The sequence below is a fragment of the Haliotis asinina genome, chromosome 12 (genome assembly GCF_037392515.1).
Source record: "Haliotis asinina isolate JCU_RB_2024 chromosome 12, JCU_Hal_asi_v2, whole genome shotgun sequence".
NCBI classification, from domain to species: domain Eukaryota; kingdom Metazoa; phylum Mollusca; class Gastropoda; order Lepetellida; family Haliotidae; genus Haliotis; species Haliotis asinina.
This window is the reverse complement of record NC_090291.1, coordinates 56,820,297-56,892,385: the sequence shown is the minus strand read 5'-3', so window position 1 is coordinate 56,892,385 and position 72,089 is coordinate 56,820,297. Positions and strand designations below refer to the sequence as shown.

At 39.4% G+C, this 72,089-nt stretch overlaps 1 protein-coding gene across 1 annotated transcript; it reads left to right on the top strand.

Moving 5' to 3' along the window:
• Positions 1–16,787: 16,787 nt before the first annotated feature.
• On the top strand, positions 16,788–51,420 carry LOC137258409 (sodium- and chloride-dependent glycine transporter 1-like). The gene is made up of 13 exons (XM_067796082.1): positions 16,788–17,193; positions 37,248–37,379; positions 37,828–38,125; positions 39,517–39,649; positions 39,813–39,947; positions 41,803–41,906; positions 42,027–42,151; positions 46,003–46,115; positions 46,840–46,971; positions 47,614–47,713; positions 47,954–48,054; positions 48,991–49,158; positions 50,060–51,420. Exons 1-13 carry the CDS (start codon positions 16,974–16,976, stop codon positions 50,204–50,206), a joined length of 1,908 nt encoding a protein of 635 aa, XP_067652183.1. The 5' UTR covers positions 16,788–16,973; the 3' UTR covers positions 50,207–51,420.
• The last annotated feature ends 20,669 nt before the right edge of the window (positions 51,421–72,089 follow it).

Below are 72,089 nucleotides of genomic sequence, written 5' to 3'. Positions count from 1 at the left end.
GAGGGAAATACAGGGTTTTATCAGTCCCGAGTAAGGTTGTATTCACCGAATATTGGCTTATCCCTCCAGTGGTTCTTGTATTGTGTCTTAAATACTTTGGAATGTCTGTTATTCTTATCATGAAATCCACCCTCTATATCGAGATATAAGACACCCTTAACTCGATGACTGGAATCCTGTTACGGGACTTTATTCATAAATAAGAAGCTCATGTTATTAACGCTTCATTGCATACTTATGTTTTAATTTTCCAGGGAGGAATATTCTATTTTCAACTTGCTGACTGGTACATAGCTGCTTTATGTGCAATTTTGTTTGGAATTTTGGAGTGCATAATTTTCAGCTGGATTTACGGTAGGTGTTAGCATGCACAGTAGCCTTCAGAAAGTGATTACACGTGACACATAACTTAACTGGTTTACTCTTCTTGTGCAGATTCTAGTGTTTTTTAAACTCTACCTTGACCAGACCCACGCTACAAGAACTAACATCTGTACGTTCTTGAGAAAGTATGATTCCAAACCTATACAGTTATATTATGTTCATTCATTTAAACAAACATTCACATCCTTAAAACCACTGAAAAAAGTACATACCATTTATGCACAGAAAATCTAGTTACATATAGAGACATAATGCCTTGGTCAGGTTCCAGGAGATTCAGTAATGACGTGCGGCTGATGCTGGGGAGAGGAACCCCTGTGTTCTTCTCCATCATGTTGGCCTACGTTACACCTTGCCTCCTTACCGTGAGTTAAACAACCAATGCATGTATTCTTACTGTGAGTTAAACAACCAATGCATGTATTCTTACTGTGAGTTAAACAACCCATGCATGTATTCTTACCGTGAGTTAAACAACCAATGCATGTATTCTTACTTTAAATGTTTCCAATTCCTTCTGCCTCTGACTAGTGATACGTATATTGTTTATACGTCAATAATTCCGACCGTTCTCATCTGATCCTCATAACATTGCAGATCGCCTTGTTTCTGGTTCTGTGGAGGTTCCAACCTCCGACCTATGGTGACTATCAGTACCCCTGGGTGTGTCAGGTAGAAGGCTGGATCTTAGCTTCCATGTCTGTCATCCCTGTACCTGTCATGGCGGCTGTCACCTTGTTCAAGGCTAAAGGATCGTTCATGGATGTAAATGACATTACCAGTGCCTGGCACATGCCATGGATGCAGCCCACCTTTTGTAAACAGTAACACAATAATGACATGTAGTCAACACTTATGAAGCTGTTGTTTAAGTAACTAGATCCTTCTTTACTTTTGTGGTCTCAACACAATTATCATAAGCAGTCAGATACCTTGATTACATGACGCGTTATGGTAATGATGTTTTCTTTGACCAGAATATCTCGGGTCATGCGTGTCATTATATTATACATTGTAGAGACTGAAGGTGAGCTGTCGGCCCGCAGATTCATGGGGCCCGCCCGTGCTTGAGGCAACACTGGTACGTGGACAGGGAACGACCTGGCACCAGAGATGACGGCTCTTGTCTGACTTCCTGCTAGCTTCAGACAGGCTGTGCTGCGAAAACAATGAGCACAAACACCCTAAACTTGTTAAATGTGTGTTGTAACTATTTTTTCAGAGCACAAAGTCGGACTTCCTATTTAACGCGATTGTCATAGCAACACCATGTACATTGTACGCAAATGTATGATTAAAATACGCCAATAACAAGTTGTAACCTCTATAACATAGAAGCTGATTACTGAGAAGGCGGTGTCCTTGTTCCGGAATGAATATTGAAGAGTAGAACATTTTGACTTTGTCATTTAGGCACAGGATCTACCATAGCCTGTCGAGCGCAGTGTACTTGAATTCATTTCTACTCCACAGAATCAGGATCATACGGGACAGAACGCGGTTTTAAGTCTTAGAGTGTACCACATGTAACTAGTATCCTCTAACACGGTCACGGTTGTTTCAGCGAGGAGACCCTGAGTGCCATCGCTATACAATCGTGCTAAGTTAACCCCCTGGATGCCGAGGTTTTTTTCAGGCGCACATTTTCGTAAAGTTTGAAAAGTGAACGTTGTGCGAGATTTGCGCTCGCGTGGTACTGGATCTACGTACAGCTATAAAATTGCACAGAAATTTAGAATATTTAATTTCCTATCCGTTGGTATAAATATAATTGCGGTTACCTCAGGGGTTTGAGAAATAGACACCGCTAAAAGTTGTCCAAAACTTTTGTGTCCGTTAAAAAACAGTAAATGTCTCTGTTTTTTATCGTGCACCAATAAAAGCACTCTGCTACGATTTGTTTAATTTGGCATCTTTACGGAAAGTGTGAGCGAAGAAAATACAGCTTGATATCTGAACGACATAAGTGTATATGAAATGGACGTATGTGCTAATGCATAACGTCATACTCACAAAATCAAAAATGACCCGCAATAAATGTCAAAAATCGATTTTCTACTATGACGTCAAACGTCGACAGAGAGGTCATGCACGTGTAAAGATAAGGGGGCATAACTCCGCTATGGTTTACATTAGGTCAATGTAACTCCGATCACATGGAGAGAATTTGCTGTGGATATGGACAGTATATTTTCGTGATGTTTTGTTCACAGTGAACCAAACTATTCCAATACAAATTTCCCCAATGTGAGAGGATACCTTTTGGTAGTTTCACAATTTGTAAGAAAAGATGCAAGTGTACTACATCAAAAATCAGGTAATAGCGATTTGGATGTCCCTATCCGATACATATTTTAGTTCTTAGATTCCCATATTCTCCTGTTTGTGTAGATGTATTTTTATTAACATATATGTCCCTGTGACATCGGGGAGGGAGGGGGGGGGGAGGTGGAGGGTCAAAAATAGCATATTAATGATCACTGATATCAAGTTTTCATGTAACCAGGAATGATAATTCTGAAACGTCACCGATGTACCTAGAATCGTTTGGGATGTTTTCGAAAATTCACTTACACGAACGCCGAAGTGCGTTTTCCGCCATATTGGATAGTGTTTACAAAATCACGTTGCGAGAAGGCCGGTATTGCGAAGCCTATTACATCATGTATACTTCATAGTTAGCTGCGACAAATGCATCATGGAATTCCCCATATATCTTAGAATCAAATTACAAATGGTCTTTGTCACCAATACCAACTGTCTAGACAAAGCGAAACGAAATATATTTTGTATGAAAACGAACGCTGTGCTCGAAAGACAGCGCTTTAAATGTTAAAAAAGAAAAATTCCAATTTTACACTGCGTAGCATTTTCGGAAATTTCCCAACATCCAGCCCTCTAATCATTGTTTACAATCGCTCAATACGCTTAGTATATTCAGGGGAAGAGTATCGTGGCAAAACATAGCAAATTGAAAATAGATACAATGAAAGCATTTGGTAATTCATAACAAACTGTCAAACTTTTTGTGCAGCGTGACGCCATGACTTACGCAAAATCACGCAGAACGACAACGGTACTTATCGGCATTTCTGGCTTCTTCCGGCATTTACAATGTAAACGATAGGAACATATCACAATACACAGATAGTCAGAATAATTCTGATTACTTACATCTCACATTTATATACAAAAGATCCCTGAATCAAGCAAAACGTCCTCGCAAAATCCTGTGTACCCTTCTCAGCGAAGCCGCCATTTTGAAAGAAATCGGTCATCGGTAGTGATGTCATACGTCAACATTGTTGCACATATTAGGCAATTTCTTTGAGGTGAAGGTCGGTTGAACAAGAGTAAACACAATGGCCATACCATTCTGATTGCACTTTTAGTATTGTGATGTATATTTTGCGCATCGTTCAGATATTTTTTCATGAAACTGATTTCAGTGTCTACATATATCCATGTTCAACACCATATCATGTGTGGATATAAGGTATCAGTTTTTATTCTTTGAAAGCTTTTGATTGTTTGAATAATATTTACATGGGAAATTGACTCAGTAAGTGTATTATACCACATTTTAAGCCTCTACACAAGTGTTAGAAGGTCACACGTAGCCATTACTGCAACATGTGCTTTAGTTCACGTGATGTGCAATATTCAAAACGTTGGGACAAATATTGCAGTTACATATGAACAGGTTAATAAACAGCGATTTAATTCCAACTTATAAGTAAAACGGATAATATTAATGAAAATGATTTGTACATTTTATGAAATGTAGGGGCACACATACTACTATTTAAAGGAATTGTCTTGTTCATTGTATTGGTTTGTGTCGTTTTTATAGACAAAACTATTATGAATATTAATTGACCAGGTGCGACTTTGTCAAAACGTTTCATGATTCATTATCATTGTTTTTCGATAAAAAAGTCAATTCAAATTCGATTAAAATATATCTGATGGCAGAATGTCTAACTCAAACAATATTTATACGGAAATTGTTAAAAATATATACATCAGGTCAAGTCTTAATTTGGACAAGCATTACGTCCATTTTCTAATATTTCTTTACTGAAAAAGCGATCTCTTTGTACCTTTCATTGCATACTTATGAAGGGAATTGATTTCATAATCATGAGAAGAAAAGTCTTTTTCGTAAATGAATACTCAATGAATATTCAGGTGTTGTGAAATTTTCATTTAAGCTAAATTGATGCTAGGCAGGTGCGCGTGTTGCTCACAATAAGATATGTAGTAAAGCCGTGTAATTGTTGATATATTCAGGACACTCTCTCAGTGATAAAACCATTCATTTTATATTTTGGCTAAAAAGTGTTGAATTCTGACACAGAAGCCGATATCTTTTACACATTGAGTGGAAATTAGGTTAGATATATACTAATCAGCAACCAGAGTAGTCTCTTTTTTTTTCTTTTTAGTTATTTCATTACGTTTGAAAATGTGGCTGTTACTCCGTTAATAATGATGGAAAATTAATAAAAATACTTCTACACAAACAGGAGAATATGGGAATCTAAGAACTAAAATATGTATCGGATAGGGACATCCAAATCGCTATTACCTGATTTTTGATGTAGTACACTTGCATCTTTTCTTACAAATTGTGAAACTACCAAAAGGTATCCTCTCACATTGGGGAAATTTGTATTGGAATAGTTTGGTTCACTGTGAACAAAACATCACGAAAATATACTGTCCATATCCACAGCAAATTCTCTCCATGTGATCGGAGTTACATTGACCTAATGTAAACCATAGCGGAGTTATGCCCCCTTATCTTTACACGTGCATGACCTCTCTGTCGACGTTTGACGTCATAGTAGAAAATCGATTTTTGACATTTATTGCGGGTCATTTTTGATTTTGTGAGTATGACGTTATGCATTAGCACATACGTCCATTTCATATACACTTATGTCGTTCAGATATCAAGCTGTATTTTCTTCGCTCACACTTTCCGTAAAGATGCCAAATTAAACAAATCGTAGCAGAGTGCTTTTATTGGTGCACGATAAAAAACAGAGACATTTACTGTTTTTTAACGGACACAAAAGTTTTGGACAACTTTTAGCGGTGTCTATTTCTCAAACCCCTGAGGTAACCGCAATTATATTTATACCAACGGATAGGAAATTAAATATTCTACATTTCTGTGCAATTTTATAGCCGTACGCAGATCCAGTACCACGCGAGCGCAAATCTCGCACAACGTTCACTTTTCAAACTTTATGAAAATGTGCGCCTGAAAAAAAACTCGGCATCCAGGGGGTTAAACAACCCAGGTAACAAAAATGCTTTTTGAAGACGTCACAACGTTACGTTTACGTTCCCAGAACGTCAGCATATAACGTCCCTTGTGTGGAGTCGAAATCACGTCCTCAGAACGTTCATCCGACCAAAAAATAACGTCCTCGTGACGTCATAAACATAACGTTGTCACAACGTTATATATGGTGTTTTTCGTATATATGTACGCACAACGTACGGTAGTCTGAGGATAAATATTTGTATTAGGTTTCTGGTTGTTGTCACCTTGACCGTAGCAATATCCAGGGCTAAAAGTCATACTTTCCGTTGTTTTTGTTAGATTTAAAAAATACGAGTGCTGAAAAAAGGTAAGGTGTGGTTTGGATTTTTCGAAACTGTCTACTTTGAGCCCTGATAACATAACAAAGATGCTTCTATTGTTTAAACTGAACCATTTATTCAACTTGGACAAGTATAATACATTGCTTAGAAACGTTATATTCTAGATTTGGACTTCCCCATCTTCCCCAGCGGCAACTTGCATCTAAAAAAAGAATATTTTATCTTTAAGATCTAATATTATTCAAAAGCACAATATTAGAACATGCTGTTACATTTTTAACACCCTGGATGCCGATTTTTTTTTGCGGTTTGTCTTCATGTTTTTTTCAGAAGCACACTTTTTGGAAGGTTTGAAAAGTGACGTTTGTGCGAGAATTGCGCTCGAGTGGTCCTGGGACTGCGAACGACTATATAACTACACAGAAAATGTACAAATCATTTCCATTAATATCATCAGTTTTACTTATAAGTTTGAATTAAATCGCTGTTTATTAACCTGTTCATATGAAACTGCAATATTTGTCCCAGCATATTGAATATTGTACATCACAGAAACAAAAGCACATGTTGCAGTAATGGCTACGTGTGACCTTCTAACAGTTGTGTAGAGGCCTAAACTGTGGTATAGTACACTTACTGGGTCAATTTTCCGTGAAAATTTTCAAACAAAAGCTTTCAAAGAACGAAAACGCATACCCTATATCCACATATGGCATGATGTTGAACAAGGATACATGTAGATACTGAAATTAGTTTCATGAAAAAATATCTGAACGATACGCAAAATATAAATACTGAAAGTGCAATCGTAATGATATGGCCAATGTGTTTACTCTTATTCAACCGATCTTCACCTCAAAGAAATTGCGATGTTGACGATGTTGACGTGTGACATAACTACCGATGACCGATTTCTTTCAAAATGTCTGACACGGGTACACAGGATTTTGCGAGGACTCTTCCCTTGATTCTGGGATCTTTTGTACATAAATGTGAGATGTAAGTAATCAGAATATTCTGACTATCTGTGTATTGTTATCTGTTTTCATCGTTTACATTATAAAGGACGGAAGAAGCCAGATGCCGATAATTACCGTCGTCGTTCTGCGTGAGTTTGTGTCAGTCATGGCGTCACGTTGCACTGACAGGACAGTTTTTTTATGAATTATCAATTGATTGCATCGTGTTTATTTTTAATTTGCTTTTTCCTGCAACGACACTCTTCCCCTGAATATTTACCGCGTATTGAGTCATTGTGAGCAATGATTAGACGGCTAGATGTCTGAAAAAAGCTACGTAGTGTAAAATCGGAATTTTTCTTTGTTTTCATTTCGAGCACAGCGTTCGGTTTCATGTCCAATATCTTTCGTTTCGTTTATCCAGACCCTTGGTATTGGGGACAAAGCCCATTTGTAATTTGATTCTAAGATAAATGAGGAAATCAATGATGCATTTGTCGCAGCTGACAATGAAATATACGTGATGTAATACTAATAGGCGTCTCAATACCGGCCTTCGGGAAACCTGATTTGGTAAACACTATCCAATATGGCGGAAAGCGTATTTTGGCTTTCGTGTTACCGATTCTGGTTACATGAAAACTTGATATTATTGATATGTTATTTTTGAAATTCAATACTCCCAGTAATTATCCGATTTTCACATTTCAAAACATACAGCAAATAACGCTGTGAATCGCGAAAGGCGACATTTACGATGAAGCCAGTTTTGAGGGGTTATTTTAAGTACTTCAGCTTTGCCTGAGACAATAGTGCATGGTATCAAGAAACAGGAAATTTCCCACAGAATTCACAAATGTGAGGTATATTTGTGTGCGTGATGTATTTAGAATTTTATTGGACTTCTAAGTGAAGATTGAAAAGGCATGACGTGTCCAGAGGGTGGCATCCAGGTAGTTAATGCTATAATGGATGTGCACCCTATATACATGTTTTTCTTGTTTTGATATAACAGTGTTCACGATGGTGTTTCAAAGTAACAGGACATTGGGTCCTGTAAGTTTCAGATGTCTGTCTGATCCACTGAAAATTCACAGGATCCACAGAATAGAGTTAAACAAACATTTCAGATATAACATTTCTTATAACTGGCATTGAAATTATTAACTTTATATGATAACAAATACAGATTTATAAACAGCAAACAGGTGTCACATGCCGCAAATACACACATTACGCAAAGACTTTGTGAAATATTCAGTCAGACACTGGGGCTGACGGGTTGGTGATTTGTATCTGACCACTGGCGAATGTGCCAGATTTGTCAGAGGGTAAGACGCTTTTCGTGAACAGTGTTATAATAGTGTGAGCAGTGAAATGTCTTTACTGTGGCTTGATAGATACATTATTTCCGTAATACATATCGATATTTCAGTGTTAGTGGTAATATATTCATCTATCAACTTTCACCATGTCATAACCATACAGTAATAGTGAGTGAGTGAGTTAAAATTTAACGTCACATCGGCAATATTGCAGCCATAGCGTGACGACCATACAGTAGTAAATGTTCGGACAACCATGGCTAGAGTAGCGCGTAAGAGAAGGTACTGCATTCAGTATGAGAATAATTATGTAAATAGTATTCAAACAAACAGAAACACTCAAAGAATAAAAATCGCGTACCCTGAATCCACGTACGATATGGTTTGTAAACAGTACTCAGTATCCAAAATGGCGGAAATTTTAAACGCACTTAGTGTTAGCATGTATGTTCGAAAACATGTTTCGTACAGCCCTCAAGGCCTAAAATTCCAGTACTTTTCAAGAACCCCTTTGAAGTTTTCAAGTACATAAACGATGAGAAATAAAGGGAATCTTATCAATCTGCTTTTATTAATTAGAATGAATACTTACAGTATAAAGTTTTTCTTTATTTCTTCAATTTCATTAAGAGTGTGTTTTCTTTTGCTTTGTTCCTCTTTTTTTCTTGTCCTGTCTTTGTTTCTCCAAATGTTGCTCACATCTGTCTTGAGAACTTTGCAGATAGAAGAAGCTCTTGTGTTAGCTGTACTTTCAGTACACCCCAACCTTCTGTACATGATCACATATAAGTTTATGTGCCTTGACTGTGCTTTCCTTTATGTTTTCTACTTCTATCTGCTTGTTCACACTGAACCCTCTCTCCACAGATCCTTGAACATGGCTCAAAATCAACACCATCTTCACAAGATCACACAGTTTCTCACACTGCTCCTCCTGACCAATGAGTGTAAAGAAAACATCATCAAGAGAATCTCTCTTCTTGTCTTTTTGAGACCTTTTTCACTTCCAAATGTAGGAATACAATCAAGGGAACATACTGCTCAAGTAATAACATCACTGTAACTCTCATCCAACTTTTTGGAATTGTCATTGTCATTACGTTCTTGAACTTTACGTCTTCTTTGTTTTCCCTGGAGATAAGCAGGAAAGATGCCGAACAAGTGAGTATGTTACTGTGCATTTGAATAGTAAATTCTTCAGAAGATGAACACGAAAGTTCTTGCATTGCATTCTAAAATCCAAAACCTGTCTCTCACTTGACGTCTTGCCACTATAGGGTGACTTTTCCTTCAATCCTTTTGAGTTGAGAATCCAACGTCAACTTTACTGTATGCAACATGCAACTCTTTGTCACTAATGTCCAACTAAACAAATTTCTCATCATCAAGTTGTTCCATCTTCTCTCCTTTAACAAATCTTCTCATGAGTGATTTGATTAAGGTGACAAGGTCTTCAATGAAGAAACAAATCATGGGCTTGTTTGTGTAATAGAGAGAGAGAAAGTCCTGAAGTTGCAAGGCAATGGCCTTGAAAAAGTGTTGCTTTGCAAGAAATGATGAGTCCTTGATAGCCTCAGATATCACACTATATGTCCTGCAGCTTGGTTTGCTACTCGGTGCTGGTTTGTAACCTGAGATTTGTTTACTTCCGGGCATATGTCCTGAATTCGTCCAAAAATGGACGGTAAAACTATTAAAAGCTTTAAATGGAAATAAAATCTGCAGGTACGTGATACGCAAGGTACTTTAAAGAGGTCAACGGAGCATGAATTGTGCAGTTTTTTCAACGACCAAAGCTACAGAAGCGTCTGTCAGACGGAAAACGAGCCGAGGCGAGTCGGGCCGCCATTTTTAGTGTCACACCTTTCTATATCTTGTATATTTAGGTCATACTTCCAAATATGTACCAGTGTCGAACGCCTATACTAGTCCCAGATATTTTTCTTTCGTTATTTTGATGTTTCGCCCCTTTTCATATGAGCCTTTAGTCCGCTTTCACCCATTGTTGAAATGTCAATGACATGATCACAAATCGTACAAAGTGCTTTTCGCTTGTCACCTTTAAAAGCCCTCAGCCACTTTTGATACGATGGAGTTTTCTCCCAATTACTGTTAAACAGACAATGACCTCGTTTACCGCTCAGGATTTCAAGTTTACAGCCTGTTTCAATTAGTTACTGGTAACCCGTTCTTGACTTCGGTAAACTTTCCAGTCGGCCATTTAATTTGCTTACCGATTCACAACACGTGATAATGCACTCGAAAGGAATCGTATCTGTTCGTGAAGTTCCAAGTGCTTACCAATTCCGAATGATGAACGTCGATCGGGTGCGAATGCACATTGTCTGAATATTTCGATATGTCACTTCCGGTTTTACGGTCATCACGAAATATGCTCAATTTCTAAGGCAGACTTAGGTTTTTATTATTCAAGTACATACCAAAATTCAGTACTTTTCAAGTACCAACCAAAAATTCAAGTACTTTTCCAGGCCCATGCGAACCCTGGAAAACATCCCAGCCAATTCTAGGTTCATCAGCAAAGTTTCAGAATTATCATTGGTGATTTCATGAAAAACCGATGCTATTTAGAAATTAATAATTAGTAATTATCCGATTTTTACAGTTCAAAACATATATCAAATAACGCTGTGAATTTCGGATTTGTCTAAAAAATACGTATAAGTTACTAATCTAAACAAAATAATACACAAAATACTCACTGTTGTGGCGATGAGCCCCTTTTAAAAGCGAGGAACAGACACAGAACCCTGTCGGACTGGCAGCCGCACGAGGACTGTGATGTCAGCGAGCGGGAAAGTACTCGCACAGGCAATGACGTCACATGAAGAAGTCATGTGCAATGTACCTCAGTTTGGAACTTGTGGGTTAAAAGACTGAAGGAAACATGTTTCATAACTTGACGGAAACGAGTGAAGTCAAGAGCACAAAAATAAGTGTATAACATAATAATAAATTGTATGAAACAAAAATAAGGTAAATATTATGAATAATCTTCATTATATACTGGCGAGATAGATCTAAATGGTAATTTTAAAAAAAATATACATGACATGTTTCGACCCTGTTAGAAATGATATTCCATCAAGCTCCGGGATGAGGAGAATAAACTGTAACGATTTTCCAACGGGTCAGTGCTATCCAAACGTTATACGAACGTTGCACTTGGTCTGAAATACACGTTGTTAGGACGTCCTGGTTACGTAAAGTGTAACGTTGTGACAACATTCTCATAACCTTCAAACGTTAAGTTATATATATTATTTTTCAGTTGAACGCATTTAACAAGGCAAACAGAACACATTTATTCAAAAGTTGTTCTAGATTCAATATCGTCTTGATAACCAATTAGATGGTCAACTGCAAATACAAACATCTTCTAATATGTCAAGTAAACAAAATATATAAAACGAACATCCTCACAACGTTATGAGAACGTTACACCAAAGTATGAAAAGTACGTTGCAAGGACGTCACTGTAACGTAATGTGTAACGTTGTGGTAAGGTTGTGATATGACGGTATGCTAGGACGTTCTAATAACGTCCTAGTTACGTCATTTCCTGACGTAACCAAACCCCGACGTAAACATACATTCAATATGTTGGGGCTAAACTGAAGCTGATGGAGATGATGAAAACTACAAATATGAATATTATGATGTTATGCTGAATCTATGTACAAGAAAATAGCAAGAATTGTGAAGTTGAGTTAAGAAACTGAGTAATGTAATTAGGTCATCTAGGTGCTTTGATCATGTCTTGGTAACCTTCAGGTTTGTTGATCGGACCAGTTTGGTGGCACAAATAATATAGGCTTTTACTTAAAACCCCTGATTATTTTTACCCCGGATAACCCAAGGTGTCTGTTAGGCGCTAGCTAGGAGGTTATAGTCACATGACCGGATGAACAGAGGCAGGTTCAAACAAACTTACTTGCCTAAGGTGAAACAACATGTATCTCATGTGTTTCGTTGTGGGGCATGACGAAAGTCCTAGAAACTTTCAAGGGTCAGTCTGTCAAACTCTGTTTTACCTGCATATAGATCCCTGAAATTAGATATTTTGCTTAATTCCCTTTAATGCCGCCTACGCGTAACCTTCTTCTATAACTAACTACAACTAAAAGCCATCCTGAGTGTTACACTGTGGGACGGGGTGAACTGTTCACGAAACAAGTGGTGATTTTTCTCGGAACAAGTACTGCTGTATACCAAAGCAAACGAAACAAGAGCTCACCTATCTTAGGCTGTCTCCTACTCAGACAATGATACACCCATTCTCTTTACACCCCCTAAAGGCCCTAACCCACAAGTGACGAGCACCCCCAACCTTCCAAGTGGGCTTTGCCAAGAGCCGTGGCAGAACGGCGAGATATGTGGCAAACACCACAGCCATAGTCGCGGACTCGCACGTTTCAGTAAAGAACTGTAAGACAATGCATTTGTTATCACCTTCATCCTAATCGTAAACTAATATGTATTCGCCTACGTAACACTATGTTTTTGATAGCACCCACTACAATTACCAACTACAACTACAATTAATACAAGGCTTCAGGTTGACGCTTCTGCTCTCACTCATTCTCATCACTGCGAGTTGTCAATTGTCATCTGGACTATGTTTGTAAATTGAATTTGTTTATTTTATATCCACCTTATAAGTGTGGTAAATTTTGCAACTTGTTAGTGTTTATGTATTTGTCATTTTTATATTTCATGTTTATCTGTGAGTTCAAATTAGAAGTCACATGTTCAATGTTCTGGCCATATCGTGATGGCCGGAGTTATAGTTATTAAAAGTGAATTATGAACAACTAGATTATTACCTAATTTGCACACTTTTGGATGATATTGTCTTTGCCACGGATAAAGGTATATTTTTCATATTAGCCTCTTGTAATGTAATCAGAGGCTGTTTTTTTAAACAAAATATCGCCCTAGGGCGATATTATTTCAAGTACTCGGAGTGCGTTAGGAGAGGTCAAACCCGCATACGTGCATATATCGTTGTCCAGATACATAAAAAGACACAGGTTTTCAATACTGGTGATACGAGACTAAACCAAATATCCTAATGAATGAGCTACATCCACATGCGCCCATTTAACAAAATTCAAGAATGTGTTATTTGATACAAATCATTGATTTACACGTTTTAATGTTGCCATCTTAAACAATTTACCTTGAACACTCCTGTGACCAGTCCGGTCCATGATCAGTTGTTCTGGAACTCCTCTTTCGTAGAGTTTTGTTGCAGTGGTCAACCTCAAAGAATGATTGGTCTTGTGCCCCGAAATCCCCACTTTCTTGCAATAGATCTGGAATAACTTTTAGTAACGTGTTGTGGCCGATCGCCTGGTGACTAAACCAGCTTTACCTGTAGGGCGCTGCAAAGGAGTGAGATAGAATGCGTAGTCACGGTCTGTGTCGGGGGACAAGGCCATTGGTAGAGGTATACGTGACATCGATCTTTGCCAGCTGTGTCAACGTTAACATGGTGATCAACTATTTTGGGGGTTATTTTACAGTGTTTCAAACCACCCTGAGAGGTCTTAGATATATATTCTTTATATCTGATAAAGACGGATCGACTTGTAGGCTGCACTAGAGTGTCTGAGACATCGTATGTTCCGGTGTTCGGCGCCACTTCTGTGAGCGAAATATGCAGATACAGCAAAGTGTCCACAAGAACACTAGGGTTAAAGTCTCCCAGAGGCTTGCATTTCCACAACATCTCCTCTTCATCGTTTGTTGTTGGCTCTGCCTGGCACTTAGAATGGCCGATGCCAAGATTTGATAAACGTTTAAGCTCACTATCAAACACTTGACGAAATTGGCGCTTTATAGAAAATCAGCACTTCGTTTAGTCGTCAAGCGGATATGAGACTGAATCCCCATTACAACTGAAGGAGGATAAAAGTCCCCGTTAGTTTTCATGACTTCAATTATGAACCTGCTCAGACAGAAGAAGAGTGAGTGAGTTTAGTTTGACACCGCACTCAGCAATAAGGTGGCGGTCTGTAAATAATCGAGTCTGGACCAGACACTCCAGTGATCAACAGCAACAACATCGATTTGCGCAAATGGGAACTGATGACATGCGTCAACCAAGTCAGCGAGCCTGACCAGCCGATCCCGGTCAGGAGGACAGCTGTACGTGCTCCATTACCTCCACTGTCTTGATTCAGCGCTGTGTGTTCTTTGGAATGGCATCTGGGACTTCGACCATAGTTTTACACCATGCCTACCGCCGCTGGCGATTGTTGGGAAAATAACAAAAAAAAACCAAAAAACCCCATAACAATACAAAATAAAAAAATTGAAAGTCTGATAAGTTTAAAATGTAAAATTGAAAGTTGGGGTCTTTACGTATTGTCTCGGGAGGACCAAAATTTCACAATACTTTAACTCACTTTGAGGATGCAGCCACTTACAATTGCAGTTGCTAATTTATGCTACCATTTTTGAAATGTCATGTATTTATTAACAACATATGTTATGCAAACTGTATGTAACAATTATATTTCCTTTAAACATCAATTATTAAATGACAATAAACACTATAAAAAGATCCGTAATTGTTGTGGCTTTAGTTAGAGCAAGGAAGACATCCGCAGTACATCATGATGAGCGTCTCATGCCTTGTCAAGATCCTGTAATGCCAGGATCCAAAGGTTTTCTAAGACTAGGAGGTCTTCAGATGCCCAAGAGGTTGGATTGGCTTTTCAGAAACCAAACCTAGTTTTGTTTCTGTAAAAAATGCCAGATAATGGACGGTTAATGATTGACTGTGAACGAAGTGAAAAAGGACAGTTAGCAGAGGGATCAGCATCTCAGTTATAAACAAAGGGAACCCAGAAAATCGCTGCTCAGTTCCTCTAGGCTTGGGATCCATCTTCCCTAACATCTCCCCCTATGTGTTTGTGACTTAGTACCGGCATCCACGAAATCGAAATTTGTATTCAATCTTACCTCCGAGATGGTCAGAACCTATTTTCAGATCATTGGCACCATCTTTCCACCGACTAACCCATCGCCAACACAGTCAGTAGAGGGATCTCTCAGGGGTTTTGGCACCAATTTCCACCCAGACAGGATGTGCAGCAGGCTCCACCTAGATGTTGCTAGACACCCGGTGAAAGCTCTGAAAAAAGCTGACAAACCCTGAAATGGATCATCGTTTGATTTATTAAGAGCATTTCAGGTGTTTTGCGATCCTCCAAGTTAATACCCTTAAGACCCAATCTTCCATCAGTGTTGGAATGTCGCCATTACATCACCCAAAAGGGGGAGTTCCATCGGACCAACTGGACCGACACTGCGTCTGCTGTCCTCACCAAATGTGATCGCAGTTAGAGAAAATGGCGTTGACTTTGCAGCAGGGAATTGGGAACGGCAGGGAAGTTTTGGAAGAGAAATCTTGAGGTTTCTAACAATAGTAGACTTTACCACTCATCTGTAACCATGAGTTAAGGGACCCTCTCGTGTTGTCCGTTTTTTTACCTATTTTGGGTGGGGAGGTCACTTGTTAGGTCTCTCGCTCTCTCTTTCCCCTCTTTCTCTCTCTCGGTATGCATGGACCAAGCGAGGTAATTATCTTGTCAGGGCGGCAGTGACACTGGCCACACGTTTTGTAAATATGTATTTCTATGGTAAGGAAGGGAAGGATTGGAATGTTGGATACTTTCACCACTGTCCGGCTGGTAATCGAACCCAGGTCGTCAGCGTGACGAGCGTTGGCTTTTACCATTAGACTACATTACAGCATGATAGAAAAAAGATGTTTCCTTCACTAATGGCGCTAGAGGGTTCTCGGACATGCTTTCGAGCTCTTGGTCTGTAATACTGAAAATCTGATTCACTTACTTGGAGACAATTACTAGAGGTTTATACATGACGTTTCTCTGCGGTGAGGGAATTTTGAATAAATTAAAAACTGCTTTCTCCCTTGTGGTATACACTAACCAAGAGAGGTAATTATCTTGGGTGTGAAAGGTATAAATAAGGACTGCAGTAGTCGTCGCGAGGGCGTCCTTCAGAAATACCTAACAAACCAGGTACTAGCAGTTCGTCACTAACACTTGTCGGGATGACAGTGACAATGGCCACACCTTTTGTGATTATGTATTTCTGTGATATAAATTTAGAACAGAAGGATTAAATGCTGGATCCATTGAGCAGTTTCATCACTATCAGGCTGGTTTTATATTTGTGTGAGTTGGCTGACGAACAGTTGTAACACTTGTAATGCCATTGCTTATGACTACAACCAGTGCTGAATGTAAGGTTGAAGAACCTTCAACACGTTTGTGTAAAATGTTCTAAAACATATTCCATTATAGATTGGCTTTTAAGATAAATTACGAGTCACATAAATCTATATTCCAACATGGAGCAGGCTGGCGAGTCAGTATATCACGGTTAATATTTAATGTGTACATTAACATAATAGCCTTGCATCATATGTTCACAGATTTTTAGTCGATGTATATTCCGTTGTGGAGAGGACCTGTTGTATGTAGATATACCTAGATATATGTATGCAGTAGTGTATGGTGAATGTTTGAATCTGGTCCAGACGACAGTATTTGCGGGTAATCATTGTTTAGCATTTACTACAGCTGCGTTGCCTTGATTGCCAAGATAACAGTTACTGTCACCGGCGATGGCTACAGAGAACCAGCAGATGACCGGCGATATCAGTCTGGACTTTGTGGGCGACAGTCTAGATGGACGCACAGCAGTGGATGGAACTCGAGATGACCCTAAATCTGTCAGAGGGCAGTGGGCAAGCCGCCTGGACTATATTATGTCCATGATAGGCTACTGTGTTGGGTTTGGGAATTTGTGGAGATTTCCATACATCTGCAACAGGAACGGTGGAGGTAAGTACTTCTTTATTTTGTTCAGTCAGACATGAAATCTTGTAGAAGGTATCATATCTCACCTTCAAGTCAAATTTATCAACAGTGGAAACCTCCTGCTTTTATTTCAAAATGTGAACAACAGGAAATTGTTGTAATTCATTTGTAATATCTGTTTGTTATTACATAATGCCATTTGGGATCACACTTTCTCAACAAATTCTAGAATCTAATCTGTACTTTCTCAGACATAGGGCTCATAATGATGAAAGCGAATCCAGTGGATTATGTTTAGCTAAGTGTCGTGTAGGACAATAATGGGCCAATGCAAAAATCTTAATAGATAAAAACTCGGACCTGGTACAAAACGTGTTGTGTGGTATTTGTTGTTGAATGGATTAATAAAACATGCACTGTATATGCATATGATCCTCGAATCTGTATGTAGTGTCCAAAACTGGTCAGCCATCCGCACTGAGAAAATAGACGAAGTTATGTCATAGAAGGAAACACTTCCTGTCGCCCTTGAGTCACACCTGTATGGTATGGAACACTCACAAGAACAAGCAGCCAGAGTTACAATAAAACAGATGTTCAAATATGCAGTAACCGATATGTGTCGAAAAAAAAGCCTCGAAAAGCACTATGAAGAGTTAAAGTCAGGAGTTAATCAGGAACTGACAGTTCTGATAGTTGTAGCAGGGAGTGGAGCCATCCCACAGATGGCATCCGTACATTGTCAATGTAGCAGGGAGTGGAGCCATCCCACAGATGGCATCCGTACATTGTCAATGTAGCAGGGAGTGGAGCCATCCCACAGATGGCATCCGTACATTGTCAATGTAGCAAGGCGTGGAGCCATCCCACAGATGGCATCCGTACATTGTCAATGTAGCAAGGCGTGGAGCCATCCCACAGATGGCATCCGTACATTGTCAATGTAGCAAGGAGTGGAGCCATCCCACAGATGGCATCCGTACATTGTCAATGTAGCAAGGAGTGGAGCCATCCCACAGATGGCATCCGTACATTGTCAATGTAGCAAGGCGTGGAGCCATCCCACAGATGGCATCCGTACATTGTCAATGTAGCAAGGAGTGGAGCCATCCCACAGATGGCATCCGTACATTGTCAATGTAGCAAGGAGTGGAGCCATCCCACAGATGGCATCCGTACATTGTCAATGTAGCAAGGCGTGGAGCCATCCCACAGATGGCATCCGTACATTGTCAATGTAGCAAGGCGTGGAGCCATCCCACAGATGGCATCCGTACATTGTCAATGTAGCAGGGAGTGGAGTAATTGCACAGACGGCATCCGTATCCTCGCAGTTAACCTTATCGTTCATGCTGACTTGAAGGTCCACGGAATAAATTGATAGTCCAGCACTAAACAGGTAATGGACAATGCGGTTACTGGCACTGACAGATAGTGTTGTCACTTGCACGCCAGCATGGAATATATTATTAAAAAAACCCTGATTTTTATGTGTTAATTACCACTACCACCTTTCCATCACAAGGATAAATATTTCAATGTCAAAACTGCTGAGGTTCTTTTTACCACTGTTAGTTCTCAATTAATTATTCTTTTTTTTTAAAAAAGAAATTGATTTCATGGATGAATTTTTATTAATATGTTTTGTAGATAGATGTAGTTTTATGATTGGTAGTTTAGATTAGTTACGTAGTAGTATCAGTAATGGTTGCACAAGACCAGTTCAAACAAATAAGTATATAATATCAATAACAGTGATCTAGACCCCCTTTCTAAAACACCAAAACCAAAATGACACAACCCGTCTCCCTTTACAAAAGCCCACAGCCAGACGGCTGCCTGCTGTGGGTTTGCCTATTCCCTTTACTTCGCAAATGTCTAAATGGAGTTCGATAGATACTGGCTGGCTGGCTGGATCTAAGCACTGCGCACCTGGCGGAGCACAATGAAATGTGTTATCAGTAATTATGTGCCATATTCAGAGTAACTATATCGATTATGGGGAGGGTGTAATTGTAATCTAGTTCTCTTATTGAGAGTAGGAAGAAGGCTACCCATATATTTAAATGCAGGCATAACCTATTAACAAGGGATTCAGTCGGAAAATACCCTTTGTAGACCTTTTCTTTAATAACAATAGTCAATAGATAGTCACCATGCCCTAATTCTTTGAGTTTGTTAACAATCAGAGACTCAATGGCAACCCAAGATATGTTTTCAGCCTGCCAGAGTTCCATTATTATGCATAGGTGTGAATAAATCTCTAATAGTGTGAATGAGCAGGTGGTGGTGCAGTGGCTTGCAGCCGGCTGGAGGCTATATGGGGGTGTCACCCATTAAATTGATTTCAGCGAAACAGTTTAACCTGTATCTTCTATTATGCCGTTGGTTTTCACGATAAATGCCTGTTAAGCTTGTTGCATCCCTTGTTTTATGTACTTATTTTTCTCATCCTAGCTTATAGAATATGTTTTATGAACCTTTGATCTAATTTCATTTTGTTGTATTTTTCTAGTTCGCTTATGATCAAACAAAACTCCCCTTCTGAGATTTTGTTATCATTGAGTGTGGTGGAAACATGATCTCCTATTGTGTTTAACTTTGACACAGCAAGTATTCTAATTTCATCGCGTTTCTTTGCTTTACGATTCACGCTACGACTGTTGTTAACAGACCAACTCCCACTGCTCTTAATCCCATGCTAGTTGCCATTAGGGTGGCATCAGTGCCATCTATGTAGTGTAAAGCTCTTGTATTCTTTATGTAGTGATGCCCGGGTATCGCACTCTTGTTCTAGCTGACGTTTTATTGCGCATATCTGTTTCAGTCGAAATCCATCTGCACTTCCTTTAATATTTCCTTCTTCGTCTACGGATGGATACAGCCCCATTCTGTGTGTCTATAATATAGTTTATAAATTAATTTTAATCACATGTCATTTAATTTTTGTTTGATTTATTTTAAGCTTATAAGGTTTAAATTATCATACAGGTAAATGCGAGAGATTCTAATCCGTCCGTCTTAAACTAAAATTTGTACCCCATCGAGGCTCGCTGATGTAGGATAGCCTTTTCTTAATATGATTTTATCCTCATGTCTTTTTCCCCAAGATATTGAGCAGCCGTTTAAAAGATCTATTGGACTGGTGGGACTCTTTGTGGGATACATATTGACAATTAATGTTGTGTCTGATTTTATAACATAATCTTTATGTAAAAAATAATCCGGTTAATTTCTAACCTAGAAAGAAAGTTGACTGGTGCTAACATGTTGCCAGTGGGACCTGGTATTCGTAATACTTGTATAAGTCTATCTTCCCAGGGAATATAGGATATGAAGAGGAAGTTGTATACATAATGGTTGTTCTGGCTCAACCTGTATAATCCTTAATATAATAACCTATCCTTCCCTCACCCATCTTAATTTATAAACCCCATACCAGGACCACTTTTCATCTGCCATGTAAAAGTTTATGATTAGTGATAAAATAGCACTATGAGTGTTCTGGACCAAACCACATAACCCATGATGTATTAGATCAATTTAAAATATTGACCTCAGCGAAACAGTGTAATGTGTATCTTCTATAATGTCGTTGGTTTTTGTAATAAATGTTTGTTGGGTTTGTTGTATCCCTTGTTTTATATATATTTTGTTCTCGTCCTCGCTTATTACAGAACTTTTTTATGATGAATCGCTTCTTTCATTTTATTGTATTTTGTTAGTTCACTTAGTATTAAACGAAACTCTTCTTCTGAGATTTTATTGCCACTGCGTGCGGTAGAAATATGCTCTTCTATAGTGTTTAACTTTGCATTAGCAAGGATTCTAATTTCATTGGGTTTTTTTTGCTTTACAATTGAATTTGTGGGATATAAATTTAAACACCGTCCCAGCTCTTCCTGTAATTATAGCTGCCAATTCAAATCCTGACACCACAGATGCAGCTACGATTGTTGTCAACAACCCAACTCCTACTTCTCCTCATGCCATGCTAGTTGTCATTAGTGTGGTATCAGCTCCATCTATATAGTTTAAAGCTCTGTTGTATTTTTTATGTAGTGATACTCGAATATCACGCTCTTGTTCTAGCTCTGGGTTTATTTCACATATCTGTTTCAGTCGAAATCCATCTACACTTCCCTTTATGTTTCCTTCTTTATCTACGGCTGGATACAGCCCCATTCTGTGTGTCTATAATATATTTTATAAATTATTTTTTAATTATACGTCATTTAATTTTTGATTGATATATTTGTGACTTATAAAATTATAAGGGTGAAATTATATTGGAGTGATTGCTTACCATTGTTTATATAACTGTTAGAAAATAGTTTCCAATTGTTTTTCTGATAATGTCTCAGACGTGAAGTTCAAACTAATAAATTTTATGTTATCAGATAGAAAAATCTTGGTTAGAGATATAGTGTCTTCCAAGGTAATGGCGACACCTTGCAGGCTTGTTTGTAATTCATGCATTACCCGCACATAAATAGAGCAAACTTGATATTCTCTTGTCTGGCAGACCAATTGATTTTGAGTCCCTTCACGATCTCAATAGGATCAAATCTTGATTATATAAATGCCTCTGACTTCACACCATGAAAATCTTAGTTGATGTCGATGGTTCTTATTTAAAAACCCAGTTTGTAGATGTATTTGGAAAGTATAAGCTATTAGTCACTGATGAAAAATCTGTACACGAGTGGTTCAATGGCCCGATGCAGTTTTGGCAGAACCAACTCATTTTCGCAATAGTGAGTGAGTGAGTTTAGTTTTACGCCGCACTCAGCAATATTCCAGCTATATGGCGGCGATCTGTAAATAATCGAGTCTGGACCAGACAATCCAGTGATCAACAACATGAGCATCGATCTGCGCAATTGGGAACCGATGACATGCGTCAACCAAGTCAGCAAGCCTGACCACCCGATCCCGTTAGTCGCCTCTTACGACAAGCTGAGTCGCCTTTTATGGCAAGCATGGGTTGCTGAAGGCCTATTCTACCCCGGGACCTTCACGGGTCTTTTCGCAATATGGTGCGCTACGACAGGGTGCGGTCTGACGTTGACAAAGACTAGGCCTGATGCCTTGAGTGAATCAGTTTTCACGTTTCAGGTATACTACCAGATCAGGCGTATCCTCAAAGTGATCAGTGCTCCACTTCCACAGGACAAGGCGTTGAATGTAACGAACAACCCGTACGATAGACATGCTTACGAACGGATTTGTAATGAATTCGGAATTGACCCTAAGACCGATTGGTGTTTACCAGGTCTAAACCATGGTTTAGGAATTCCTTATAGCGATGGACTCTCGGTAAAAGTATTTAAAAAGATTTACTAACAAACTTCATGAAACCAAAAATGTTTAGCACGGAAAAAACGTCTCCCACGTACAACCATCAACGCATACTGATGAAATGGGTATAGTGACATCACCACCAGAACCAAGGGTTAAACTAGGGTTATCCCCCACAGTATCCCCCACCGTGCAGACGTCCAGTCAGCAGCATATAGATAGTAAAACAGCATTAGTTGTCGGAGGTATCGATGTCGGCTTGTGTCTTATTTGGTTAAAAATTCCTTAGCTGTAACGCACGCCAGCCCACCCACAGTGACGATGAATGCCCACAGATTTTGACTAAACCACGTGACGGTTTTACCCAGAGTGCTGAGCAACCACGATTCAAGAGCTTCAGCGGCCTTACCAGCGAGTTTAGCCACGTTTTCCCCGAGCGATATGAGATGGTTTTTTTTATCCAGTCTCTGACGTCACCACCACTCGGTGTTGGGTGTGGGGTAGTCCCACCAGTAACAGATACTACAATAGTTGGTATAATGAAACCTAATGCTGTCATAACGCTGACAATAGTGATACCTTGCTCACAGAACAAAATTTTAATACTGTCGGCTAATGTTGTATCCTCGTTCAGTATTCTATCGATGTTTTCCCGAATGCAGCTGATCTGAGTTCGAAGCTGTTCACGATTTGAGGAAGCGGATTCTAATCAGGCACGTCTCTTGTCTTCTAAGTTACTAATTACGACGCTTCATATCATCGTCTTCCGTTTCCCTGAGTTTAACTTTTTCACTAGCTATGTGCTTGTCTAGTTCGTTTAGTTGTTGTTCACGAGTTCTCTGCCTACGTGTTTCAAGGCTTCGTCTAGGCCGTACAGTTCCGTCATTGGAAATTCAAATCCTAGTAATGGTTTAAAAATGTTTACTTAACAGTTTTGCGATACTGTCCAATGATTCTGTAGCACGCTGTGTTATGTCACCACTACTACTTAGCTCGGATCTGGTAGTTTGCAGATCTTGAACGATCTCCGGCGGGACTTGCAGTCGGCTGTCCACATAATCCTGCACGTTTAGTTTATCGCAGATAAAATTGGTACCATGGCCACTGGCTAGAGTGACGTTGTTAATCCTGGATGACTGTAGTGCTAATAGAGTGATAACAAACGAGAGAGACATGGTATCGTAGCCTTCTCTGGACGGCGTGCAAATCACAGTATCTGGGTGCTGACACAAAAATTCAACTCGGTGTTGAAAGACTTCAGAGAGCAGACGCTTGGGTGGCATTATTTCACTGCAAGGACAGGGATTCGTTCTAGGAGTGTTTGAGAGCGGGAACGGGGGAAAGAAACAGCTCGCTGAAACTAAACACGCCAAGCTAGTGTTGAAAACCGGCCAGCCAGTAGATTGGAGAGTCCTGCGGTGACTTTTTTGTTAGTAATAGTTCGTAATGACCTGCGGGCGGCCTTGTAAATGTTAGTAATGACCTAGTAAATGTCAGTTAATGTTAGTAAATTTTAGTAATAGTTTAGTAAATGTTAGTAAAATGACTGTTTTTGAAGTTCTAGTGGTGTGTAATCTAACCTTTATCTCTATGTATTTAGCATATGTTGGATATTGTTTTCTTTTTAAAAATAAAACCTAGCGTACTATATTATAAAATGGAATGTGATAAATAACTAGAGTAGATGTTAGTCGCAGAGTTATAAAACGGACAACAAGCAGCGTGATAGACTGATAACGCTAGTCGTGGGTGGTAAGGGAAAGCAATATTTAGGTGACAACATAACCGCTGATAAGATTCAGAAAATGTGGGATGAGGAAATCAATAAATTATACGCTAGATACTACGCACAACTCGGGGCTGAGATGATAAAAGTCATAGGTTCTACTATTACCCAGATTTACACTGGCATAGTGTCACACTTTTTACCGATCCCACCTGAACGTCATCTTTATTTGTGGGAGGACTTAGAGAAGGACCTGTTTATCGATAATGCCTTGAGTTTTTTAAGTTGTGCTTTGTACCACAAATATGGCATGTACCTGGTCCCAATGGCGGCAGCGATCATCATGGCAAAGCATTGTAAATTCAATAAAAGAAATAATAATAACAATGCCTGATGATGTACGCCTCTCCGTGGTGGGCCTAGATAGGGGAATTTTATTCCCTGAACTGAACGTACATCACCCAGTTAGGGCTAACCCCCCGAAGCTGGTACATTTGACCTTCGTCAATTTAATGCATATCATTGTTTTTCACCTCCGGGTGATAAGGCCACTGGCGGATCATCCATTCTAGTCAGACACAAACGTTATTCAAAGCCCTGTTTCACTTAATACTAATATACAGGCTGTTGCAGTGAGAATTACTTTACATGTAGCGTTTACGCTATGCTCTCTTTATATTTCGCCATCTTCGACGTTTGCCAAAACTGATCTTCAAGCTCTGTATGACCAACTCCTGAAGCCCTGTATTATAATGGGAGATTTAAATGGGCACAACCCACTCTGGGGTAGTGTAATTATAGTCTGGTTCATAATTATTGAGAATTTTTCTTCTTACTTTGAGCTATCCTAACACCTCAAATGATTCACTGATACTTAAAACTAAGTAATGGTATAAGGGAGGTAACTCATCTTGGCCTACTGAGTATAGTACAATTAGAGTTACCTCCCCTGAATTTGTAGCAGACGTCATTTTCCTCAGCACTGTCAACAATGTCTGCTGAAGATAAAAGAAGGTTGATTTTTGAGTTGTGTAATCAAGGAATTGATGATGTAAATACATTGGCAGAGAGAACAGGAACTCCTCTCTCTACTGTGTATAGGATTAGGAAGAATTTTAAAGAGGGAAAGGATTTTGGGTACCAGAAAGGAGCAGGGAGACCCAGAAAGTTGGACTTCTCATCAGGTATGAAATGATAGAAAGGGGATCAACAGTTGTATCAAAATCTACAGTTAGAAGAAATTTGATTGATCTTGGATGGGAGAAAAAGACTGGAATTCCTTCTCCTCTCATGAAACAAGAACATAAAGACAGGCGTGTTGAGTGGTGTTTGGTACATGAAAACTTTGACTGGGAAAATGTGATTTTTACTGATGAAAGCTCAATATGGGTATATCCCAATAATGTGAAAATGTGGACAAAGTCTGCGTCAGCACCGTTGTATCGACGACCTAAATACAGCCCAAAGTTTCATGTATGGGGAGGGATATCCTTATTAGGAACGACCCCGCTGTGTGTGTTTGAGGGAAATCTGACAAGTCAACGCTACACTAACATATTAGATCATTTTCTCCTTCCAAGTGCACATGTGTTTTATGGAAATGACTGGATTTTGCAGCAAGATAATGATCCTAAACACACCGCAAAACATGCCAAGCAGTGGTTTCAGGAGAAAAATGTGACTGCATTACCATTTCCTGCATATAGTCCTGACTTAAATCCCATTGAGAACATTTGGGGGATGATGAAGGAATGTGTGAATCAAAAGGGGTTGACAAAAATTGAAGACATGAAGAGAGAAGGATAAAGAAAGAGAGAAAAAAGGATAACTGGGCTATACATGAAGCACTGTGTGCTGAGAAACGTAAACCTGAACGTTTTATTGACGTTCTTGATGCTATTAAATGTTTTTTTGATGAACTGAATTCCATAGCTGATGAGTGTATACCAAAGTCCTCTGCAGTTCCACATATTCGAAAACCATGGTTCAGCGATGACTGCAAACAAGCTATGAAGGCAAGGAAAAAGGCCGAACATTATTTCCGTCGCCATCCTATGGTGCATAATTTAAATAAATGTAAAATTTTAAATGCTAAAGCGTGGCGTACTTTTAAACAAAACAAACGCCAACCTTGGCAAAATTATGTATCTAAAATACATTCTCGGACACCCATGTCCAAGGTATGGAACATGGTCCAGAAAATTAAAGGTAAAGGTACTAAATCTACTGTCCGTCATCTTAAACATGGAGATCAATTACTTACTGATAAATCAGATATTGCGAATAAATTGGGCGAAACACTCGCTAAACATTCTTCCTCATCTAAGTGTATACCTAAATTTCAGCAATATCAAAAACAACAAGAAAGGAAAACTATTAAATTTCAATTCAGATAATGGGGAAGATTATAATGAAACATTTTCTATTCATGAACTCCATACTGCTCTTGATCAAGCTCATGACACTGCTACAGGAGCTGGTAACATACATTATCAACTCCTGAAGCACTTAACAGAATCCTGTTTAGAGACGCTCTTATCAATTTGTGATGATATTTGGACTTCCGGGAAATTTCCTTCTTCATGGCGTGATGCCATAGTGGTAGCAATACCTAAACTGGACGTGATCATACGGATCCATCCAATTATCGTCCGATTTCATTACAAGCTGTGTTTGTAAGACCATGGAACGCATGATAAATAATCGACTTGTTTGGTATTTGGAAACACATAACCTTATCGCAGATATACAATGTGGTTTCCGGAAAAAACAGAAGTACTGTCGATCCCTTGGTGCGTTTGGAATCATTTGTGAAAAACGCGCTTATTAATAAACAACATGCTGTGTCTATCTTTTTTTTATCTTGAGAAGGCATATGACACAACCTGGAAATATGGCATTTTAAGAGATTCACATGATTTCGGTATGCGAGGTCGTTTGCCTGAATTCATAGGCAACTTTTTAAATAACAGACAATTTCACGTCCGCGTGGGTTCTACCCTGTCTGATCATTACAATCAGGATCAGGGTGTTCCACAAGGCAGTATTTTGTCAGTCACACCTTTTAGTATAAAGCTAAACAGTTTATCAAAAGTATTAAACGATTCAATTGATGGATCGTTATTTGTGGAGGATTTTAATATTTCTTGTCGTGGTAAAATATGCATACCATTGAACGGCAACTGCGGTTGTGTTTAAACAAGATTAATAAATGGTGTCTTGAAAAAGGCTCTAAATTTTCTAAATCGAAAACTAACCGCATACATTTTTGTCGTAAATATAAACCACATACAGACCCTGATGGGACGCCCATTAAAGTTGTGAAGGAAGCTAAGTTCTTGGGCCTCATTTTCGACTCACACTTAACGTTTTTACCGCATATTAAATCTCTTAAAACTAAATGCCTGAAAGCACTTGACTTGTTGAAAGTGGTTTCAAATTCTAAATGGGAGGGGATCACGCTACCCTTCAAGCAACTTAAAACTATTAGATTCAGTCCACCATCAAGTCCTAAGACTTTGTCTTGGCTCCTTTAGAACTTCATCTGTTGACAGTCTGTATATCGAGGCTGGCGAACCATCTCTTAAGCAGCGACGTATAAACTTAGCTTTACAGTATGCAACAAAACTATATTCAAATGAGTCAAACCCTTATACAATAAGAAATCTTCTCTTGTTCCGCCTCTTGGTTTAAGAATAAAACCACTTATTTCTGCTGCCAGCGTTGAGCTGGAAAACATAGCTCCTTCCCGTTTTCTTTCTTTCCTTTCTTGGCAGTTGGTTCGGCCACAAGATGACCTAACATTAACGACATTTAAAAAATCAATAGGCTGGTCACGCCAAGCCCTGTGTATGGACTTGTATGTCATTACACAAGTGTAATTTGAAAAAGTTTACTTTTGGACTTTGCACATATATATCAAATTTATATCAAATGTCAACAATTTTTCAATATGATGTTTTGAACTTTGCCTAGAGTTTTATGCCCAGAAGGCGGTGGCTCATGGGCCAATCTGGAAGAATTGTTAATCTTTTAATGTTTCGGATGATGAACCATATAACCAACAAACATGGAATACCAAACCCCTTCCAAACAAAACCAAAACGTCCACTGGATAATGAAGATGAGCAAAGACCATTAAAATCTGTAGAACATTGGCCATGATTTCAGTGCTTGAGACAGTTGACAAAACACCTCTCAAACTTAACCCTTTTGCCATATCTAAGGGTATTCAAGGCATAGCTGGTGAAGTTAAAAACGTCCGAAGATGACGATCAGGTTCTTTGCTGATAGAATGCAACAGGAAACAGCAATCTACCAACCTTATGTCAACAGTTTCATTTGTCGGCGTTCCTGTGTTAGTTACAGCACATAGAACGCTCAATACCAGTAAAGGAATTGTACGAGACAGGGATCAGTTGTTTGCTGATATGACGGAAGCTGACATAGTGTTTGAGATGAGAAATCAAGACTTTATGTTTGTTAAACGGTTCTCAACACGAAAGAACTCACAAACACAACCAACCAACACGTACCTTTTTTTCATTTTCAACGCCGACTGCTCCGACATCAATCAAAGCAGGTTACAGCAATATCAAAGTTGACACCTTTATTCCAAACCCATTAAGTTGTTTCAAATGTCAAAGATTTGGCCATTGCGTCAAGACCTGTCACATGTGCTCATTGCGGTGAACAAACTCATACAACGGAAGACTGTGACAATGATGCTAAAAAATGTACCAACTGTTCAGGGAGTCACCCATCATACTCTAAAGACTGTCCTGTCTGGAAACATCACATGAAAATAAATAGAATTACATTTTCCAGAAACATCAGTTTTTCTGAAGCAAAGAAACTTGTTCAGTCTGAGGATGGTACAACTATTAATACTAAAGGGAAAGTACTGGAGGAGTTTGTTATAAACAATGATTTATGCATATATAATGATTGTTCAAATACATATTTACACCCTGGCACAGGAACCTATTCAGCTCTTGATTTGCCACTTACTGATTCTGGTCTATTGAGTGAGTTTGAATGATCAGTCCACGACGACCTTTGTGGAAGTGACTATTTCCCAACAATCGTAAAACCCCTGAACCCATCTGATGTCCCTCCATCATCTAGATGGAATTTTAAAAAGGCCAACTGGAGTTTTTATGAAACTCTCTGCATTGACAAACTTAAACCTGAACTTTTCATTGATGTTCCTGATGCTATTATCACATGTACGCCGACGATACTCAATTTTTTCCCACCTGAGGATTCTGCCCAAGCTGTCAGTGCGCTTGAAGTTTGTGCTGACGGGGTCAAGTCATGGATGACCCAGAATAAACTCAAGCTAAATGACAGCAAGACAGAGGCACTTCTTGCTGGTACTCTCCCAAAACGTCTCGCTGCTGATGTAGTCACAGTGCGAGTAGGGGACTCTAACATTCCTCTCTCTGAACGTGTAAGAAATCTTGGAGTTCTAGTTGACAGCAATCTCTCTATAGACGATCATATAGGCAATCTGTGTAGAACCTGCTACTTCCACCTGAGGAATATTGGATCAGTTCGGGATTACCTCTCGACTGATATGGCCCATATGCTGGCTAGAACTCTTGTCCTGTCTAGACTGGATTACGCAAACAGTCTTTTTGGTCAGTTAACAAGAGATCAGATAATAAAGTTGCAGCGCGTGCAGAACACGGCTGCTCGCATTGTGACGAGAACAAAGAAAGCAGCACATATCACACCCGTACTTGTGTCACTACACTGGCTCCCCATCGAAGCTCGTGTCCAGTATAAAATCTTGACTCTAACATATCAGTGCTTCCATCAGACTGCACCAGAATACCTGGCAGAGTTAGTTGAGCAGTATGTCCCATCTCGTGCATTGATATCAGCAGATCAGCTCTTTCTTAAAGTGCCCAAAGTAAACCTAAAATAGTTTGGACATAGGTCATTTTCATTTCTCGCCCCATCACTCTGGAATGATCTACCTTTTCAACTGAGGGCGTCTACATTATTGACTATCTTCAAAACCAGCTTGAAGACATATCTCTTCAAAAGACTCTACAATGTATAATACATCCAATGACAATGCATTTGTACATATTCTGTAGCGCATAGAGCAGGCACTTAGTGCCTGGAGATTCTGCGCATTATAAATTTACTTTATTATTATTATTAATATTATTAAATGTCTTTCTGATAAACTGAACGACATAGCTGATCAGTGTATCCCAAAGTCCTCAGTAATTCCGCACATACGAAAACCATGGTTTAATGTTGAATGCAAACAGGCTCGCAAGGCACGGAAAAAAGCTGAACATTATTTCCGTTGTCATCCTATGGTCCATAACTTGAACAAATGAAAAATCTTAAACGCTAAAGCACGGCGTACTTTTAAACAAAATAAACGTCAGTCCTTGCAAAAGTATGTATCTAAAATAAATTCACGCACACCGATTTCTAAAGTATGGAATATGATCCAGAAAATCAGAGGTAAGAGCTCTAGATCTAGCATTCACCATCTCAAAGATGGAGACCAGTTATTAACTAATACATCTGATATTGCTAATAAACTTGGTGAAACACTGGCACAACATTCTTCTTACAGAACTTATGTACCTGAGTTCCAAAGGTATCAAAAACAGCAAGAAAAGAAATCTATAAATTTCACTTCAGATACCGGGAAAGATTATAACGAGGTATTTTCAATTCATGAACTCCATACTGCTCTTGACCAGGCCCACGATACTGCTACAGGAGCTGATAACATACATTATCAACTTCTGAAGCACTTACCAGAATCTTGTTTAGAAACTCTTCTAAATATTTTTGATGATATTTGGACGTCGGGGAAATTTCCGTCATCATGGCGAGATGCTACAGAAGTCCCAATACCTAACCTGGACGTGACCATACCGATCCTTCAAATTATCGCCCAATTTCTCTCATAAGCTGCGTTTGCAAAACCATGGAACGCATGATAAACAATAGACTAGTTTGGTACGTAGAAGCCAATAACCTCATAACAGATATTCAGTGTGGCGTTCGTAAAAACAGAAGTACCATTGATCACTTGGTGCGTTTGGAGTCTTTTGTCAAAAACGCTATAATTAATAAACAACATGCAGTGTCTATCTTTTTTTATTTAGAAAAAGCGTATGACACTAGATGGAAATACGGCATTTTGAAAGATTTACATAACTTTGGATTGCGAGGCCGATTGCTTCTATTTATATCCAACTTTTTAAATGACAGCCAATTTCAAGTCCGGGTGGGTTCTACCCTGTCTGATGATTATAAGGTGTTCCGCAAGGGAGTATTTTGTCTGTTACTTTATTTAACGTTAAAATCAACAGTTTATCCAAAGTTTTAAATGATTCGATTGACGGATCGCTTTTCGTGGATGATTTTAATATCTCTTGGCGTGGTAAAAATATGCATACCATTGAGAGGCAACTGCAGTTGTGTTTAAACAAAATTAATATATGGTGTCTTGAGAACGGTTTCAAATTTTCTAAATCAAAAACTAATTGTATACATTTCTGTAGACGATATAAACCACATAAGGACCCTGAACTGTATCTAAATGGCACTGCTATTAAAGTTGTAAAAGAGGCCAAGTTCTTGGGATTGATTTTTGACTCGCATTTAACGTTTCTCCCCCATATCAAATCCCTTAAAGCTAAATGCCTGAATGCACTTCACCTGTTGAAAGTCATTTCTAATTGTAAGTGGGGAGGGAACCAAGCTACCCTCCTACAACTTTATTGATCATTGGTCCGTTCGAAACTTGATTACGGTTCCATCGTATACGGTGTAGCCTGCAAAAGCAACCGTAAACTTCTTGATTCTGTACACCACCAAGGTTTAAGACTTTGTCTTTGGTCTTTCCGAACTTCACCTATTGACAGTCTTTACGTTGAAGCCGCGAACCATCTCTTACACAACGTCGTATAAAATTATCCTTACAATACATTACTAAATTATACTCTAATGATTCTAATCCTGCATATAACTGTGTGTTCAACCCACTTTATGAAGATTTGTATGAGAAGAGGTCTTCTCTTGTCCCACCTTTAGGGCACAGAATTAAACCCTTTCTTTCTTCGGCCGGCATTCAACTGGAAAACATAGCTCCCTCCCGTCTCCTTTCTTCTCCTCCTTGGCAATTGGTTAGGCCACAAGTCGACCTCACATTAACTTCATTTAAAAAATCAGAAACAAATGAATTACAATATAAACAAGACTATAATCAATTAAAAACTAAATATAGCAATTGCGAACCCTTATTTACAGATGGATCCAAGGACGGTGGCGCAGTGGCTTGTGCCACTGTCATTGGATCCAGAACAATATCTTCTAGAATTCTTCCACATTTTTTAGCTGTAGTATATGTGTCATCGTAATTTGTGGCTAATCTTGGATATAGTCGCCAGCAGCTGAGGGATGGTGTAAATCCAGCTAAGGACCATGCAGGTAGCAGAGGTACTGTAAGTCCCCATGGCCCCTAGTATGGTGATCTACCCTCTGTTGTTGGCGATCTATGGCTTGTTTTTATATTGTACTGTCCAAATAGTGATACTATTATTTTTTAAGTTTCCACACTAGTTTTAATAATAACTGTGATAGTGTAGTGGTTTTACTGTCCTTCGTCGACAGGTTCTTCATAATATACATATATATTCTTTTCGTCACGTATGTTCTCGTCACGATATGGCTGGAATATTGCCGATGTGACGTTAAATATTAACTCACTCACTCACTTGTGATGAGAGAATCACGGTCAAGCATATTCTGCTTGACTGTGTTGAATTCTCCATCACAAGGGATAAATATTTCAATGTCAAAACTGTTAAGGATCTTTTTGCAAACGTTAATTCTCATTTAATTATTGGATACTTAAAAGAAATTGATTTTATGGTTGAATTTTGAATAATGTGTTCTGTAAATAGACATGTTTTAATTATTGGTAGTTTGGATTTGTAACTAGAATGGTTAGTGGCTGTACCCTCAAAGAGGTTGAAGTATTGTAAAATTATTGTCCTCCTGAGAGGGTACGTAAGTCCACAAACATTCAAAGTAAATTCTACATTTCCAGGTTTTTAATCGTAGAATAAGTGTCTTTTTATTGTGTGGCTAGATTTCCCAAATTGCTGACGGCTGAATGGATGCTGTAAATCCAGCTACGGTCCATGCAGGTAGCAAAAGTACTGTAAGTCCCCATTGTCCCTAGCATGGTGATCTACATTCAGTTGTTAGGAATCTATAGCCCATATTTATATTGTAATGTACTCTATAGATAAACTGTTTTAGGTATAATTACTAGTTTTACATTCTCTTCAGTGATATTCTAGTTACTTTACTGTCCTTTGTCAACAGGTTTTTATAATACTAATACATTCTATTTCAATGTTATGTTCCCGTCACGATATGGCTGAAATATTGCCGATGTGACGTTAAATATTAACTCACTCACTCACCTAAATCAGAATAAAGACTTAAATTATCTCATAAATCAGTAATATAAAAATATTCAATATTAGTTTGTTGACAAGGTATCCATGCAACACCCATTTAGCATCATGATAAATGTCACCTGGAAAGCTGTCTCAAAAATAATTGTCAAGTTTTTGTGTCTTGTAACTCTTATAACTAGGAATTTTGAAATTTCACTCAAACAATGCACCAAATCTGGTCAGAGAATCCCTAACCTATAAATACAAAATGACTCACTATACCCAACTACATTGTTTTCAATGGTGCAAATATCGAAAGCAATATGAAATGGATTTCTTACAATAAATATTCGTTTGGAAGTTATCTTGAGTCATGACAGCAGATTAGCAATAATACTTGAGATACTTGTGACTTATTTTTTTCTTGCAAAGATAATTTTTCAGTCATTAACACAATTAGTCATTTTAATCCAGTGTGACCTGATCCAAATCACATTAATAATGCATTGTGTTGAGTTCCTTGTCGGCATTACTGGAGGTACTGATTAAGACCTGCTTTCAAAATAGTCTTCTCAAAACAACTTGGGATCAAGTGACAAAATGGCGGCAACTGTGCGTAGAGGCATTGTGGGTAATAACAAATACCTCCTCCTTTTTCGATTGGCAGGCATGAAATCCTTATCTGACCCAATTTGATTGTGCTTTTAAGACAAAGACTGAAAGCGACCACTTCAGTACATATCAAAAGGTTGCTTTTATAAAATATAACGAGTTCGCTTGCCCATGGATTATCGACTCATTACTTTCGGTTTCGTCTGTCAAGACCTGACTCAAGCAAGTTCCATTGTTGTTACAGCAAGCCAATTTGGATAATAGGAGCCTGCTAAGTGAGGACAGTCCGAATGAAGCTGACACACGGACCCCAACTCCCTAATGACCTGACACTGATTAATTGTCAAGTACTTGAACTCGGTGTCAAAGCATACCAACTATAAGTGCCTTTAATGCTAAACTTTACGCACTGCCTCAGTTTATTGTATAATTCACGTATATTTTGGATATTGAGAAATATCATCACGTAAGTACCGAACTGACGATTGTTTTAGTGATTTATACTAATCTTCCTAAATGCTTACACTCTTTCACATTCCCAGGAGTTGGCAGTCTATAGCCTGTTTTTATATTTTCATCATTTACATTTTAATTATTAATCTATACCTGTAATATTGCCGAAGTAGCTTATTTATTTTCTTATTTTTATACAATATATTTACTGAAAGGAACATTAGGATTCGCAAATGCTATGAATACAAGCCCGTACATAACTCAATGATCCAATAAGTCATAATTAATATATAATAAAAATTTGATCAATGTACCTATGCTGAGTCAAAACAACAAACACTTAAACATGGTATGTTAGTTAAGCAAAATGGAAACCAACATGAAACTACATTTTCTGTTTTTATGTTGGTTTCCATTTTAAAGATATCTTCCAATTGCAAATTCCAGATATGGAAACGAACAAGAAACCCCTGAACTTAGTTTCATTTTGATTTCCATTTACACAAATACCAAAATCACAGAATCCAAAATGGAAACTAGTTGGAAACTCAGTTAGTGAGTTTCAGTGAATGGAAACCAACTAGATTCCACAATTACCCACAATACAGATGGTTTCCAGGTTTCTGGTAACCAAGTCATTTTTGTAGTGTAGGAGGCTTTTGATATTTTATCATTAATAAAGTTAGTAATTCAGACTTCCTCATACGAGAATACCCCCACAAACCAAGCTCGCTCGCCCTTATTCTTAATTCACGTATCGTAGTCACATTGCAGGGTCCATACCTTATGTAAATCATTCCTCTAATTGGTTGTCACCAGTTCTCAGCCAACGCAACCGCGCCAGCCAGCCAGTTAGTATCGATCAATTTCCATTTAGACATTTGTGTAGGAAAGGAAATAGACCAGCCCACAGTAGACAGCCGTCTGACAGTAGACAGCCGTCTGACTGTGGGCTTGTGTGACGGGAGACGGGTTGTGTCATGTTGGTTTGGGTGTTATTGAAAGGGGTCTAGATCTATGTTATTGATATTATATACTTATTTGTTTGATCTGGTCTCGTGCAACCATTACTTATACTACTTACTTAGATTGTTAGTGACTGTACCCACAAAGGGGGTTGTAGTATTGTAAAATTCTTATCGGAAGGTCCTCCAATTCAAAGTCAGTGTAACTCTACCACAATTGTAAACTGAGTATATTTTCTGGGCTACTTCTTGCCCCAATTCACCGAGGACAGATCAAATGCTTGTATATGCATGCACCTATCTTATTCCTGTAAATACTGGTATGTATAATATGTCTCGTACTCTTGTCTCTATCACCTGATGTAACCCAGAAACGTCGTGTTAGACAATAGAAAGAAGTTGTCATCAATATACGCGTCTTATTAAATATTAACCCTCTTGTTGCACATGAGTGAAAGAGATTGCATTTAATAGGAAGTTTTGATTAGCTTAAAAGATCAAAGTTAAAACTAATTACTTTGTTTCGTCACCAGCACCTGGGAGGACTCTGAGGCATGATTTCCACCACTTCTCTGGAATCAAAACAACACTGGTCCCAGAACAAGCAATCAGCTCTTAGGCTTCCACAATGGTCTTAAAACGAGCCGCCAGACCATAAATTTGCTGTTTTAAGCATGTAGGCCAAATAAGCCAAACCCTTAGGGAATTTTCAAATCCAACCGGTGATCTAGCCGTATTACACATACCGCATCGAATTAAATATATTTTAAAAAGCATAATAACCAGCCAAAGAACCCCGTTCCTCCACACCCACCTACTCTGGCAAAATTCCAAACTGAACATCAATGCCAAAATCAAATATGCAGCTACAATTCTCCTTTCTGGCTTGCTTCTCTATGTGGGCCATCTTAACTCCATATTCGATCAAACATTAAATATCCAGGCTGTCTCCTCTACTGCGAAATCGTGATTCAGACTGGAACTCGTGTCACCTGACAGGATAACCCAATGGATTGGATTAATTTACTACACATGCACATCATTCATTATAACAGAAAGGGGTGGCACATTTTACACTGGACGACAATGCAGCAGCCAACATATTTTTATTCACATTGTCATTTTTTTGTATTAAAATGTTCTTTAAAGAGTAACAACTCCACACATGGCCTAAAGTTCGAGTTTGTCTTAATGACCTGCTGTGGTTGTCTTGGACACTTTTTGATGGTTTTACAAGGGTGACAAGCCGACAATGTCTCTTCCAGGATTCCATACTTAACCTTGAAAAGCTTGGTTATTGGCGATCAGTTCGGTCTAAACACTGACTGCCAATTGTAAACAGCGCAACAGTTTTACCATGAACATACTTTGTCATAAAAGTGTATTTAGAAATACATGTGAGTCCAAGCAAATGTGTGCTGCAGGTGTGTGTCCATGTAAATATGTTGTTCCAATATATATTGTGATGAAGAAGTACAGTTACATTGAATCAGATAACACTGTATACTCTCACTGAAGGCACATTACTTAGTGTCAAATTTCTTAAAGACCTTCTCATCCTGTAAACAGGTGCTTTCCTGATTCCATTCATAACATTCCTCATCATCACGGGTTTCCCGATGTTCTACCTGGAGGCAGCTCTGGGACAGTTCTCAGGGAAAGGAGTGGTCCAAGTGTGGAACCTCTGTCCTCTCCTCAAAGGTGGGAACGTTTCAGTATTTCACAAGCTTCTATGTCAGTTGCTACAGTCATCAAAATATCAGACCCATTATTTACTTAATACAAAAAAAAGAAGATATCACACTAGAAAAATGAACTGTACTGAACATGGGTAGTACAATGTAGTTAATATGGGCCTATACCATGATGTCCAGTCCCAACCTGACATTAGCCCATTTCAACTGTTTTGCATGCAGAATGCTCTTGGGGGTGAAAACACGACACTGAAGGTGCGATGGGAGAGCGGAAAGTCAAGGGTTCAATCCCCGACTTCGTCATACGTGAATCTTGACCTGTCTTTCTTCACAGGTATTGTCAAACATGAATCTTGACCCTGTATTCCTTCACAGGTTTTGTTACAAGTGAATCTTGACACTGTCTTCCTTCACAGGTTTTGTCATACGTGAATCTTGACTCTGTCCTTCCCCAGGTGTTGGTATTGGCTGTATAATCCAGGTTGCCATCTGTATCCCTTACTACAACATCCTGCTGGCCTGGCCCATCTACTACCTGGTGAGATCCTGTACCACCGTCCTGCCCTGGACAACGTGTGGCAACTGGTGGAACACGGACGTTTGTGTAGAGGACATCTCCCTTCTCAGAAACATGTCCACGACCTCCTCTGACATGATGACGACCCTGCCTGCCGTCAATGGCACCGATACCAACACTGTCGTACTGTGGAAGAACACGACTTTGGCCCACACGGCCGTGGAGGAGTTCTTTCAGTCAGTTGCAGTGTGACTTACTTGGCATTTCCCTATTAATTGCGAATAATATATGGCAATGTGACATGACCATACTGTGTGTGTGTATACTGATACTGTCACAACTTTTACACACACTTGTCAATAGTAAGATTTTTCATCTGAACATACGTGCTCTCACGTGCAAAAGAAACGTTCCCAAAATGTAAATTATTATAACTAACGTCATAGTGGTCATATGCCTGCATTATGGTTGGGAGCATACCTCAAACACACATTAACATCATATGTAGAAAGAAACAACACCTGCTGTATGTCTTAAGCGGTAAAAATGACTTTGAGTGCCCGCACGTGCAGAAAAGTACCCGTATGCAATCTGTATACACAACACGAACTGAACTGTTCTCTGCCATCACTTACATCCATATGACCAACTAAACATGTCTCGATTAACATCAGAGCAGCTGTTGGTGTGCTGGAGGTGGGAGCCACGTACTCTCATGTTGCACTAATCATGGGCTTCGCAAAACGAACAGTTGAAAGATTGGTTACACGCTTGAGACAAACTGGCAGGACAGCAGACAAGCCACGGAGCGGAAGACCAATGGTCACCACCGCCCAGGAACACCACCATTTGCGGGTGCTTCATTGTTGGAATGTTCGTTAGTAGAAGCAACAAAATTGGGGTTGAGATGTTTTGACAAATGAAAAGCAGCTTCTAAATTAACAGACCTGATGGTCGGGTATGTGACTGAGCACCTGTGGGACCAACTCTAATGTCGCACCCGAAAGTCTCCGTTGACCAGAAAAGCGTTGATTGAGGTCCTGCAGGGACAATGACCACAGGCACATCTTGTAATCAGACGGCTTGTCCACTTTGTGCGATGTCGTGAGTCGAGGCCATGGCCCCTGTTAAGGTGATCTACCTTCAGTTGTTGGTAATCTGTAATTTCTGGTGAATTTAAAACTTGTTTTGGTCACGATATGGCTGAAATATTGCCGACGTGACTATAAACTTACTCACTCACTCGTGTGTCGAGGCACGCCTTAACGCAGGAGATGGTCACACGCGTTACTAAAGATTTTCCTGCCGTTTGGAACTTTTTATACTTCGACGTGTATGTTGGTATGGGCCGAGCGATCAACCGTCGTTTGTAAACGTAGGCTGTAAAATCAAGCCTGATCTCTATGATAGCCTACCGAATGGTAAAATAGAGATTTTTTTTATTGATCTGTGGCTTTGAACATACTAATTATGTTTGTCACTGTTTTTGAGAATAACACACATGGGGACGTTTCTTTTGTGTATGCATGCAACAATGACATGTTTCTCGAACAACCAACTGAATCTTAATATCATCACTGAATAAAAAGCAATAGAAGACATTTTAATTCTATAAAATTTCTTTTAGGTACAATGTTCTCCGTATTTCAAATGGAATACATGAAATTGGCTCCGTTCAGTGGCACTTGGTGGGATGTCTCTTTGTTTCTTACGTCATTATCTTCCTGTGCCTGTTTCGTGGAGTGAAAGCTACTGGGAAGGTGAGGGTGTTCATCTGGATAGAGGAGGGAAGAAAGGAAACCATGTTCACAAACAACATTATCTGGAATACTTACCTTTGTGAATTGCGCAAAAAAATGACAATGACATGACTCCAGGATGTGATTACTGATTGAATGTAAGAAGAGCTGTTCTGTGTTCCAGATAGTGTACGTGACTGCCTTACTGCCCTACATTCTCCTGACCACGATCCTGATTAGATGCATCATGCTTCCAGGCTCCTCTGATGGCATTGCATATTACCTCAAACCCGATTTCAGCAGACTGCTCGACATCCAGGTACTTTCTTGTTGAGCAGCAAGCGCTCATCTTGTTTTGTCCTTTGCCGTCATGTTCATGACGGGAGTCACAGGTGGGGAAAAATGCGATCATCGTGTAGCGAACATCGGATACTGCCATAACCTGATACTACTTCATAAATACAAACTCATGATACAGCCGGAAACTTACATTACACTCTGATGAAGATTTCCTTCATGGAAGGGTTAGTGTTATTGAGACGTAACGTTTCTCTTGAGACGATTTAAAACAAACCAGGCTTGTGTTGATTAGGTTAACGAGTTACAGGTAAAGATGTTTGGATAAAGATTAGTCACTGAGGATAAGGTGGTTCCACCTTCCGTAGCGACACCAACCTGAAAACGCTACTATCAGCTAATGGACGCGGGCCAACAACACCTAAATGCAACAATCCAGATCCAATGCAGTTGTAAAGAGACGAAATATTGGTGAAACTGGTCGACCACTGACTATCAGGTTAAAAGAGCACAAAACATCAGTTCAAAATTTGGATCAGAAATCTGCCGTATGTGAACACATTATGCACAACCCCAATCACAAGATTGTTTGGGACAACACCAGGACATTAGTTAGGAACGCCAGTGACTTCAAAAAACGGAAGCTCCTAGAAGCCATTGCAATCAAGCGGAACAAGCCCTCAATCAACAGAGACGGAGGTGTTTACTTACCCAATGCATGGAACCACCTTATCCTCAGTGACTAATCTTTATCCAAACATCTTTACCTGTAACTCGTTAACCTAATCAACACAAGCCTGCACACCAATCAGTTGAAGCCTGTACATAAGTTGAAGCCTGTACATCAATCAATCGAAGCCTGTACAACAATCAATACAAACCTGTATATCGTGTTACCCATTGTTATCGGTCTACTGTTATGTGTATATATACTACAACCCTTTAGTTTCATCCTCACCTCACCTGAAGAAGAGACTAGAATCTGCCTCGAAACGTTGTGACCTTGCATAATAAAGAAGTTGAACCATAAAGCACTTTTAGTTAGGGGGTACATCAGTGGAGGGAAATTTGCTATTTAATGGGTACTGAACGATGTGATATCATCGTTATACCTAAAACGCAAGTTTCACTACTTGGCAAAATTGACTTTGTTTTGGGCTTGACCACTGTTTCTGCACATTATGTAGCACGTATGTGTTTTGGTGTATTGCGAATCGATAATTTTAAAAATATGCTTGTAAATTGTTGATGTCATCGGCTATACGCTGAATTCTATTGCATATCGATTTATACATTAACTTAACATTTCAGTTTAGACGTTCTGATGGGATATACAGTCGTGCCCCGTTTATTCGAACCTCAGATATCAGGAAAACTAGCCTTCCGAACGAAAATTTCCTAAAACGAATTCACAACGTTGTAAAATTACTCACCTATCCGGAAATCCGGTTCCCGTTACCGTACGGTCATTTTCACATGCAAAACACTAAATTACGTGCATATTTGTCTCGTATATCCGGATGGCTGAGCACCTGTATGTTTACACACGCGATTACCGAGGGCCTCGCGTGCCGTAACATGAAAGAAGTCTTCAGTCTTTGAAGCTTGAGAAGATTAACTACCTCTGAGTAGCAAGGTGACAGTTGGTTAATTTTGAGGCGCGTCAATTTATGACACATGTTTTGTATGCACTGATCCTTGTTTATGTCTACCGTAATCAATAAAGATAATGTCTGATGCCTACTATGTTCGTTTCTTTTTACGTTTCTTTGTACATATGGCCCGTGATTCAGATATCCGAAAATTCGCTTATCCGGACAATTTCAATAAAAACAAAAGTGTTCCGATAAATGGGCACGACTGTACATGTTGACCAGGTGTGGACAGAGGCTTGTCTTCAGGTGTTTTACAGTCTGGGTCCTGGGTGGGGCATCATAGTGACGACATCCAGCTACAACAAGTTCACTGCACCTACCTACCGGTAAGAGATACTTCAGGTGGTACATCTGTCTACATACGTTTGTGAAATGTATTTGGAGTCCATTAATTAAATAAACTCTCGTGAATAACACTCAACGTTCCTTATGTTTGATACTTTCAGAGACAGCATTATCCTGTGTATTGTATCGGAAGGCACGAGCATATTTGCTGGCTTTGTGACCTTCTCTGTATTGGGAGTGATGGCCGAGAGAGTCGGTGTGTCAGTCACTGAAGTAGTGTCATCAGGTGAGACAATCTGGGATGTATGTATGTAGGGAATCAACATTATTCATCGTGATATCTGTAATACAACACTAGCACAGTGCCAGGTTAAACAACACCAGTAAGCAGTAACTGACGGTATTACAAACAGATGTCTTTGCAAGAAGGTCCATGATTGGGTTTCGTTCCGTGATTCAAGTATGTAGCGAATCGTTGTAGCATTTCCGTTGCAAGACAAGCGGAGTATCAGATTTACAATATCTGCAATAAGTAAAAGCACTGTTTCACGCCGCTCTGTCACATGTGCGATGCACCTGTTATAGGTCAGGGAAGCTACAATATAATTTATTCAAAAAATGACGCATATGTACACCTGGAGCGTAATTAAGCACCCCGTGATATAGTTCATGATACTAGAGCAACTGGTAACCATCGTTAAACAAGAATGAGACTTTCTTGGACGCCGTGCGAGATTGAGAGAACCCCCTCTCCAGAATCTTGCACAGCTGGATCTTACCTGAAGGTTTACCAGTAGCATGAGGAGGAGGGTTCAAGCTAGCATCCAAGCACGATGGGAAGCGGGGAGTGCTTAATTACTTTCCAGGTGTATAGATCACAATATTTACTCATTAAGGTAGAGAGACGCGTATTTGTGGCAAATTAATTAGCTTCTCACAGCGAGAGCCGCGTTTTGGGGGTAATAAAAAGCACCTTATTCAGCGAGAGCTTCTGACTGTACCTACTGTTTCAATCAATTTAGCAGTAGTGATGAAACATTAGCCTTTCTTACGAGAGAGGTTACTTTCTGTGTTAATCAGAAGAGCTATCAATGTGTTTTGATAACAATTGCTTGCAATGTCGGGGGCTTATACAGGCAAATGAACACATGTCTGAGAGAAAGGGGATTATGAGATGTTGTTACAGGAGGTAAGTGTTTGTGGGTCGTCATTGGGAGTGAATACTGAGATACTATGTTTGCACATTGTCTGAATTAATGTTGACAAGGTTACAAAACCTACTTCTAAATTAAATCATTCATTCCTTCGTTGTAATAGTCCATATAATGAATCGTAGACATAAATAGCAATACTGTATTACATTCATGTTTGTGTAGATTTGAAATAAACCAAGTTACTAATTTAGACCTAACTCATTTGCAACTATTGATTTTTAAAGTTGACAATAATACATAATCGAATATGAAGTGATAACTCTTGCATCTACTCATAATATACATATATAGTACACATAAACCATACAAAGGTAAATGGAGCATTTTGTTCAAACTGCTTCATGTTGATTTGAAATGTGATTTTTCAATGCAATGTACATAAGCATTGTGTAAGAAACGTTTGTATTTGATCTCTGTAATTATCTTATCCAGTGTAATGATCACGTGTATCAGATCCATCGTCAATAAAAGGAGGATAATATATCAGTTACGGAATTGATGCGTGTAATTATTCCATCAGACTACACTAAATGAGATATGTGAACACCTCTTTCAACCTTGAAATAACAGCCTCTGGCAGAATGCATGTCCAGGTAAAGTTTTGTCCCGTGACAAGTGTAAAACAAACTAGTGTGCTGTTATATCATTGGACAACCTGTTTTGTGGAGTCACGCCCATTGTCAATCTCCTGAACCTCATTTCCTTTCAAAACAAATATCAGTATGCCCATCTTCACAAATATTTAGGGAGATTCAACTGCAAGTGTACACATCACAATAAATCAGTATCGTGTAACTTTTTTTAATTCTATAATACATGTACTTGAATTATGATATTTATTTGTAACAATGTGCAGATTAAATTGAAATGTTCAGCAAGCCATTATGTTTGATGTACAAGTAGTGTGCGCCAAATGTATATGCAAATAAATACTATCTCTACTCAATGGTTGGATTGGGTTATTCGGGGTAGCGCTTTGAGCGCTTTAAAGAAAAATAAACGTGTCAAAGTGCTTGTTAGTCCTACATGTACATTTCAGGCATCCTTACGATTATATATGTTCACGATGCACAAACTTTCTCATGATAGCTGGAGCTGATAAAGCCGAAATCAAGCGTATCGATTGCTCAACGATCTAACCAATGGTCAATCTGTATCCAAGCTGTCTAATGACCGAACGTGATCTTCAGAAATTTAGCCCACGCCCCATCACCTGTCATTTCCTCTGTGACAGGTATCTCATGATACGATTGGTCATAGATAGCAAATCAGCCACAATATTGAACAGTTGAGATACAAAACGTCCTATTCGGGAACTTTGATGACTCCCATCCCATGACCCGTTGTGTTATGTATGTGCAAGGAATAGCAATATATAATATGTATACATGTATGTTCGTGTGATAACGTATATTTTCTGCGTTAAATCTTGATGATTCAAAGTGAATCTGTTCCATGTACGTCACACACTAGCATATTGGTATTTACCTTAAAATATTCAGTATATACTAGCAACATATCAGCGAAAAAGCTTCTTTCACAGAAGATTATTCGGCATGTGCGTAAATTCTTCTTTACTGCCATTGACATAGATGTTTTGAACAAATTAACCTCACACAATGATATGAGAGGGACAATTTGTGTAAGTGTGTCTTACATACAAAGAATACAAACACGTGTTAAGCAAATACACACGCCACCAAAAGCATACATGAGAAAGTGTAATAAAAGTAAGTAAAACGTTACATATATGACATGTTTTCACTCCTGCTTTCTTTCAACATATACCTTTACAACGCAATTAAATATCCTGTAATCTCCGAAACCTGCCAAGGATATCAGGCGTGAATAGCCCTAATTAGTCTCTCAACAGCCAGCTAGGCAATCAGCACGGGGTTCCAGGTGTTGAGCAGTGAAGTGGCTCTCGGGCTCAATGAGTTAAATTAAAAAGTTCAAATGAACTAAGCGATGTTGCATTTACTGGACGCCCGCGCCCTCTACCGGGTGATGAGTATTTCAAGCAAACGCCATAAAGTTACTTTCCTTTGAACGCTCTTCATGAATATCCTACACAAAACTTAAACTGTTTGAGAGGCATTCTAGAAGTTGCTGAGATAAAGATGACAAGGATTTTTATGGATGATCAACTTCTTTATTGCAGGGTAGCGACGTTTCGGTATAGATTCTTATACCGTTTTCAAGCGTGTGGGGAATGGCAGGGGGGGTACAATATATATACAGCAGAGATGAGCATGTGATGACAATACAACAATGACAGGATTAACAATAACTATTTGAGGTAACAATACATTAGAGAAGTGTAGAGGTAAGCTGATTAAGGACTGAAGCCAGCGGGTGAGTTGACAGAAGCCAGAGTGAGATGAGTGGATTAATTGGTGGAAGCCAGGGTGAGTTGAGTGGATAAATTGAGGCTGGGGGCCAGAGTGGGTAATTAATTAGTGTTAATGATGCAGTTGAATGCCGGAGAGACAAAGACGCCTTGATCCCTGTTGATTGTTGGGTTGTGTCTGCGGATTTGTACTGCTTCAGCAAGTTTGCGTTGTTTGAAGTCATGTTTGTTGCTAGCAAGTGTTGTGACAGTGTCCCAGTTGATGTTGTGGACCACTTGTCATCAATATCAGTTCGGTAAATAACGACAGTGTTGCGTGCGACAGTTTTCGATGTTTGTTTACATTTGTTTACATTCCATCAATGTCAAGTGTTCTCTGTTGACAGCTGTTCGCCTTCGCCTCGAAATGTCAAAAATCGATTTCAAATAAGTCGTAAAGGATAATAACTCTTTTATTACATCAGTGGGAAGCTAAAGTGAGAGCATACACCCAACATATCTAACGACAGCCAAATTATAATCGAAATTGTGGCTTTAAATGATGGTGTTACAAAAAGTTAACTCTGCTAACAGGTCCAGGACTGGGTTTTGTTGCTTATCCGGAAGCCCTGTCTCAACTTCCGGTTCCCCAGATGTGGTCGTTTCTGTTTTTCTTGATGTTGCTCACCATTGGGTTAGACTCTCAGGTGAGATCACAAGGGATAGATATTAAAACAATGACGGATCTTTTTAATGATTAAAAATTATCATGTAATACTTGTTTTTTTTAAAGAAATAGAATCGTAGGTATTGTAAAATTATTGTTGCCCCAAGAAGGTATGTAAGACCCAAAACTTTCAAAGTCAAAAAGGCGATCTATGGCCTATTTTTTCAACATGTTTTATTCGAAAAGGAAATGGATTGGGCACAAGTTATGAACCATAGGATCGCTCTCTCCAAGAAGTTGCATATGTCACGCTTACAATATAAAATCATTGACAACAGGGATAACCTATTTTTATATTGTGTTGGCCCTTAGAGTTAAAATGTTTTAGATTTAATTACTAGTTTTACATGTACATCTGTGATACTCTAGTTATTGTACTGTCCTTCGTTGACAGGATTGTGTATTATTGTTAATATTTTAATCTATTGTTAATCTACATAGTGTTTTAGTCACGATATGACTGAAATATTGCCAAAGTGACGTTAAATATTAATTTACTCACTAACTCACTCTCAGGTAAGAGTAAAAGGGTTGCAATTATAACACATGTCCAACATAAAACAATTTCTCTGTTAAGGTCGAATAATTTTACCTGGAATTAGCTTACGAGCATTAGATTCACCACAAAATAAAACCTCAAAAACCTGTAGAAGGGTAGGCTTTCACCAGTCATCACAAGCCTATGGTTACACATTGTGTTTCAGTTTCTGTTCGCAGAGATCGTGTCTACTGCCCTCATTGACCAGTTTCCGAGGACACTTGGAAAACGGAGAGGGTTGGTGACAGCATCTTTGTGTGGCGTTGCATTTCTGTTGGGTGTCATTATATGTACACAGGTAATTCATTCCTACACAACATTGATAATCAGAGAGAAAGCTGATTTTCAGTTTGACACTTCATACAGATGTTGAAAGACACAACTGTAATATTGTCTCAAATAATGAGTGAGTGAGTGAGTTTAGTTTTACGTCGCACTTAGCAATATTCCAGCTACACGGCGACGGTCTGTAAATAATCGAGTCTGGACCAGACAATCCAGTGATCAACGACATGAGCATCGATCTGTGCAATTGGGAATCGATGACATATGTCAACCAAGTCAGCAAGTCTGACCACCCGATCCCGTTAGTCGCCTCTTACGACAAGCATATCCACCTTTTATGGCAAGTATGGGTTGCTGAAGGCCTATTCTACCCCGGGACCTTCACGGGTTCTCAAATAATGAGACGTTGCCTCACCTAAAATGACGTTACAATTTGACCTTAGCAGGAGATATAGAGGTATAATCTACATTCACTGTGTTCACTTCAAATCCAGCAGAGATGACCTTTGCATGGTCTCTCTTCAAGCCCAGCTGTCATCGAGATGACCTTTGTATGGTCTCTCTTCAAGGCCCGCTGTCATCGAGATGACCTTTGTATGATCTCTCTTCAAGTCCAGCTGATATCGAGATGACCTTGGTATTGTCTCACTTCCAGGGTGGTATCTACATCATGCAGCTCCTGGACTGGTATCTGGTATCTCTGTCTCTGTTCCTGTTCTGTACCCTGGAATGTGTGGCTACCGTGTGGTTCTACGGTGAGAACAGTGATAAACTCCCAACGTCTTGTGTACCTTCTATACGCCACATATATATTTGTCGGGTTTTCAGTGGTATTCAAGGCTTGTTTCAGTGTGGTTTTATTGTGTGAATGCATGCACTGTGCTGGTGTCTATGGCGAGTTTCAGTGAGGCATAATTGTGTTGAGTGCATGCACTGTACAGATAGCTGCAGCATGTTTCAATGATACATAATGGTCTGAGTGTTTTTACTGCAAGGTATCCAGCAGCTGAGTGACGACATCCAGCTGATGTCCGGACGCCCGTTACCTGTCCTGGTGAAAGTACTGTGGGGAGTCGTCATGCCTGGAATACTTTTGGTACAGTCTATGTGTTTTTGTTTTTTTTGCATCAAACACGCAGGCTGACGCGATCATTGTTATTATACTTAACATGACATACATTATTACACACGAATATGACTGTCTAGCCACTGAATAACGTTAAATTGAAAAGGAACAAGCAGTTTCGCATCTTCATTGTGGAATGAGCAAGCCCCTGGTGGTATGTTATACACTGTGAGAGCAGTGCTGGCACAAATAGAAACTCGGAATGGTGAATATGGCCATTGTGATTTGGAACTGACTGACTGAAAGGGCAGGATCGTAAACATTTTAATTTTCACTACGTGATAATTGTATGATGATAGTTGGAAATCTGGTCGAGGCTTCAGTATCAATATCAAAGACTGTTATCATACTAGTCTGGAATATAACTATACTCTTCCTCAAAAAGTAGGGGATAATGAAATTTCAATTTGGATAGGAAGTGTAAACATTAATAAACGTTTCAAGAACAAACATCTTATGAACGCACCACCATCTCCCTCTATTGCCATAACTAAACACAACGCATGATTGTCACGTGCACAACGCAGAAGCCCCAAACACGTGCGTGGGGTCCCATTCTTGATTTTGACGTTTTTTCAAGAAGGTCGAGAAATCACTTAGAACATTGAATTTGGCACTCACCTTGCATCACACATTTGTTAGTGTTTGTTTCTAGTCGTTTGTTTTAAAATGAAAATACACATGCAAATTACATGCCATACACAAATGATCATTCAAAAGCGACCATTCCAAATAACTATGGTTATAAGGAAGTGCAACTGTTGATGCACTCTCAAAATATTCAGTAATATCATAATAACATTGACTGACTACGATAAATCTCCTAAATATTTTTAATCGTATATGAAAAAATGAAGATCTACTTTTTTAAAGAGTGTATTTGTGATTTCATTATTTGGCCCCCAGATTGTGTTCTTTATGACTCTGGTCAACTACAAGTCCCCTTCATATGGGAAGTACACCTACCCCGTCTCGGCAGTGGTGATTGGGTGGATTATTGCACTGCTGCCTCTCCTCCCCTTCCCTGTCATGATGATCACCTCATTACACAGACAAGACGGGTCACTGAAGCAGGTCAGCAACTGGGTCAATGTAAACACTTATGCACAAACGCCGAGTACCACGTACAGATGAGAAATTACCGAGACAAAGGCATTGTGAGTCCCGTTTACACCAACTAAATAGAGTGTAGACACCAATGTTACAGTGAATGTGAGTACCGATTCCCTATACAATACAACTGAGTCAGAATCTAAAATATGTGGTCACCATCTATATTATTAATTGACCAAAGAATTGAATTGAAGGTTGTTGATAGCTGCTGAAATTTATGAAATATTGACGAGGCTAGATGAACGGTCGGTCTTTGAATTCTGATGTTAGCAGACAGACGGGTGTAAACCCTGTGTAGCTGTAGACCCTGCCATATCTCAACAACCATCCCTCATACACATATTATACATTTCTAGACTTTTCTAGGTGTTACGTCAGAATCATTTACAAATCTGTTTCTTACAATCCGTCAGGAAGCAAGGCAAACAAGGGCAGGTTACTCCCAAGCCCGCTCTCGACAGGTGAAAAAACATAGACTCAGTTCAAGGTGTGAGTTCAAATCCACACTCATACCTAAAAGTCATTTAATAAGACATTCTAACAACAACAACAACAACAACAACAACAACAACAAAGCCCCACTGATAAAAGCATGTTTGCCATTAAGTGTCCATGTGATTTTGAAGTACAGCGTATTAAAGATTAAAAACAGAATACCATGCTTCACATCTGTCATTATTTCATTCTGAATTATATGAAATGGAGACTCCATCAGTATTTGACAACTGATATTGTATTAAGGAGACGAGTTGATGGTATGGGGTTTTTGTTGTTTTTTGTTTAAGGAAAACGTCCAGAGTGTTTCTGCATTTCCATTTATACAGCGTATATAGTATATTTAGTATCGCGTTTGCTGTTGCAGAGATTGATGTCTCTGGTCCAACCTGACAGGACGTGGTGCCCAGCAAACGCCTCCACCACAACCAAGTACAGAGCTAATCACACCAAGCGGTCATTTGCAGAAACATTCACATATATTTTCAAACCTGCAAAGAGTGTGGAGGTTTGAGCAAACTCAATATAGGAAAGCGTACTTCCAAATGTATTTAACTATACACTAATATGGCTTTGAAAATAGCTCATGTACAATTACTTTGACATACCTTTTTACGGGAAAGAGAATTACCATTTCTATAAAAGGGCTGCAGGCCACGATCACAGCATTCAGTTGGATAAAATCGGAGATATCACATGTGTCAAGGTGATATTAAAATGTATCAAGCTGGAGTTTATGAGTCATCGTGAAGTGATGCCATCTGTCACAAGTCTGGATTTTCTATATCGTGCATATCAGTTACCAGCCGCGTAAGAGCATAGAACACACTTAAATACATGTAACACGTCCCACTCTAACTATGGGAACCTATCTGTCAAAGCGACCCTGTAGTCGATTTCAGGAAAAGGGGCACCCGTGAACGGCCACCCCCTCGTGGTGGGTGCTGGGTAACGCCAAGAGCCGGATCAACCCGGGTCAGCTAGCTCCATAGCAACCCATTGCTGGTCGCAAGGAGCGACCGAAATGGGCCACCTGTTTGCCGTGGGTTGCGTCCCGTGTCGGTGGAGGACAGTAGTCTGGTGGTTGAGGGCAGTAGGAGCCTGAACCGTGTTCCTGTTGCTCAACACACCACTTCGGCCCTTACTTCACCTAGACGGGTGGTAGAATCGGCCGGTCACGCCAAGCCCTGTGTATGGATTTGTATGTCATTACAGAAATTTAATTTGAAAAAGGTTTACTTTTGGACTTGGCACATTTGTTTATATCAATTTTTAACGATGTTTCAATATGATGTTTTGAACTTTGCCTAAAGTCTTATGCCCAGGTGGATGTGTTATTTATAACTCTTCTGCTAGAGTATATCATCCGTGTATCTTTGGTGCTGCAAGCTGGAGACCCACTTGCTTTTAGCATTGTCCTTGTGATACTCCGTGGTGGGTGGGGAGCTCAGATGATGAACCTTAAAACACTAGCCATGGCTTACGAAACCCCTATCACCAAGAAAAAACATCCTTTTCACACAGATCCTGATAATAATTAACTAAGACCGTCCACATTTATTGACTATTGACCACTTTTTATAGTACTTGAGACCGTTGACAAGACACCCTTGAAGTTGAAACCTTTTGCTGTTTTAAAAGGCATACAAGGCATAGCAGGAGATGTTGAAAACTTTAGACGTTTGCGTTCAGGTTCTCTTCTTATTGAATGCAATAAAAGACAACAGGCAACTGACCTCCTTTCAACTAAATCTTTTGACGGCATTCCCGTGTCAGTCTCTGCCCACCGAACACTTAACACCAGCAAAGGCATAGTGAGTGACTGAGACCGCCTTTTTGTTGGTATGCTGGACATTGATATTGCCTGTGAAATGAAGGAACAAGGTGTGCTATATGTAAAACGTTTCACTACCCGGAAACACAATGAGATCCAACAAGCAGACACCTATTTGTTTTCTTTCTCTACTCCGACTGCTGCTAAATCGATAAAGGCTGGTTACTGTCATATCAAAGTGGAAACGTATATTCCAAATTCACCGAGATGTTTCAAGTGCCAAAAGTATGGGCATGGCGTAAATACTTGCACATTGTCTGTTGTATGTGCTCACTTTGGTGAGAAGACACACACAACAGAAGATTGTGACAGTAGTTATAAGAAATGTACTAACTGTTCAGGAGACCATTCTTCTTTTTCAAAGGAATGTCCAATATGGAAGCAGCAGATGGAGATAAACAAACTCAAATTCACCCAAAATATTAGTTTTTCAGAAGCAAAACAACTTGCCCAGAGATCTGAATTAACAGAAACGTATGCTTCAAAAGCTAAGAAATCACCTGAGGCGACGAATACAGCAACCAGATCAACTTCAGGCTGTCAAACAGATTTGACGTGGGTGAACACTGATTCCCGACAGACTTTTGCACCTGCAATATCTACCCAAACTGCTGAGCCACTTCCTGACACGTCTCAAAGTCAGCCAGAGTCAGATCGTGATCAAAATGCATCATCTCAATCGACCACGAAGTCTCAGTTGTATGACGTACAACAAATTACTAAAGGTGAAAGTAAACCTAAGTCTAATTTTTCCAAAAAGCAAAGTGGCAGAGCCCAAAAGGGTTTGAAAATAAGATTAAACTTTACAACAAATATGGATCACTTGAGGACATGGATGTGTCTGAAAATGTCCATTCTAGGGCACACAGCTTGTCGCCCACAAAAAATGTGCAGGGTAGGTCCCCAATAAATCCCCCGTTTACTACAATATCGTACAGTGGAACTGCAGAGGATTAAGGCATAATTATAATGAGTTACAGTTGTTGTTCCATAATTGTACGCCGTCAGCAGTCTGTATGCAGGACACTTTTCTAAAGGAGACAGATCCTTTTGAGCTACGTCATTTCAATGCTTATCATTGTTTCGCGCCTCCGGGTGACAGAGCAACTGGAGGATCTTCAATCCTAGTTAAACAGAGTGTTATCCATAGCCTAATTACACTCACTACTAATCTTCAAGCAGTTGCTGTCCGCCTCGCTTTACATGTTACGCTCACATTATACTCTTTGTATGTCTCACCGTCTGCAGCTCTCCAGAAGACTGACCTTCACACCCTATACGATCAAATCCCCAAACCGTGCATTATTATGGGAGACCTGGATGGCCACAACCCACTCTGGGGTGGTACAACTACTAATACTAAAGGTAAAGTATAGGAAGAGGTTTGTTCAGATAACGATTTATACTTATATAATGTCGGTTCTAACACATATTTAAATATTCACATTTAATATATTCAGCTCTTCATCTATCAATTACAGACCCTGAACTATTGGGTGAATTTGAATTGTCAGTCCATGATGACCTTTGTGGGAGTAACCCTTTTCCAACGGCCTTAACACCTGTAAACCCATCTGATACTACCCCAACTTCGAGATGGAACTTACATCGAACTTTGAGTTCTAAAAGACTTAAACCTGAACTTTCTATAGATGTTCCTGATGCCATGAAGAATTTCTCTGATGAACTCAATAATGTAGCTGATGAGTGTATCCCTAAATCTTCTGCAGTTCCACACATACGAAAACCATGGTTTACCGATAAGTGCAAACAGGCTAGGAAGACACGGAAGGAAGCTGAACGTTATTTCCGTTACCATCCCATAGTCCATAACTTGAATAATTTCAAGATTTTAAACGCTAAGGCACAGCGTACTTTCAAGCACAGTAAGCGCCAATCTTGGCGCAGTTATGTGTCAAAAATAAACTCCCGAACACCGATATCAAAGGTATGGAATATGATCCAGAAAATAAAAAGGTAAGGGCTCTCAAACTAGCATTAAACATCTCCAAGCCAGAGACGAATTATTAACTAGCAAATCTGATATTGCAAATAAACTTGCAGAAACGTTAGCCAAACACCCTTCCTCATCAAATTATGTACCTCAATTCCAAAAATATAAAAACAAACAACAGCAGGAAACGAAAACTATTAATTTTGATTCAGATAATGGGGAAGACTACAATGAAATATTTTCTATTCATGAGCTTCATAACGTACATTATCAGCCCTGAAACACTTACCGGGATCATGTTTAGAGACTCTCTTAAACATTTATGATGATATTTGGACCTCTGGAAACTTTCCTTCTCCATAGCGTGATGCTATCGTTGTCCCTATCCCTAAACCTGGACGTGATCATACCGATCTTTCGTACTATCGACCTATTTCCCTTACTACCTGCGTTTGCAAAACCATGGAGCGCATGATCAATAATCGATTTGTTTAGTACTTGGAAACCAATAACCCAATTACAGATATTGAATGTGGTTTCCGTAAAAACAGAAGCACCGTTGATCACTTAGTACGTTTGGAATCATATCTTAAAAACGCTCTAATTAATAAACAACATGCAGTTTCGATCATTTTTGATCTAGAAAATGCATATGACACAACCTGGAAATATAGTATCTTAAAATATTTACATGACTTTGGATTACGAGGTCAAAAACGATTAGTCAAAAACTAATTGCAAACATTTTTGCCGTAAATATAAACCACATAAGGACCCAGAACTGTTTATAAATGGCACTGCCATCAAAGTTGCCAAGGAGGCAAACTTCTTAGGTCTGTTTTTCGACCCACATTTAACTTTTCTTCCACATAACAAATCCCTAAAAACTAAATGCCTGAAGACGCTTGATTTATTGAAAGTCGTGTCTAATTCAAAGTGGGGACTATGGCTCCGTCGCATATGGTGGAGCCTGCAAAAACAACTTAAAACTAGATTCTGTCCATCATCAAGGTCTAAGACTTTGTCTTGGTTCCTTTCGTACTTCACCTGTTGACAGCCTGTATGTCGAGGCTGATGAACCATCTCTTGAGCAGCGACGCATAAAATTAGCTTTACAGTATGTAACAAAACTGTACTCCAATGAGCCAAACCCTGCATATAACTGTGTTTTCAATCCTCTGTATGAGGATTTATACAATAAGAAATCATCTCTTTTTCCGCCTCTTGGTTTAAGAATAAGACCACTTTATTTTCTGCTTCCAGCATTGAGTTGGACAATATAGCCCCTTCCCGTCTTCTTTCTTCTCCTCATTGGCAATTGATTAGGCCCAAAGTGGACCTAACATTAACTACATTTAAAAAATCAGAAACGAATGAATTACAGTGTAAACAAGAATATAATCAATTAAAACATAAATATAGAAATTATAAATCCTTATTTACAGATGGGTCCAAGGACGGTATCTTCTAGATTACCACACAACAGTTCTATTTTTACAGCTGAAGCTAACGCCATATTAACGTCCTTTAAATATATTCAAAGACACCCTCAACATAAACAGCATATAATCTATTCCGACTCTCTTTCTTGCCTTCAGGCTATTAAAAATATTTCTTGTAAACATCCACTTTTAATTGAAATTATTGAATTGTATAATAAATGGGATATAAATAAAATAAAAAGAAATTGATTTCATTGTTGAATTTTTAGAAATATGTTTCTGTAGATAGATCTATTTTAATGACTGGTAGTTTAGATTTGTAACTATAATGGTTAGTGGCTGTACCCTCAAAGGAGGTTGAAGCATTGTAAAATTATTGTCCTCCTGATAGGGTACGTAAGTCCCAAATCATTTGATGTAAATTTAAGTCTACCAGGGTCTTAATTGTAGTATTCATGTTATTTTAATTTTGGCTAGCATTTCATACACTCTCCAGCAGCTGAAGGGATGATGTAAATCCAACTAGGGTCCATGCAGGTAGCAAAGGTACTTTAAGTCCCCATGGTCCCTAGTATGGGGGATCTACCTTCGGTTGTTTGAGATCTATAGCCTGTTTGTATATTGTTTTGTCCAGATAGTGATATTAATTTTAACTTTCCACCCTAGTCTTAATGACAATTGGCACCCGTGGCGAGCCACCTCCTCGTGGTGGGTGGTGGGTAACGCCAAGAGCTCGCCGACACCCCCGTAGTGGATCCGGGGGTATATTTGGTCCACCAACCCGTTTACCGTGGGTTGTGGCCCCGTGTCGGCGGAGGATAGGATCCTGGTAGTTGAGGGCAATAGGAGCCTGCAATCGTGTTCCTGTTGCTCAATACACCACTTTGGTCCTGACTTCGCCTAGACGGGAGGTTGAATGGGCCCGGTTCAACCAATCGACTGGTCATGCCGAGCCATGATCACTAAATTTCGTTGCTCTGTCATATTTTGGCTTGGTTCTATTTGGATGCAATGTTGAAATGTTTTATTTTGTGTATAGGATAATAAATGACTTTTCAATTTTGTGAAAATTTGCCTAGATGCCAGTACCAGAAGGCGATGGCTCATGGGCCAAACTGGTAGGCCTTACTACTGGTGTATATCATATCTATATCCCTGGTATCTGTCTGATGGACATCCACGGCAATAGGATATCGCCTTTATTAGCACTCGGTGGCGGATGGGGAGTAGAGATGATGAAATTTAATCATACAACCATGGCTTTTCCAACCCCCATCAAAATATCAAAACGTGCACTGGAAGTTGATTCAGAGAATGATGATATGATTCCTAGAGCAAAATCAGTGGAGTATTGGCCCCGATTCTTGGTGATGGAAACACCCGATAAGACACCAATCAGATTAAACCCTTTTGAGGTTGCAAATGGAATTTATGGAATTGCAGGTGATGTAAAAACTATCAAACGTCTGAGGAATGGATCTATTCTCACTCAATGGAACTTGTCGGTATATCAGCGTCAGTATCTCCACACAGATTACTGAACACCAGCAAAGGCATCATAAGAGATCGTGATCGACTCTTTGATGACATGTCAGAGCTAGATATAATTTCAGAAATGCATGATCAAGGGGCTACGTTTGTGAAACGATTTACCAGGCGACAGGGCACTGAAACGTTCAAAACAAATACTTACTTATTTTCTTTTTCATCTCCAACGGCCCCAAAATCAGCTAAAGCAGGTTACTGCAACTTGCATGTTGAAATGTACATACCAAACCCATTGAGATGCTTTAAATGTCAAAAATTTGGTCATGGGTATAATTCGTGTAAGAACAAAATCACGTGCGCACACTGTAGCCAAACTTCCCATGTTACAGAAGATTGTACCAGTGATGTTAAAAAGTGCCAGAATTGTTCTGGAGCACACTCATCATAGAGCAAAGCCTGCCCAGTATGGAAAAAAGAAATGGAAATAAGTAAAATAAAATGTACAAAAAATATTTCTTACACTGAAGCAAAGATCCACTGTAGACCAGACTGGAACATATGCTTCTGTTATCAAAACTCCAACAGTTTCCTCAGTAACAGTTCAGTGTCAAACAGATTTGACATGGATCAGTTCTTGAAATCCTGAGCCCTACTCTTCATCTGAGTCTTTTACGCAGACAGCAGATCCACTCCCAGTTGAACAGATTTCTGATTCTTCAGAACCTACGTCTGTGACACCTCCTCAGAGATCAGGATTACATACTGATTCGTCAGTAACTCCCAATCTAGGAAAGAAAGGAATGGTTCAGCAGGACATAAAATTTACTTTCCTCTCGCAACAAACAGACCGAGAGGATATCCAAAGGGTCAAATGATCCTGTTAAACTTTACAACAAGTTTGGATCACTGGAACGGATGGATGTTTCTGAAAACATCCATCGCAGGACAACTAGTCTATCGCCTAAAAGAAATGGGCGTGTCAGATCTCCAGTCAATCCGCCAAAAGAGATGAATAGTTCACAACCTTTAATTCAGTGGAATTGTAGAGGATTTAAAACAAACTTTAATGATTTACTATTGCTGGCCCAAGACTACAAACCATCAGCTTTCTGTCTACAGGAAATATTTCAAGCCGACAGATACAATAACATTACGTCAGTACAACTCATATCATTGTTTTTCTCCCCTTGCGAAAGGCCACTGGAGGTTCTTCTATCTTAGTGAGAGAGGGAGTGATCCACAGCCCTGTCAAACTGAACAGTAATCTCCAGGCTGTTGCCATACGAATTACATTAAATATGGTGTTTACACTGTGTTCTTTGTACACTCCTCCTTCTTGTGTTCTTCATTAATCTAATCTTCAGTCATTATATGATCAATTACCTAAACCGTGTGTGATCATGGGTGATCTGAATGGCCACAATCCGCTCTGGGGTGGTCTACACACAAACACTAAGGGTCCTAGAAGATTTCATTACTAATAATGACATGTATTTTTAATGATGATTCAAATACATATCTACACCCTGCTACAGGCACATATTCCTCACTTGATTTGTCACCGAAAGATTCAAGACTACTCTCCGAATTCGAATGATCAGTTCATCATGACCTTTGTGGAAAATACCACTTTCCAACTTTACTTTCATTCATTCACCCAGCCGATATTCCACCTTCGACAAGATATAATTTTACAAAGGCAAATTGGTCTTCATTTGAGACATTATGTCTACGTAAAATTACAATAGAATTAATTTCGAATACGTCTGATCCAATTGAAATCTTTTCAGAAGCACTACTGGCAATTGCAAATGAAACTATTCCTAAATCCTCTACAAATCCACATATACGTAAGCCATGGTATACTGACGACTGTAAACTAGCTACAAAAGCTAGGAGGAAGGCAGAAAAATATTTCCGTAATCACCATACACTACACAATTTAAACAAATATCAAATGCTAAAGCCCGACACATCTTCAAACAATCGAAACGCCTGTCTTGGCAGACGTATGTATCTAAACTTAGTTCTAGAACTCCAATGTCTAAAGTTTGGAATATGATACAAAAAATTAAAGGAAACGGTTCCGGATCCCGTGTTCACCATCAGAAGGACGGTAACACATTACTAACAGATACAGCAGATATCGCAAACAAACTTGGAGAATCGTTAGCTAAACACTCTTCCTCGTCAAACTACACACCAAAAGTTCCAAAATTTAAAGACCAGGAAGAAAAAAAGAGACTTAATTTCTCTTCTGATAACGGTGAGGACTATAATGAACTTTTCTCATTACATGAATAATTGCGCACTGCTTTAGGGCAAGCACATGATACAGCAACAGGGGGTGATAAATAGGGGATACTAAACGACCTTCCGTGTAATACCATTTTCATTAAATGAGCGAAAGTTTGATACTAAATCTTTAACGAGTTTATTTAAAATGATATTTCATGGAAGCGAGTTTAGTATTCTGTTTCTTATAACCATTTTGACGTCATACGTCAAGCGGTATTACACTAGTGTAATATTGAAGTGAAAATATTACACTGCAGTATCTTCAACGGGCGAGTAATAATATTCATTATCAGTCATTGAAACATTTACCTGACACTTGTCTTGAAGTGCTATTATGTATCTTTGACCATATATGGATGACAGGGACCTTTCCTTCTTCGTGGCGGAATGCTGTCGTCATTCCTGTACCTAAACCTGGCCGGGATCATACAGACCCTTCTAGTTATAGGCCAATATCTCTTACCAGCTGTTTATGTAAGACCATGGAGAGAATGGTCAATAACCGACTGATATGGTACCTTGAAACAAATAATCTTATAACAAATATTCAGTGTGGTTTCAGAAAAAATAGAAGCACTACAGACCATTTGGTTAGATTGGAAACGTTTGTTAAGGATGCTATCATCAAAAAACAACATGCCGTATCCATATTTTTCGATTTAGAAAAAGCTTATGATACGACCTGGAAGTATGGCATTTTAAAAAATCTTCATGGAATGGGTTTGAGAGGCCGTTTGTGTCAATTTATATATGGGTTTTTAGCAGATAGGCAATTTCAGGTACGTGCGGGCTCCACCATGTCTGACATGTTCGATCAAGACCAAGGTGTACCACAAGGTAGTATATTATCGGTAACGTTATTCAGAAATACAAATAAACAGCTTATCTAAAGTTTTAAATGAATCCATTGATGGATCATTACTTGTAGATGATTTTAATGTGTCATGTCGAGGTAGAAATATGCACACGACTGAGAGACAATTACAGATGTGTCTAAATAAAATTCATGATTGGTGAGAACAAAATGGTTTTAAATTTTCAAAAACTAAAACCAATTGCATCCAATTCTGTCGGAAATATAAGCCACACAGAGACCCAGAATTGCATCTTGCAGGTACTCCAATTAAAATTGTAAAGCAAGCTAGATTTCTGGGATTGATATTTGATCAACATCTTACTTTCTTACCTCATATTAAATCTCTGAGGGCTAAATGTCTTAAACTATTAGATTCTGTTCATCACCAAGGGCTTAGATTGTGTCTTGGATCTTTCCGAACTTCTCCTGTTGAAAGTCTTTATGTAGAAGCTGATGAGCCATCTCTAAGACATCGCCGTATAAAACTATCCTTGCAATATATCACAAAACTATACTCTACCAAGTCTAACCCTGCATATAACTGTGTATTTAATCCTCTTTATGAGGATTTGTAAAATAAAAAGTCTTCTCTAGTTCCGCCTCTTGGAATACGAACTAAATCATTGATTGCTGCACCGGCATTGATCTGGATGGTACATCTCCTTCTCGACTTCTTTCTTCTCCTCCTTGGCAATTGGTGAGACCACAAGTTGACCTAACATTGACCACATTTAAGAAATCTGAAACTAATGACCTTCAATATAAACAAGAATTTAATCAGTTACAAAATAAATATGACGCATACAAATTCTTATATACAGATGGATCCAAGGATGGTGATGCAGTGGCTTGTGCCACTGTTATTGGATCTAGAATAATATCTTCCCGATTACCCGACAATAGCTCTATTTTCACGGCAGAAGCTAATGCCATACTCACGGCTCTTAAATATATTAATAAGCAACCTAAATATAACCATTACACAATATTTTCGGATTCTCTTTCTTGTCTTCAGGCGATTAAAAAATTGTCTCCTCAACATCCACTTGTAATTGAAATCTTTTGTTGGTTACCCAGCCATGTCGGAATCCCTGGTATCACAATGGCCGATTTCGCTGCTAAGGCAGCACTCAAAAAATCTGTGACACCACTTCTTATCCCATACTCAGATAATAAAGCTACAATAAGATCTCATATCAGGGATCTGATGCAGAAGAAGTGGGACACTCAAGTAGGTATTAATAAATTACATGCCATAAAACCGTATATTGGTTACACCTGCTTGGGTTGTCAGTCCAGGTTTGAGGAGGTCATTATGAGCCGATGTCGCATTGGCCATACTAGATACACTCATGAATATTTACTTACACGTGAGGACCCTCCGTTTTGTATCCCTTGTGATGAAAGAATCACAGTCAAGCATGTCTTGCTTGACTGTATTGATTTTGCCATCACAAAATATTTTAAAGTCAAAACAATGAAGGATCTTTTTAATGTTAATTATCATTTAATCATTGACTTTTTATTACATAAATTTTGAATAATATGTTTTGTAAATAGAATTAAAAATTCGTATTTTGAACGTGGTAGTGTGAATGAGCAACTGCGATTTTTAGTGGCTGTGCCCTCAAATGGGGTTAAAGTAGCGTAATAGTATTGTGCCCCTGAGAGGGTACGTAAGCCCCAAAACCTTCAAAGTCAAATTTAAACTTACCAATTTTTTAAACGCAGTATTTTTGTCATTTTAATTTGGCTACATTTCCCTACAATCGCCAGCGCTGAGGGGATGGTGTAAATCCAGCTAGGGTCCATGCAGGTAGCAAAAGTAATGTAAGTCCCCTTGGTCCCTAGTTTGGTGATCTACCCTCAGCCGTTGGTGATCTTTAGCCTATTTTTATATTATGTCTTGTCCAAATTGTGCTGCTAGTTTTAACTTTATGTGCTAGTTTTAAATTCCAATTGTGATACTCTAGTTGTTTTACCGTACTTCGAAGAAGGATTCTATACTATGGACATATTCTTTATAATCATGTTTGCTCTCGTCACGATATGGCTGAAATATTGCCGATGTGACGTTAAATTGTAACTCACTGACTTAATGACAATTGTGATATCCTAGTTCTTTTACTGTCCTTCGTTGACAGGTTTTATAATGTACATATGGTCGTTTTCATTGTTGAATGTTCTCGTCGCGATATGGCTGAGATATTGCCGATGTGACGTTCAATATTAACTGGTTCTCAGTAAAGAGTGCAGAGAAAAATCCCTACATTTTGGCCCATCCAGGATTCCAACGCGCACACCCTCAGTAAGACGAACATGCATATGTAAAACGGGCAGAAAGGGTAAGTCATTTTGAAGGGGATGTTATTTCAAAGAACGTATTATGCATCATGCATCAAACATCATGCCGAAGACCCGGGTTCGAATTCACACAGGGACACAATGTGAAAAAGGTGTTGGACTGAAAAGGTGTTGGACTGAAAAGGTGTTGGACAGTAGCGGTACGTTCATTGCACAATTAACATTTCATGTTAATATTTTCTCTAAGAATCACGTTTTGGTGATTGTGAAAGGGAAGTGTCTGGTCCTGAGAGGCAAAAAGGAAGCCTTCAGTTTCTCATTTGAGTCCAGCCGACTTCATCCAGGCGAATGAGTCTGTTGGATTGCTATTCTATTCCGTGATTACACGATGCCATTTAGAAAGTGGTCAAATGCAACATATGTCATATTTGGGATTTCACTTTCTCAGTAAAGTACAAATTCTAATACTTTTAGTGGGGGTTGAGCCCCATCCGGGATTCGAACCCGCACCCTCAGTGTCAGGCACCTAATCGCCAGCACACAAAGTCAGTCTTAAAATAGCTGTGGATTTTTTTTGCTTTCATGCATCACTTGACATGCATCACCAGGGGATCTTCCGATAAATACATATGTCAAAAGTACACAATACATTTCGGTCATGAAGAGCCTCCACATTAATCAAACCCCGACCTCCAGCATTAACTGGCATATATAAACGATCAGGAGAGGACATAAGGTGATGGACATAAGGTGGTGTACTTAAGGTGGTGGACATAACGTGGTGGAATTAGGTGGTGGTCTTAAAGTGGTGGACATAATGTGGTGGACATAAGCTGGTGGACTTAAGGTGGTGGACAGAATGTGGTGTACTTAAGGTGGTGGACATAAGGTGGTGTACTTAACGTGGTGGACATAATGTGGTGTACTTAAGGTGGTGGACATAAGGTGGTGGACTTTGTTATAGGACATTGTCCTTCTGATCTGATATCACCTACTCCAAAGGAATAGGACAGTACTGGCACGGGAAAGTATTGGTGGCTTGGACCTTGTTTGGAGCATTTAGCTCTGAGCTCCAGATTTTCTTTAAACGAGATTTATACTCGGCCCGAAGTTTGTCTTGAAACTGGACATTCTGGATCTTGTCTGGAATTTGCCCTCCAAGATAGGTGTAGGCCTGATCTTCCACAAAATGCTCCTCCCGCTTCTATTTTAACCGATTTACCATTAGTTACCTTGACACGTTCTGAAGGGTATTACATTTGTCGAGTCCAAATATCATCAGAAATACACTCGACCAGGAGAACCTGCTCCTTCAAACTGGTATCTCCTTTGGCAAGGTGCCATTCATGTACAAGAGATGATTAAGTTGTTTTGAGGATTTGTTCTGAGGGGGTCCGGGGTGGTATCCCTCCTCTTTATTGAGCAAAAAACTCAAAGTATTTCAACACACACAAAAATGCAAAGGATTGTTATATGCTTTACACATTAACATGGAAACGCAGCTGAGAGGGTTCGGGTGATCAGGGTTCTTGCCCCCTATACACGTAGTCCAGACAACGAATGGGACTTCTCCCAGGAAACGCTGTCAAGTCGAAGCCATCCAGAACATTTCAGAGAATATGAAGTGCACCCAACATTGCAGCCTTCTGTGTTGCCATGTGTCAGAAGAGCTATGTGACCACGCCTTTCCAGTACTTATGTGTCAACCACAACCAGAATCAATGCGACCTGACAGGGATAACATTGAACATTCTTGAATAGCGGTGCACCAGTCATGTATATTTCCGTGCCACTGTGGATGTTTTCGAGCCGCCCTACATCCGCAGCTAAAGGTTTGAAATATGGACAAAAAGGGCAAATTACAAATCATGAATTAAAGCCGAACAGTTCAGGAAAATCGCCGTCCAGTTGTTGTACATGGAGGTTTGACATGGTGGCAGAGTCAACGCATCTGTGATTGTAATAGCACTGGTGGGTCCACGTGAAACTGGACTGTAATTGTTTACCAAAATCTTTTTCAGAGCGGCTCATACAAGAAACGTATAAACAGCTAACTTGGAAACTCTAGTATCAACGAATCGAGTTCGCGAATCTGGTATGTCAACAAATTGTCAACAAAGCGATTGTTATAAACAGAGCTGCCAGGAGCTGCCAGTGACAAGCAGACGGAACAGGCATACGCTCCAAAACGTTGTGTTATTCGCGACAAAAAAGATGACATCCATAAATCTTTCTTTTCCTGTGCATTTCACTTATAAATGCCCTTCGAATATAGAATGAAAGGTAGTTTAATGTATAAATAAATAATCCTCAAACAGACATTTGTCGTGTGACTTCAGTGAGGATTGCGCTATGCTATGTCAAACTAAATGCATGACCGGTGCGTATCAGGATTCGAACAAGGACTAAAGTCGTGAAGAATAATATCCACAAACCATGCATATGTGCACTTCCCATCATTGATTACCATCACTGTCATGATTATTATGTGTTCGTCCTTTGTCACCGCTGACTGTAAAAAAATGAACCAAGCAATAGTTTCATCTTGCCTTAAGTGTGTGTGTATTGAGTGCAGACATACACTTAGTGTTCACTGATGCGTTTCGAGCAGCATGCATACGCATTTAAATAGATTCTGTACATGTCAGAGTAAATATGGTTATCCCCCCCCCCCCCCCCCCCCCCCACACACACACACACACCCCAAACCCTACCCATGTTACTTATTGCAACTGAAAATAAGGACCACATGGTCTTATAGGACTCTTACAAATCAAAGGTCCACGTCGGCGTACATAATACAACCACCAGGGGAGTGTTGCTCATACAGTGGGGATCCCTTTGAGGTATTTACGTCATCCTTTCACGCTTAGCGACCGAGACTGTTTGTACTATTTTTTATCAATTCCTAGATTGTTTTGATTGCCTTCATTGAAGACAGTGCTACTATCCCAAGGTTTAGACAGGTTTGGGGAGTATCCTTTTAAAAATCTGGTTTACCTGACAAATGCATGTGCTTGATACAAACACTGAGACTATGTATAGATTATCCCAGATACAAACAAGAAAATTATCTATTTTTTTAAACATTATTTATGTACACTATTTCAATGTCTGTAGACTACATGATGGCCGACAGTATGATGTTAAAGTATAATAAGAACCCAGTTGCATCATAACTTTATAACAATAACCAGCAGACAGTAACTGAGACCCATCATATCCTATTGTCATGTGTTTACTAAAATATGCTTACATGGTCGATTGTTATAGAAACTTTCACACTCTTTTCGTGTAAGTGACGTGACACATTTGTGTAATAATCTCTACATAATACTTATCTAACCACTGATACACGTCCGTTAGGAGACACTGAGTGCATTCAGTTATCTTTGAATCAACGTAGTCCGTTATCAATAGGGAAGGCCAGCGTTTTACAAAGGAAACAGTAAACACAGTAAATTTGTTTTCGTTTTTGGTAAACTGTCGCTAATATCTCTAAATGTGTATGTAACTGTGTGGTCAATCTGACTTCAAGAATCTTCATTTATCGAGGAATTACTTTTTAGCCGAAATATTTGGGATAGCAGTATAAAAGTTGAAAAGAACTTGGATCTTTTAGGGAATCATATCACAATTTGATGTTTTCCCTTGTCTTGACATGCCAGGTCCACGTTCCTATGCGTTCCAATGCTAATAATAGAACACCTTGAATACAATGGCATCCGGGCAGGAAAATGTAATTGTTGGTTATTAGTGACATTTGAAGTATTGTTTGGCATTTTGGAAATCTGATTATTGCATTGATACAAAGAAAGTAGATTCAGTTACACGTTACAATAATAAAAGACCTTACCCCTCCATTCCCCAACCCCCCTCTACAACACACATTCCCTAAAACGAAAAAAATGTATAAATACCTTAATAATTAAAGAAATCAAAATGTAAAAAATCAGGCTTACATTGGCAACCTGTGAATAAGCTGTTGCTTTATATGTACCTGTCTATTTAAAATTGATTTGCTGCAGTCAATAGTAACTAAAGGAATGATGTAAATCCCAGCCCCTTTCAAGTCGGTGCCATCTTCCATTCAAGGGACACTGTAATTGTGTTAAGAATTATAATGACTCGGATTCTAATGGAAGTTTAGAAAAATACAATTCGTGATGATGTACTGAGACGTATCAGCACAAGCGTTTCTGTTGTCATGGATGATGCACCCCTAAAGTGGCTACATTAGCCGGCGTCGTGAAGCTCCGAATACTACACAGACTAAAATGAATAAAAGAAAAAAATATGCTTCGCGCATATATGAATTATTTCTTGTATGAACGGGTGCATATCTTCCTCCTCAATACTCGGCCCATAAACTGACTCAGGTGCATTCTGCTGCTCATTCATAACGACGAAACTTCTTTTAATAACACAATGGGGATACGTTCTGTCTCGACTTAAACATGTCATACTGCAGTTTTGTGACAATCACATGTTCATGTACGTTCATAGGTGTACTGTATCGCCGGGCATAATGTCTCAACGAGCACAGGGAGGGAGGGAAAAGACTACATAGCAGGTAGGTTTGCGATTAATTTCAACATTCTTCCATGGTCAAGAGCCCAAATGATGTTTTAAAGTTAGTTTACAGTAAATGAGACAAATTGTGTATGTTACTATGAGTCTTAGTTTGCATACTCGTGTATTCTACAACCGAAGTAAATACATGTACAGTAAGTCCATGTTTCATTCCAAGCCTTACTCACACATGGTAGTCATTTGTTGTGTGGACTTGTCAGCAACAAACATGTTGAACAAACAATCACCTTGAGTACAAACACAGAGTTATGGAGTCATACCGTCATAAAGAGAGTGACCTTTACAAATGAATATAAATTTCAGTGGTACAAAATAGTGTGGCACTAAATGTAGAGGTACAAAATACAGTGGTACAAAATAATGTGGTAAACATTTGGCATGCACATATGGTTTGAGTATTCCTAACGTACCGCTAAACACGGAGTATTAGAGTAGAATCTATTTGATCCCTTTGCATCTCCAGATACTTCTCCTTGGTTGCTTCTGAAACCAGGTCTTTGTTATAGTCTGAATTCAATCATTAACAAACGAATCAGTCCAAATGATGTAAAGGGAACTGACCTTGTTTCCAATTGCTAGGGAAATTATATTTCAGATTTATATATTTGATATGTATTCAGACTTTGACCTTCCCTCAGTATATGTTATTGAACCTACAGCTATTCGTCAAGCCCAGGGGGAGGCTGTTACATTTACTGACTCCAGGACACAAATCTTGAATCAAGAAGTGATATTGTTTATGTATTATTAAAGCTGGATAAAGGTCTGAAATCAAAACATATTACCTCTGACATAGTGTGGATTCTGGGTCCTGGAAATGAGATAGCAGACTAACTTGTGGAACATGACTTCCAAACTCCAGAAGTAACTATATCGGACTTCAGATCCCAAGCAAGCGATTTTGACAGCATATTGGTGAAAACCTTAAGATCAAGCAGACAACTGTTGTACGGTGCTGGCACTGTTGCCCGAAACACAAGCGCGTAGCAAGCTATTTCTTTCGTCAAAGCCCTATAAAATTCAAAGCTGTATATTTAGATAGTATTGAGGGTTTGTCCAACCATGTGAGCTAAAATGATGTGTAAGTACCGGCCTTTTTTAATAATGGTAGCTTCAGCAACCCATACTTGCCATAAAAGACGACTATGCTTGTCGTAAGAGGCAACTAGAGGGATCGGGTGGTCATCGGTTTCCAATTGCGCACATCTATGCTCATGTTGTTGATAACTGGATTGTCTGGTCCAGACTCGATTATTTACAGACCGCCGCCATATAGCTGGAATATTGCTGAGTGTGGCGTAAAACTAAACTCACTCACTATAATGGTAGCACCTTACACCTGCCTGGACACCGTGGACTGCTTACTGCAGTATCACTGATACAGAGGTCCGACCCGTGTGAATTGTCATGCAAATACGTCCGACATAGTGAAACATCATTGAACTGAATGCTCAGGCCAGAATAATTTTCTCCAGTTACACTTTTGGACTGAACAAATTTTGTTTCAATTCAGCAGGCAAAATGTTAGACTTCGTGTCTACATGGGTAAAATGTCATACATTACACAAGTTAATATAGACATGACCGGGAACAAAAGAACGGTGAACCCTCCCTCCCTCCCAGTGGAGGGAAGAGACATCCAAAGAAGAGGAAATATCGGTGCTTGACTCTTGAGGACAAACTTCAATCGAACCGCATCCCCTTCGTCCGTGGACGAAGTGGCTGTTTATTTGCACTTGAATTAAATGTATGCAGTGTGATTGAAACAGATTATGAAATACTGTTGCTTATATGGACTGTATCATTGTGTATGATAAAGGTAAAACAAGGGATAAAAATAATTCTTTGAACTGTAATGAAGCTTATGTATGTAAATATTTATGTATTTATGTATTATGTATGTAGGAAAGGTGATTAAAGTAAATGCATGTAATGTATGTAAATCGCTCAATGTGTGTATGATATGTTTGAAAAGTGTTAGTAGTATAGGGAATGATAGTTTTAAAACACTTTCAAGAAATGTCTCTACAAAGCCTTATTTAGTAAATAAGGCTTTGGTTGGGCCATTAGCTCTTGCTACTATTACCCCTACTACAAAATTACTGTGCCTTGGTAGGAGGTAACACTGTGCCGTACGGTACGATCAATAATTCTTCTCTTACAAATCCCCTACCCGGCCCATCCCTCAAGTAGTATAAGTTGGGTTCGTCGGCTTTCATATCCACTTTATCTATGTTGTAAGTTTTGACTGACCATATAGGATCGGTGGCTCGCTTACGGCTATCGCCCCTATGTTATGTTTATATCGATGAAACAGTTTAACGTGAACCGCCTATGATCTCTTTGGTGTTCGTAATAAAGGCTTGTTGGGCTTTTTGTATCCCCTGTTCTATGTACTTTTTTTTCTCATCCTCGCTGATAGCAGACTTACGAGACTTGGACCGAATATCTTGTTTCATTCCGTTATATTTTGTGAGTTCAGATAGGATTGAACGAAACTCCTCTTCTGAGATCTTACTGTCAGAGAGTGCCGTGGAAATTCGCTCACTCACTGTGTTCAGCTTTGCTTCGGCCAGAACCCTGATCTCGTCGTGTTTCAATGCCTTACGATTAAGTCTACGTGATACTAACTTAAGCGCCACCCCTACCAACCCTGTCACCCCAGCCGTTATTTCAATACCTAGCACTATAGGTGCAGCCACGATGGTGGTTAACAACCCAACGCCTGCCGCCCCTAGTCCCATGCTGGTTGTCATAAGGGCAGTGTCAGCCCCGTCCACGATATTGAAAGCTCTATTGTACTTTTTACATAGTGCTTTCCGCGTGTCACGGTCTTGTTCTAGTTGACGTTTCACATCACATAACTGCCTCAAGCGGAACCCATCTACGGTTTCCAACGTCTTCGCTACTTCCTCTACGACTGGGTACAGACCCATCCTATAATATATATTTTGAAAGATATTTTAATTGGGTTTCAGTTAATTGTCTATTAATATATTTTAAGCCTACAAGATCTAGACCATCAATCAGGGTAATAGGTGAGAGGCTAATAGACTTTTCTGTTGTAATAAAAACCCCACTGAGGCTTATTAAGCGGTTTATAGGGGCCCCGTGGGTATCCTGTTGTATAACAATACGACAATATTGGCTTGTGTGTTCATCAAACCAGTGTATTGACACCCCGGGTAAAATTTGGTGTACTTTTGAGGTGTTTTCATTACCTAAATAGAAAAAGAAGACTTCTATGATGAGTGTGAAAGGGGAGGATATATCAAGATATACGTTATAATGATTATTGCGAAATGGTAATTTATTTTTTACTATAGTCCTTAACCTATTTTTTCCGGGACCAGTAGTTATCATGATTAATGCCCTCTCCGGAATGAAATCCCCGACCCAACTACCGTTGTTCTTAATCTTAGAGATCACCCCATTTTCGCCTATTGTGATATAAGGTGAGGCTGGTGTTAAGTTGATCAACCATTTGGGCTCTTTAAAATCTGATAACGACACCCGTTTGTACACGTTGTCTTTGAAGTGCAGGATGTATAATTCATCTTCCTCACCAGGCTGATCGAATCCCTCCGTGTCTCCTAGGTCGTTAAGCGTAGTGTTGGGATGATGACTGGTCATTATTATACTATTACGATATAATTTCCAACTGGTTTTCTGATAATAATTCAGGGGTTAACTTCATACCCATGAAGTGTATGTTGTCAGGCAGGAAGATATTGATTAGTGATATCTTGTTTTCCACGATCACGTTGACCCCCTGCAGACTGGTCTTGGAGTCGACACCCACCCGCACGTAAACGTTGCAAACTTGAAACTGGTGTCGTTTCACCCACCCGAGTTTGATCCCCTTCACGATCTCGACATCATTCCCCGATGGTTCCCCTAGGTAGACTTTGATGAACAATGTTGAGTTTGCCGGTAGATCCTCTAGTATCTTGACCACGCCTTCGAATTCAGACACCAACTGCAATTTCACGTTTTGCATGGCCGGTTTACTCGATAGCATGTGGGCTGCTATAGTGTTGACTGGGCTGACGACTATACTACGTCTCTGAGTTGGGACGTAAGCCACGAGCAGGGTTCCATTGTTCACGACTTTGTTTAGGTGGTTGTCTTTGTTATCCGTGAACACGTAAGGGGAGACGAGTTTAATATTGAGAAACCATTTGTTATCGGGTAACAACACCCACTTGTCATCTTCGGTGAAGACGAGCATATATGGTTTGTTTTTGACGACGGTAGTGCTCTCAACATCGTCTAAGTCGAACAGTTTACCACCGAACGATGGGTATATTACCCAATTATTATCACCGGTGTTGACAAGGGTGTACTTAGTGTTGACTATTGCTCTTGTGGTATCTATCATATCACTTAGGGCTCCACCGGAGGGGATTTCAACGCGTTTGTAAATGTTGTTTTTCAGTTGCAAGGCGTACGATTTACCATCTACTCCGGGAGCGTCGAAACCGCGTGTGTCTCCGAGGTCGGAGAGCCCGATATTGACGCATTTTTTCACTCCGGGCCCTTGTGCGCTGGTCATTTTACGTGAAGCGTTAAGCTGAGGTATCCTATATTTACAGGATTATGATTTATATCTAACACCGATATTGTCAGCTCAGGTATGTTGCCCTGGGTTAATCTCTTATACTGCCGTGGTGAAAACGACTCGGTTCTACCGTCGTTGAATTTCTCAGTTTTCACCGGCACTGCTCTCAGTATAGTGGAAGGGTGACCTCCTTGAATGTTGTACGTTGTGCTCACCTGATCGAGATGAATGTACAGCTCTCGGTACGGTACTAGGTCGGGTAACTTCGTGCCTGTGACGGTTGTTGTTGGTTTTATCTCGTCAGGAGACATACCGAGTATCCTCGCTAATGGTCGGCCGAGCCTCAAGGAGGTTCTTCCGTTGTTGATTAACACCACTGTGCCGTTTGAGTCGTTCATCTTGAGTTCGGCTCCCAGGGGTTTGAAGACCTCGTCGTTTAGAGAGCACACGCTGTAGTAGCCGTCAGTTATCTGGCTGCGAGTTCCACTGACGAACAGTTTATTGTTGCTTATATTAATGTTAGTCCATTGCGGTAGGTAGGTGATATCGCAGAGTGCGACTTCGAGTTGACCTGACGTGTTATCGATCGCGTGCGTCAGCTGAACGGCCTCACCGCTCGTTATTCCTGGAAGTGTTATGTACATATTATAATATATGAATTATATATTATAATATGGATTTAGCACACTTGAAAATCGTGGTGAATGCAGATGGTACGGGGTTTAAAACAACCTTTATTGATATCTTTGAAAAGTATGTCGTGTCCGTTAATAACGCGCAGGCGGTGGTAAACTGGAATCAAAACCCAATGCAGTTTTGGCAGAACCAACTCAACTTTGCTGTGTGGTGTGCGACGACAGGGTCGGGTGTGACACCAGACTACGGTATAGACGAACTGAGTAAGGCGGTTGTTTTGTTTCATATTTATTATCAAACGAGACGAATATTGAAGGAAATAAGTGCTCCTCTCCCCCAAGATAAAGCGTGGAGTATGACGAATAACCCCTATGATAGACGCGCTTATGAACGTATTTGTGGGGAGTTTGAGATTCCAACGAATAAAGACT

What these genes read in the sequence shown, in the direction of transcription:
- LOC137258409 (XM_067796082.1), top strand. Translation starts at nt 16,974, where the DNA reads ATGGCTACAGAGAACCAGCAGATGACCGGCGATATCAGTCTGGACTTT. An exon ending in CCTCTGTCCTCTCCTCAAAG is followed by an intron (nt 37,380 to 37,827) that starts GTGGGAACGTTT and finishes GTCCTTCCCCAG; the next exon opens with GTGTTGGTATTGGCTGTATA. An exon ending in TCATGCCTGGAATACTTTTG is followed by an intron (nt 48,055 to 48,990) that starts GTACAGTCTATG and finishes TTTGGCCCCCAG; the next exon opens with ATTGTGTTCTTTATGACTCT.